Source organism: Hibiscus syriacus, unplaced genomic scaffold (assembly GCF_006381635.1).
Source record: "Hibiscus syriacus cultivar Baekdansim isolate YM2019G1 unplaced genomic scaffold, ASM638163v2 tig00110937_pilon, whole genome shotgun sequence".
Lineage (NCBI taxonomy): Eukaryota > Viridiplantae > Streptophyta > Magnoliopsida > Malvales > Malvaceae > Hibiscus > Hibiscus syriacus.
Genome location: NW_024062922.1, coordinates 471,702 through 543,790, shown reverse-complemented (window position 1 = coordinate 543,790; position 72,089 = coordinate 471,702). Strand labels below are relative to the sequence as shown.

At 33.2% G+C, this 72,089-nt stretch overlaps 4 protein-coding genes, 1 long non-coding RNA gene, 3 other non-coding genes and 2 pseudogenes across 8 annotated transcripts; 7 read left to right on the top strand and 3 right to left on the bottom strand.

Annotated features, from left to right (window-relative positions):
• The first annotated feature begins 7,523 nt into the window (after positions 1 to 7,523).
• LOC120147286 (7-ethoxycoumarin O-deethylase-like) lies at positions 7,524 to 9,283 on the top strand. The gene is made up of 2 exons (XM_039160700.1): positions 7,524 to 8,548; positions 8,654 to 9,283. Exons 1-2 carry the CDS (start codon positions 7,589 to 7,591, stop codon positions 9,278 to 9,280), a joined length of 1,587 nt encoding a protein of 528 aa, XP_039016631.1. The 5' UTR covers positions 7,524 to 7,588; the 3' UTR covers positions 9,281 to 9,283.
• A 7,492-nt stretch (positions 9,284 to 16,775) lies between these two features.
• Positions 16,776 to 21,612, bottom strand: LOC120147287 (CTD small phosphatase-like protein 2). The gene is made up of 7 exons (XM_039160701.1): positions 21,580 to 21,612; positions 20,774 to 21,032; positions 19,861 to 20,000; positions 19,635 to 19,734; positions 18,647 to 19,180; positions 17,696 to 18,033; positions 16,776 to 17,274 (listed from the first exon to the last, which is right to left on the bottom strand). The coding sequence occupies exons 2-7, from the start codon at positions 20,940 to 20,942 to the stop codon at positions 17,116 to 17,118; spliced, it is 1,440 nt and encodes a 479-aa protein (XP_039016632.1). The 5' UTR covers positions 20,943 to 21,032; positions 21,580 to 21,612; the 3' UTR covers positions 16,776 to 17,115.
• A 10,650-nt stretch (positions 21,613 to 32,262) lies between these two features.
• LOC120147288 lies at positions 32,263 to 49,018 on the bottom strand. The gene is made up of 5 exons (XM_039160702.1): positions 48,684 to 49,018; positions 47,336 to 48,114; positions 47,063 to 47,254; positions 44,444 to 44,449; positions 32,263 to 32,273 (listed from the first exon to the last, which is right to left on the bottom strand). Exons 1-3 carry the CDS (start codon positions 48,775 to 48,777, stop codon positions 47,162 to 47,164), a joined length of 966 nt encoding a protein of 321 aa, XP_039016633.1. The 5' UTR covers positions 48,778 to 49,018; the 3' UTR covers positions 32,263 to 32,273; positions 44,444 to 44,449; positions 47,063 to 47,161.
• Positions 41,016 to 41,109, top strand: LOC120147374. Its single transcript, XR_005518284.1, has one exon. It is a non-coding gene; the product is annotated as a small nucleolar RNA U31b (small nucleolar RNA).
• On the top strand, positions 41,320 to 41,405 carry LOC120147376 (annotated as a pseudogene).
• Positions 41,459 to 41,535, top strand: LOC120147372. Its single transcript, XR_005518282.1, has one exon. It is a non-coding gene; the product is annotated as a small nucleolar RNA Z195/SNORD33/SNORD32 family (small nucleolar RNA).
• Positions 41,630 to 41,714, top strand: LOC120147373. The gene has a single exon (XR_005518283.1). It is a non-coding gene; the product is annotated as a small nucleolar RNA Z196/R39/R59 family (small nucleolar RNA).
• On the bottom strand, positions 48,222 to 48,657 carry LOC120147289. The gene is made up of 2 exons (XR_005518278.1): positions 48,453 to 48,657; positions 48,222 to 48,386 (listed from the first exon to the last, which is right to left on the bottom strand). It is a non-coding gene; the product is annotated as an uncharacterized LOC120147289 (long non-coding RNA).
• Positions 49,019 to 55,168: 6,150 nt separating the features above from the next.
• Positions 55,169 to 58,729, top strand: LOC120147353 (annotated as a pseudogene).
• Positions 58,730 to 67,702: 8,973 nt separating this feature from the next.
• On the top strand, positions 67,703 to 70,892 carry LOC120147351 (subtilisin-like protease SBT5.6). Its single transcript, XM_039160749.1, has 9 exons — positions 67,703 to 67,855; positions 67,947 to 68,142; positions 68,248 to 68,436; positions 68,529 to 68,640; positions 68,759 to 69,320; positions 69,415 to 69,509; positions 69,579 to 69,936; positions 70,047 to 70,260; positions 70,347 to 70,892. Exons 1-9 carry the CDS (start codon positions 67,781 to 67,783, stop codon positions 70,883 to 70,885), a joined length of 2,340 nt encoding a protein of 779 aa, XP_039016680.1. The 5' UTR covers positions 67,703 to 67,780; the 3' UTR covers positions 70,886 to 70,892.
• The last annotated feature ends 1,197 nt before the right edge of the window (positions 70,893 to 72,089 follow it).

Genomic DNA, 72,089 nt, shown 5'->3' with positions numbered 1-72,089 from the left:
CAAACATGACCGAATTGATTTTAGATCAAAATATGTAATCGAAGATTCAAGTCATTTACGATCTATGACTATCGATAGTATTATCAAACAACTCAAGTTACACAACTCACAGACTGATGCATGTCAACAAATCAATTCATTATCCTTCCAATGCATTCACTCTTTAATACCATAGTGCAGATCCATAGATCATCCCCATAATCATCACTGAATAAATCTTCCAACGGTCTTTATTTCATTTCCACGTTTCAACAATATCAGGAAATACTGACGTACTGGATCCATGGCTCATAACCCATAATGACAATTCATCATGTAAGTTCAACAGTGTTTCCAAACTCATCAAATCACCTATTTAATCCATACTCATTGATGTTACTTAGTTCGTTTGGTAAGCAAGTCTATCTCGATTACTTTAAAGTTTTCCAGAATAATTTAGACGTTTCTGAATTTTCAAATACACGTTGTACTACATTTCATTTCAATTTATTCATATAATAAAGTTATTATGGTATTCGTGGTTGATTTGACTAACGACTACCCACTTATTAGTACTGTATGCGCTCTAGAGTTGAGCTGCGCCAAGTACTTCCAGAATTATCATCGATCCAAATTTGAGCAGATAAACAAACATTCAAGTGATACTTATATCATTCAGGTAATGATATAGTACTAACGTTGGTTAATCACTTAAGTTGCGTTTCACAACTTTTACTGGTAGCACAACATCCATGTTTATTTGGATTTCTTAATTAATCCAAGACATTTACTTATTCTAGGTCATAAGGGTATTTTGGTCATTTTGGTGCTTAACATTTTTTCTATTCATTTCAAAGCTTGAGTATATCCATTCATTCCTGAGCTTGGTGACATTCTTGAGTTATTTCCATTCCAGGGGTAATTTGGTCATTTTATAATTCTAGAATATTTCAATCATTTCCTTCCATCCGGTCTTATTATTTAATTCAATCTTATCATTTACTTCAGTCCTTTCGAACAATTCTATCAGCAGAATACCTCCAATAAATTACTCTTCAAGTATTTACTCCTTAATCGAATATTTTCGGGTCAAGTGTCTTCTCAGATTTTACAAACGAAATATTATAAATTTTTCTGTACAAAGACAGGATCTTAACAATTAAATTCGTACTTAATCGAGTTAAGTACAAATCCTCAAGGTACTCTCTCATTCAAGGTCAATTCAGACTATTTTATCTCTCAAGGGCATTTTCGTAATTTCTTAACCAAATAATTTCAATATTAGCACTTAACGAAAATAATTATAATTTAGAGATCCTATGATCAATTGCTTTCCCGAACATTCTTTGATTTTGAAATGATTCCTTCACAAACTCTCATAGGATTAAAACCGATTATCCAAAATTTCCAAATAAAACTAATATTTCTTATGCACATCAGTAGTTATATCGGATCAATATGTATTTTCAGAGTTATTAACCAACTTCCAGGGGCAATTCTTATCATTTTCCAACATAAGGGTAATTTCGTAATTTTACCATATCGGAGTATTCTCATAATTTTTCATCCAAGTATCTTTAACATTTAACCCTTGATGATATAAAATATAAGTTACAAATCCAGAGCTGATTTCTTTATCACCAATCACAAACTTGTAATTTAATTCTAACAATTATCAATCTCTTATCTTAGTCATTCGATCCGTATTCAGTTACAGAATTTCTACCACATTCATATCGAGTGAATAAATTATTCAACTCTACAAAAGTGACCAACATTATCTTATTCATGCATTTACCAATATCAACATGTTCCATAAAGCATAAAGAGGTAGTAAAGTATTACCTCGATTTCCGTGCAATACCGATCGACCATAAAAATTCCATTCAAACACCCTCGATCTTTGATTCAACTTCCAATATTTTCCTCTCGATCCAGACCATCAAAATTACTAACTCGTATCCAAATAATTTTCCTCGTCATAAAGAAAACTTATTAGAATTGAAATAATAATTTGGAAACCCAATTAATATAATAGAATACTTGTGGGGTTACTATAATAATTAATCACTAAAATTAGGGACTGGACCGAATTAATTTGCACTATTGAGCCATAAATTAAATCTAATGGAAACTATGAGACAAGGTCAGTTCTTACCATTCTTGGATGACTAACTTGGTGATTTTCCCATTTGCACTTTAATACAACCCCCAAAATCACGTGCACTCCATTTCACGTTCATTTTAAATATTTTTTTTTCCTTTCTTCATGTTCTACGCTGCAAGTAAAGCAAGAAAGCTTGCCAGACGATCGTCGGTACACCGCATCAACCACCGACATCATTTCGTTCATGTCGAACTTCAATAAAATCACGACCTTGGTTCTGTTCGCGAGCTTCCCGATTGCAAAAACTCTGAATCCATATATGTGGAACATGAGAATGGTGTAAATATAGGTTTCCTCTGGAGTGCTAATGTTTGAAAATGCTTGCACTAAAGCCATGAGATTTCTGTGAGATGATAACATACCTTTACTGGCACCTGTTGTGCCAGACGAATACAATAGGATCGCCACGTCATACTGGTAAACTCAATCCCTGACTCGGATCTTATCCATCATCGATAATTTCTTCATCATTTTGTTAACAATATTTAATAATTTAATTTGGCCGACGTCTTCAATCGTCACTGGCTCATTGTCAAAAAGTACGACGGGGATACCCGATCCAGCCAGTTTCGGGACGAGTTAGCCAGTGGTGAAGACAAGGACGGGCTTCGAATCGGCCATCTGTAACACGATTTCACGAGGTGTATTGAGGGTGTTGCCATGGAGATTGTTTCCTTTGTTTGAGCAGTTTCTTCACTTGCTGAAACTCCATTAACTAGAACCAAGAACTTGTGGGAAGATGCCGAGAACATTGAACAAACTGACACCAAAAATACCAGTTCCGAACATTTGAAATAAAAGATTAGAGCTGTTGGAAATGACAAAGCAATACCTTTTATTTAATTGATTTCCAGCTTTTGGTGGATACAAAAGCTAGCTGGTTGAAAGTGAAAGTTGAAAGCAATGTATTCCAACCTTATCTGCAATACCATTATCCTTACTTAAAAAATTATATCTCTTATTGAGTGGCCCTCAATTTGTTTCATAACATAATAGTATGATAACACACTCATTTGCAAATCAACTTTATATCATTACACATATTTTAAATTGAAAGAAAACTAACCCCATTTTGGGGTGTGACAGATACAGTTCTTCCTTCAAGAGATAGCTCCAAGATTTTTATATATGATTCTTATATATATTTTGCAGGTATTGTCTCCTATTTTTATATAAATTAAAAATATACATGGGTAAATGGCAAATTAGATCCTGAAATTTTAGTTTATTTTAACTTATCCCTCATTTTTATGGTTAATTATATTTATTCCCTAACTTTTATGGTCAATTATACTTTATCTCTTGAACTAATATCATGGTGCAACGAGAAAATTCAGTATCAATTTTTTAAATATTTTCATACAATTAATTAATTGATATTAGAATAAATAATTTTTTAAAATTTTAAATTTTAAATCTAATAACTTATTTAAATTTTTGGAGCAACTTATTACTATTTTTGCTTAAATTCTTTTTCCAAAAGAGATCCGTTCTAATGTGAAAATGTTCTTTTCCGATGGCTCTGAGCATGATTGCACCTTAATCTATTGCCCTGATCATAATTTCTCTCAACTAAATGTGTTTGTAAATATTCTAGCAAAGTAAACGTGGCAAAGTCTATGACATTGCCTTTATCTTAGAGTAGGACTCCATCATCTGTATTTTTTTCCCTAATAGAAGAATTCACTGAGTATGTAGTACCTAAAATCACATTACACATAACATATTAATACTTTTTAATAAATTATTTTTATTATCGACTTGTCAACATTTCATATACGCACATAAAAAATAATTTTAAAATATTTTTTAGTATAATAATGTATTAAATAAGAAATTAATCATATATTTAAATAAATATTTACCCTTTTTAACTTTTTTCCATACGTATGTAGATCATGAACTCGAACTTGAAAAGAAAAATCTTGCAACTGAGATGAAAAATATAAAGAAGTTACTCAATCAAAAAATACAAAAATACAAAAATAAATAAAAAAATCAAAATAAATATATTAAGAAATAGGTAGAAATAAAAAAACCTCCTCCAATAAGATACATGATATATTCGTGCATCTACCACTATTAAATAATAAGAATGATCTTTATTTATAAACTAGGATCTCTTACATCCAATGGTTGACATACTATAAAATGAAAAACTAAGATTTGAAAAGGTGGAATAATGTTCTCTATGTTGTGTCCATTCTAAAGCATTCTAGATTAATCTACCTGTAATACCCTAAAATTTTTTATTAATGACCACTTATAAATCGCCACTAATTTTCAAGTGCAGACAATACATTTATTCTTCTTTCAATACATTCATTATTGCACATCATAAGCTAGTACAAGATGACTTAGAAAAAAATTCTATTAATATATAGCTTAAGTTAGTCTGTGTATTCCATGTATACTGAAATCTGAATTTTTTTACATTAATTGTTTATTTTGCTGATGAAGTCTACCCTGAAACTTTATTTATGTTTATCAAAACAAAAAAATCTATTATTAATGCATATGTGCCCCTAAAAAATATTTCTGATCCGCTACTTCCTCCAACAAATATTTTCCAGTTTTCTCTAAGCAATGCATTTTTATTATAATTGATAAAAAGGATGTACATCTCAAAAGGACAAGATCCAAGAATGGGAACAAACAGAGTTCGCCAAGAATGTGCTTAACAAATACACAGCCATCCTGTTCTGAAACAGAACTACATACCTACAGAACTACACCATGCTATAAACATTGGTCACCACTCACCTCAATGATCAACAACCAACATATAGACATTTCACTGTTCACCTCCTCTAGTAATTACAATCCCTAGATTTCGTGTCTTCTTGATCAGCTTACTCAATTGGAATATCGGGTGCCTACATAGTCGCCCTTGTGTTTAATACGAGTAAGTTACAAAGCATGAATGTTTGATGTTTGAAGCATGCTGATTTATTATTTCTGTTATTGTGATATGCATGATGATTGTTTAAATTTTAACTCGTTTCCACTTAGTATGCATGATTAGGATCCATTTTATCCAATTCGCTTCAGAATCTAATGTACATTCAGAATACTCGAGTTATTCGATGTGATTGGGTATAAGGTGTTACACAAAGCATGCATAAACCCTTAAAACACTCAACATGGCCATTCAAAAAACAAACAATCATAATTAGGAAACAAAATTAGGAATTCAAAGTTTAATGCTTAGAATCCGAAATTAAGTTCTTTTCTCAACTTCCATCAAGTTTCTTCTTCCCCTTAGCACTTGAAGGCTCCCCAATCTTTTTGCACTTCATAAAAAAAGAGTGGAAAATATTATTAACATATATAGGGCTTGAAAGAAGTCTAGGAATTTATTTAAGATGTCAGATTCAATCTAAAATATGTTGAGATAGCTCAAGGTCTTTTTAGCCACCTTCTTCCCATGGAGGTTTTAAGCTCAAATTCAAGCTCTAGAGGTATAGATTGAAACCATTACGTTTACTAAACTCGGAGGAATTCACTGCACAATAAAGATGATTCCTCTAGTGGTTTCAACAAGCTTGGAGAAGAAGAGATAATGAAATGAAGGGGGGAAAGATGAAACAAAACAACTTTTACGCACGTGACATAGGTTAGAACAAACGAATTTTAACATTTCAAATCATTAAGGGTCTACTTACACTATTGGTCCTTTTTTATTCTCTCTTAATACAAAAATTCGTTTCTTATGACTACTTGAGCTCAATTAACATCCGATTAGGCGCACATTTATCCTGATGATTCTAATTGTATTTTCACATCGACACGTAGACCTCTCAAGTTAACTCTTACGTGTTGAATCGAAAATCCAAACGTTGCACTAAGATTGAAATTAATAAACAATGCAACCTTAAGTACGAAAACAAGAGTTGTGTGCCTAAGTCGACCTTCAACCTAAAGGGTACAACAAATCGAATGGGTGAAAACAAAATAATAGAAAACTTAAGATGAGTAGATGAAAAATGAGATTTTAGTTTAATGCTCTATTTATCTTATTTGTTTATTAAACTAATCATGACAATTGAAGTCGGGAGAGCCTATAAATAAAGGTTAATTTTTCATTTTAATCTATACAATAACAAGAAAATTTTATCTCATTTCTTTTAATCTCTTACAAAATTCCTTCCTTTTTTTTTTTTTTGGAGCATTATTTTTGGATAGCCGAATTATAATCCCGAAAAATTATTTCCAACCTCGATACTCATCTTTCCGAAAAGAGAACTACAATTTTCACTTTAATATTTGGGTGTATGAATATTGAAGCGTTAGTTTCAATAATTATACCAATCAAAGCGAATTTACTTTTAAGACTGTAATCCTTTCAAAGTACATCTATAATTTAATCTATTTCGTTTAAATTATTTTTCTCAATCAATACTAATATTTTATTTTACAGCGATCTATTTTTTCAACATCATATACTGATAATTATGTCACTTGAATGTCAAAATAATATTTTGAATATGATGTCTGTTTAGCAGATTTCTGTAAGCATCTTGAAATGTTATCCTGGACTTTTCTTTTAATAAATATAATTTATTATTGCTGAGAATAAAAAAATGAAAATAATATTATTGGATATGATGTCAGTTTGTCATATTCCTGTAAGCATCTTCAAATGGTATCTTGGACTATAATGATAAAGTACACGAATGGTCCTTCGACTATAGTGTGCTTTTTTATTGAGTCCTTCGAATATTGAAAGTTATAAAATGGTCCTCCGACTATAGGGTGTCGCTTTGTTGAGTCCCTCGGCTATTAAAATTTACAAAATAGTCATCTGACTATTCATATGTTCCAAACTCGTCCTTTTCCGTTAAAAATTGATGGAAATTTTAGCTGGACGTTAACCTGCTGACTGAGATATTTTAAAATATGATATCAGAATCTTAAGCAATTATCATATCTCAGTCGGCATGTTAACGTCCAACTCAGATGATGTCAATTTTTTATCGAAAAATGACGAGTTTAGAACATATGAATAGACGGGTGACTATTTTGTTACTTTTAATAGTCAGTCAAAGAACTATTTTATAACTTTTAATAGTCGGGAGACTCAACAAAGCAACACCTTATGGTTAGGGGATCAATCATTTGTGTATTTTACCCTTTTAATAAATAAACTTTATCATTGCTGAGAATAAAAAAATGAAAATAATATTATCAGGTATGACGTCTGTTTGGCAGATTCCTGTTAGCATCTTCAAATGGTATCTTGGACTTTTATTTCAATAAATAAAATTTATTATTGCTGCGAAAAAAATATTATCTTTTTCAAAAAAAAAAAAATCATATGCCATAAACTTTTGTTTATCTATGTATAAAACGATAGATCCAATGCCTGCTCTTCCTACAAATATATTGTGTACATACTGTCCACCACATTACATCTGCCTAGTTATCCCTCTATCCCCAACCATGACTCTCATCTCAAGTTCTCTCCATTTTAACAACTCTTACTCAAAAATATGGTCATGGTTCAGCAAGGAAACCCTCCGAACTGATGATTTCGCGAGCCTATTTTTCGCTGTTGTTGGTGTTTTTGTAATTTTCCGGTATTCAATGATGTTCATCAAGTCCAAGAACGCAAAGCCACAATCACCACCGGGACCTCGAGGCCTCCCTATAGTGGGAAACCTTCCTTTCCTTGAACAAGACCTTCACACTTACTTCACCAAACTAGCTTGTACCTACGGAGCGGTTGTGAAACTCCAACTCGGAAGCAAGATCGGTATCGTGGTCTCCTCCCCATCGACGGCCCGAGAAGTACTTAAAGACCAAGACATCACATTCGCCAACCGGGTTGTGCCAGTGGTTGGCCTGTTAGCAAATGGGGGTCATAACATAGTTTCCAGCCCCTACGGCCCTCAATGGAGGATGTTAAGAAAGGTATGTGTACTCAAAATGCTTAGCAATGCTACTTTGGACAAGATGTATTCGCTTCGCCGAAGAGAAACACGAAAAACCGTGGATTATTTATATGCTAACGCTGGAGCGCCAGTAAATCTCGGTGAGCAAGTGTTTCTAACGATATTTAATGTGGTGACCAATATGATATGGGGAAGCACGGTTGAGGGGGAAGCCGGGGCCAACATCGGTGCAGAGTTCAAGCAAGTGATGTCAGTAATAACAGAGATTTTGGGCCTGCCTAATATTTCGGATTTTTTCCCAGTCCTTGCCCCTCTTGATTTGCAAGGTCGATGGAAACGTATGTCGAAACCAATGGAGAAGTTGAATGGAATAATTGATAATATGATTGATCAACGGCTGAATGTGGTGAAGGAAAGTGGGGACTTTTTGCAGTTTCTCTTACAGTTGAAGAATGATAATGATCCCAAGACACCTCTCACCATGGATAATATCAAAGCTTTGATCATTGTGAGCTTTTGACCCTTTTTTTTTGTATTAAGTAAGCTTAAACTGTGTTTTAATAAGAGTCATTTACGAATTCAATTTCATGTTTCCTTTTTTATATTCGGCAAGGATATGATAGTAGGAGGAACGGATACATCCTCCAGTTCAATTGAGTTCACATTGGCTGAAGTCATCAACAATCCACAAGTAATGAGAAAAGCACAGAAAGAACTAGATGAAGTAGTTGGCAAAGACAACATTGTGGAAGAATCTCACATTTATAAATTACCCTACGTGCTTGCAATTATGAAAGAGTCGTTGCGTTTGCATCCGGTTCTTCCTCTCCTAGTCCCCCACAGCCCCGCCGAGGCCTGCACCCTCAGCGGCTACGCTATCCCGAAAGGTTGTCGGGTGTTCATCAATGCCTGGGGAATTCATAGGGATCCTTGCATATGGGAAAATCCTTTGGTGTTCAACCCCGACCGGTTTCTGAATAGCCAATGGGATTTCAATGGGAATGACTTCAGTTATTTTCCTTTCGGGTCCGGCAGAAGAATGTGTGCTGGGACAGCAATGGCTGAACGGATGGTGTTGTACTCCATTGCCACACTTTTGCATTCTTTTGATTGGAAGGTGCCGGAGGAGGATGACAAGTTAGATCTTTCGGAGAGGTTTGGGATTGTCCTCAAGTTGAAGAATCCACTCATTGCAGTTCCAGTACCAAGGTTATCAAACCCAGCTCTCTACCAATTTTAGATGGATTGGTATGGTACTAATGAAAAGTGAATGTTATGTTTGGATTTCAATGTTTTTACTGTGTGCTATTATTTAATAATACTATCGGCGATATTAAATATATGGTCTATTGTTTGACTGGAAACCTCGTTAGAGTCCGAGCAAGGAGTGGAGGACCACACCTTGCACTCTCCATTTTTTAATATGAATTATTCTTGCTTAATATAATAATAGTGTGAAGGCATACATGACAATTAATGAAAACAAGAAGAACCAAAATCAAACATATTACAATTTAATAATATTAAAGTTGTCCCCTTTTTTGTTGAGGAGGCAGAATTTAGGTTTTGATATATAGCTCTAATTTTATGACAACTCAACGGTTATTGATGGGATTAAATGAGTTATAACGTTCGTAAACGATTAATTATTTTTTATTTGAACGGAGAATCACAATTGATAATAAATCGATCGTGTTGAAGTGGTTTATCTACATAAGGAGGTAGGAAGAAAATGATTAAGAGTGAGATGCTTTCATATGAGTTTCAACAATTCTCTAGGTATTGTTCGAGAGGTTTTATAGTATTGACCCTTAGAGGTAGAGCTAAGCACGTAATGACTGCTTGTAGGCTAGCAACATAGGTGGATATGGTCAGCTAATGATATATTTAGGTCAAGCAGGTCATGTGGGTCTATTATAGATCATATCAACAAGTCATGACTTCTATATAGATGTTAGATATTCGAGATCCTTCTATTAGAGATGTTCTCTTTGTAGGAAAAAAATCAATATTTTTGAAGCTTTAAATGAGAAGTTGAACCAAACGTTGTTGAGGAAAATGTGGAACCAATTGCTAGTTTGTAAATGTACAGATGTGTACGACATGGGTTGTAATACCCCAAAAATATGGTTAGTGACCAAAATGAATAAATTGAAAGTTTAAAGGCTAAAGTATAAACTTGAGAAAGTTTAGGGACCAATGTGTAATTTTGAAAAATTGTGTAACATGGTCCCATAAATGAATAGTTTACCCCCCAAGAATGACGTTTTCATGGGTTTCAGATTTTTTGTACGGAGTTTGTGTTAAAAGCTATAAAGTGTGAAAGTTTAAGAAAATAGTTCGGATAATCGGATCGAATCGAGAGTTTAGGAAATTTTGCTAGATGATAAGTAAGGGCACAAATGTCTTTTCCATGCTATAAAATGATAAGATTTAATACAGACTATTGGATTTAAGTTGATTTTCATGTTAAATCTTAGCCATTAAATTAAAAAGGACAAGATTGTAATTTTGAAACTTTTCAAGGGTAAAGTTGTAAACTACTAACTTCAAGGTTTAATTTCAACCCATGAATGATAAATTTGATATGTGGCATGATTAGAATCATTGGATTTTAAGGTCATAATAGTCATTTTGGACTAAAATGAATTTTAAATTCATTTACGTTATAAAATTCATTTAGGGTAAAGTTGTAAACTACTTTCTTGAATTGGTTTGTTGTTGCCTTGAGTTACAACAAAAGAAAGGTACGTTTTTAAATTGATTTTTTAAGCATTTTAAATTATATCTAAGGTTAAGACATGAAATCCAATTTTGTTCTTTATTGAATTCTCTTTCATTTAGTCCTTATGAAATTTTGAAAAGAGTCGGTCCAGTGGCATATCAACTAGAATTACCGCCGGAAATGAGTAAGATCCATGACGTGTTTTATAACATCCCAATCATTTGGTCAGTAACCATAATGTAAGAATTTTAAACTCAGTTGTTGAATTATAATATTTTGAGAAATTCAAGGATTTATGGTGGAATTTTTGTGTAGGGCTTGATAGCAATTTTGGATTAGTGGAAAGGGTATTATGATCTTTTTTAAAGGATAATTATCTCCTTTATTAAGGGATAAGCACGTGGATAAGGGGAAAAGTCTGGAATTAATTCTTACTCTCTTCTTCGTGCCGTGAACTCCACTACCAAAGGTAAGTTTTTGTAAATTTGTTGGTTCCTTCAATTTATGGTTTGGTATTGAAAGCTTGAGTGTTATATAAGCTTAAGGAAAGCTTGTATAGGATTAAAACAACAAGAGGAGTGAATTAGAAATGGATTTGTAAAATGGGTTTTAAAATGAATTTTTGATATGGTGTAGTTTCTGGAGTTTTAGTGATGATTTTGACTTGTCAATGATCAAACTAAAGAGTTAGGAGTAATAGAAATGATTAAGAACTTGGTTGAAATCATGATATGATTTTTTAGATGTAAGAGTTTTAGTGAGATTTTGTATGTTTAAGAGTAGTAAATGAAGACAAGTTGGTTTGGATGTATAACGTTGAGTTTAAAGGCTTAATGAGGGATTAAAGTAAGAGATTTAGGAAGATTTTGGCTTGATTTTCGAAATGGACATAACAATTTTGGGCATGGATCATCGGTACTAGAAGAACAGTATCGATACTTCAAGGCAAAATCAGTGAAATTTGAAGGGTAGTATTGATACTGGTTGAGGAAAGTATTGATACTGAGTTGGGAGTATCGATACCAAGGGTATAGTATCGATACCATTTTCAAGATAAGTTTACAGAATGCAAAAATGGTATCGGTACCGTGGGGGGTATCGATAACATTGAAGGGAAGTATCGGTACTATAATGGGAGTACCGATACTATTGAACATGAAATGGGAAATTAAGTATTTCTTTCAGTTTAAGTTGTTATGATTGGATATAAGTGATCTGAATTCCGGTATTTATTTTCGATTGTTTAATGTAGACATTGAACAAAGTCAACTTCCGGTCAACTCGACATTATAAGTATCGGTCCAAAAGTGTTAAGGTTTCGTTTAGGACTTCAATGAGTGCAATTTCTTTGTTTTGTATTAGAATTGAGGAAGGCTTGCGTTAAGCCAACCTCAGTGTTTTCGATTGAAAGCTTTCAAATTTCTTTTATGTTATATTTTATAATGTTTTATTCAAATTATATTATGTAAGTTATGTGTTATGATTATGTGGATATGATTATGGAAATATGACCTTTGAATATGTGTATTCGAAAAGAACCAACGTGAAAGTTCATATGAATAAGAAATGCTTTGATTAATGAATGATAATTAATTATGTGGTTAAAAGCCCAAGGTATATGTATGAGGATTAGAGGTATAGTTGGCATGCCAAGAGTCAAGGGTTTTATGTGGTACTTCGGGATAATTATGTGGCATTTCGGTGCAAATTACGAGCTGTGGTGATAACATTAGTGCACAACCTCAATGTACTCAAATACCTAGAGTTATCAATAGTATATGGTGGGCATTTGGAAACAAAGTCATGCAAAATGAATAATATATATAAGTATATCTTTTGGATATGGAAAATAATTTGGAATTCTTTATGAAATGTTTTGCTAAAATATATAAAGATTTCATCTATAAAGTTTAGTACTCTTTAGTTTTGCCTCACCAAGTCATCGACTTAGCGTGTAATTTCCTCACGCGTAGGTTTGAATAAATCTGAAGGTTGATTTGTTGAGGATAGCATACTCCAGTGAAGATCATATCAAGACAAATTAAATGTAGGTTTTTTTGGTTAATTTTGTAAACTGTTGGCATGTACTACACGTTTAATTTGAAATCTATGTTTTGTAAACTCATACTTTTGTGTTTATATAAATTATTGAAATTTTGATGTAAATATAAATGTAAATTTTAGTATCTTCTTTTAAATTAAGGGTTTCTACCTTTTATTTATGAGTAGAAAATTTAAATTATCCTTATTTGTTAATTATCTATGATTTGAAAAGTCAATGTGACACTTCAGATTTATATCCGGATCGGGTACGGGTTAGGGGTGTTACATTTTATGGTATCAGAGCTATGGTTTAATTGATTTTAAGTTCAAAATAAAGTCATTTTTTATTTAAAAAGGGTACATGCCAACTTTTAATTAAGTCTTTCTGATCTGATAAGGTGATTAGTACGCTATTCTTGTTAATATATTAGTGAATTGATCTTATTAGATGTCGGATTTTGAGAGCACCCAAAGTGAAGCGGGAGATAGAATGGTAGAAAGTCGTAACTCACCTACCCCAGGCAGGCAGGGTGAGGAACATGCACATTAGGGAGTGCCTGTGCAAGATCAGGGGACCTTCTTCCAGACGTTAGATGCGATTATGACGTGTTTCCAACCGTTTGCTTCCTCAGCCCTTAAGATGAATGTTCCTAAGGAGCTGAGAAGCCTAGGAGCGCCTGAATTTAGAGGAGAAGCTTAGGAAGGTCCAATTGCTGCTGATATGTGGCTCAATGACCTTAAGATAATGCTAGAGAATCTTCATTGTTCTGAAATAGAGAAATTGGATGGTGTAGTTTCGTTATTGCGAGGTCAAACTAGAATTTGGTGGTCTAATGTGACGATGATAGCTGCAAGGGACCAAGTGACATGGTTGTTTTTCTTGGAAGAATTTAAGAACAAATACATTGGGGATCAGTTTATCAAGAATTCATGAGCTTAAAGTAAGGGAATCGCACGTATATGAGTTTGAGTGCGAACTCAACAAGCTGAGTAGATTTACAGCGGAATTGGTCCCTACGGAGAAGAACTCATGTGATTGGTTTGTGGAGAGGGTTTACGACCTCGATTGAAAAAACTATTGTTGGCTCTCAATTTCTCTTTATTCCAAGAGGTAATGAACAGAGCTAAAGCTCTGGAGAGCTCAAAACGAGAGGTTTATGGAACAAAGAATGCAATGGAATAAGAGAGTTGTTGCATCGTCCAGTGCCTCCCAATCAAAGAAAAGTCGAGGTTTGAGTTCTCGACCTCAGACTAGAGCAGAATCCGCAATATTCTCAGGTAGAGGATCAAATCCAGGAATAGCCAGACAAACTCACTCAGTGGAGTCCGGAGTGGATAAGTCAAATCAATGTCAGCACTGTGGGAAACATCATAGTGGTGTATGCCGAAAAGTCTCCGGAGCTTGTTTTAAATGCGGAAAGGCATGACATTTTATTAGAGATTGTCCATTGATGATGGGAGAACCTGCTCAAACAGAAAGATCCACTGTTGCACCTATGAGAGGAAGAGGTCGAGGTAGAGGAAGGAATCAATCTGAGTCAACCACTCAACATGAAGTGTGTTCCACTGCTCGAGTGCACAATCTAAAGACCAGTGAAGATTGTGATGATCCTGAAATCATTGCAGATACTTTTCAGATAGCTGGTGAATCTAATTTAGTTTTGATTGATCCGGGATCGAATTATTCTTATGTTAGTAGTAAGTTGGTGCAAGACTTGAGAATTTCGTTAGAACCTATTCGTAGCGAGGTGACTGTGACTAATCAATTAGGACATAGTGCTCGGGTGAGACAAATATGTCGAGGGTGTCCCATATGAATTCAGGGAATTGAATTCCCTGCTTATCTAATGGAATTACCCTTTGACGAGTTTGAGGTTATACTAGGAATGGATTGGCTTTATCATTATCATGCCAACGTGGATTGTCGACTTAAGCGAATTATTAAAAATTTCACGTTATTTGAGTTAGATTACTTATACCCAGAGGAATGTTGTTTAAGATCTTGCATTTAATATTAGTAACATTGATATTTTTTTCAATTTTTTCACATATTTAAAAGACATTATGTTTATACAAACAACTAATTTATCTAGTGAAATAAGATATTAGATCCCTTAAATAATGACAGGGATTTAAATCCTGACTTAATGAATGAATAAAATTAGATTGAAAGGATTACAATTATAATGGACCTCTATATGTACCGTTGTCCATTCACGTGCAACACGAGTAGGGGCGTCGCTAAATCTTGACAAGAGGTGCACCTGCCTACGGCTCCCAATTAAAAAATTTATAATTTAGTTAATTAATTTTTTATCGCAAATTTTATTATGTTTTTAAAAAAAATTAAGAAAAATATTGAATGATAGTTATTTTATATATTGAGAAAAAAATTAAATTATATGTATGTAGACGTTATTACTTATTACTAGAAAATTTGCATTTAAACATGTTCATAAAAAATATTTTGTGCGAGTAAATAGAGTTTAATAAAATTTTGTATTTAAATTATTTTTTAGATGATTGGATATATATATATATATATATATATATATATATATATATATATATATATATATATTAAAAAAAACCAAATGTACCTTATCCTTTTTAGGGGAAACAAAGAGTATTCAAATTAGGATGAAATTTATCATTTATAAACTATGGAACATAATGAATCACACTGCCACAATTACCCCAAGTTATAACACATGCCATAAAACCGGTTTCTCTGACTTTGGGAGATTACTTTTAATATAGCTGACTTGATGGCAGGGAAGTATCATATTCATGCTTGCCTATTGGTTGATTTAATATGCACCAATTATGTATATAATCTTAACTTCCACACACTTAATGATAGGACTAAAAGTTCAAATATCATTAGTTACAAATAAAATATACATGGAACCACTGCTTTCATTCGGTGCTTATATGTAGTAGAGGCCTGGAATCAAACATTTTCAGATACACATATTTGTGATCAATTAGTAACTAAGAATTTACAACAATACCAAACCAAAACTGAAGTGAGGTAGCTCCCATTGCGAAAAATCCCAGATTATCTCATAGTTTCCATCTTCTGATCCCATGATTCTTGCACAAAACCTAATTGAATCTCACATTTACCGCACAGCTAAGTCTTTCAAAGGAATTGATAACATAATCACTAGTCTTCTCAATTCTTCAGTATAACGAAATCTAAATATACGAAAGAAACAACATAGTTTGCCCCAAGGCTCTAGGACTATATTTCCATCCTACCTGATATAGCCCAATCACTTCTTAAATGTGATTAATTCCAATACGATGCACTTTACAATGATAATAGATGGAGACAGTTTGGTAGTTAAGCACAAGAACAAAATCAATGAATTAGAATCATGAACAGAAGCATCGGCAAGTATGCATACAATCAGTAAGAGAATGCTTCCCTAATCATAAAAGGCCTCTTATGTTTGTGTCTTCTGCTATAAATCTGTCATTGAATAAAAAATTCAAGTGTCTTTATGACTAACTGAACTCTTGGATGTTCGATTTCCACTTCCCTACCATTGTAAAAAAAAAATTACTGCTTCAAATGCCTATAGGCTCACAAGGTTTCTTTTCATATTTAGAGTTTCAGTCAACATAACTGTTCCTCCACGATATGGTTCACATATGACTCACAGAAATATCAAAACTTCAAGTTATGGAGTTTAGAGAAACAACTATCGAATGTTTAAGCTATGATCTTACAGGGGTTCAAGTGTACTGTTTTTTTAAACAAAAACAATGTACTGATGGCAGTATAAAGTATAAACTATCAGAAAAGTACAAAGGGCTAGTAAGACAAAAATTCCTACAAGCTTCCATTCTAAAGTTTTAATTTCTTAATACAAGCATTGATGGGGCTTAAATAATTTTCAGATGAAACGACGGAGAAGTGAAACGTAAAAACAAGATAATTAGCTAAGCAGCAAGAAAGGATGGCAAACAGGAATCTGCAAAATTATATTTCACAAACAATTCATATACAATGCTTATATCATTGGAACTTTTACTGTACAATAAACAGGCATTTTCTACAACTACCTTTGATTAAAAAGAAAAATAAGATAAAGCACTCACAGGGTTCTCAACTAAGGGTAGAAAGAAAAGGAAACTAGTATTAAAATGCTGACACAAGAAGAAGAAAGATGATACCTTATTTTGTGGTTAATTTTGAAGAGAATTGAGATTTTAATTAGAGGCCAAATTTCACTTAAAATCAAATGAGGACAAGGAAATATATTGAAAGCTATCAGAAAAAAGAAAACAAGGTGATCTTATTCCTTGTTACCAAATTTCTTTGCAATGATAGGACGAACATCATCAACATCAACCAGAGTCTCTAAGAAGGGAAGCAATGAAATCAGTGCGCAATCAGATGGATCATCAAACCAACTCTTGATAGGAATCCCATTATTCACTTGCAACCTGAAAACCTGAAATCAGCAAAGAAGAATTCTTAAGCAGTTAGAAGTATAAGCAGGGGAAAATTGTTCTTTCTCATTTTTCATTTATACTTCTAGATAAATCCACCCTTTCACTATTTAATTTGATAGTAGAGAATGCATTTGATGCTGCTACTAGACAAAAAAACCTCTTATCATGTCTTTGCAAGTAATCTTACTGTAAAGCTTGGTTAGTTGGATGATTCTTAGATGAACTTTGTGCTTGTCATACATAACCACAAGAATTATCTCCAGATCTGAGTATTTTTAAAGACCAAGACACTAAATCACTATAGCACCAGTTCACATCGACATTAGGTTTAAACTAGGGCGACAATTATATTCTTGACTTAATATGGAGGCAAGAATGATGAAGTCCATGACGGTAAACCTTAAGTGAGTGGGTAAATACCTGTGGAGAATTATCAATTATAGCAACCTTTGCAAGATCGACACCTAAAACTGTCAAGTCTTTAGTGTAACTTCCATCTGAAAAAATGCAAGATTCACGATAAACCCGCCGAGATATGAACTTTTGATCTGGATCCAATATGTCCAGTAATTGTTCTGCATAAATGCTTTGGCTGGCAGTAAAAATGATAACTTCAAACAACTCTGCAACTTTTTCCAAAAATGTCTGTAGGTGAGGCCTCTGCTTTACATATACGGTGTGCTCTTTCATGTTGAAAAAGACTGTAAAGGTGAAGTCGGCATCATCACAATGTTCTAGTGTAGAGTGGACGAGAGTTTCTGCATGTTTCAAAGAAATGGTGATTATACACTATAGCTATATTTATTAGTAATTTGTTTAAAACACCAAGTGAAACATAAAAGAAACAGAAGCTCAAATAATTCTACACAATTTGTAGAAGGCCAACAGAGCAACCACAACACATGCCATCTGAAATTATTCGATACGTGAAGTCATACTGTCCAATAACATTTTAGCAAACAAAACCGGTCAGACATTTGAAAGTTTCCTTGCAAACCTTCAAAATTGACCTCACTAACAGAATAAATTTAGCATGTATGGTAATTTCGACACATGCACAAAATTTTCCAGAGACTAGTGATTTACCCTGAATTTTTTATGGAACTTCAGATAATAAGTTGCCAAAAGGTTCCACCAGGTTTTCTATAATCAGTACTAGCCAAAATCTTGTATTGTCCTCATAGTACGTTAGACTCCAAGTTATAGGTTTCATTTAAAGACTTGAATCAGTTTGTTTGACCCTCCATTTAAAAGAACACGAGAATTAATTAGTTCATTTGAAAAAATGTTCAGGCATCAGTGAAGGTGAATGAATGACGTATTGTTCCTGCAGAACTAAAAAACACACAGTAGAAAACATGCAAGTCTTACCATCCAAATCAAGCACAAGAGTTATGGGCTTCCTAGTCCAAGCCTCTGTTGGAACATCAGCAGGCCGGAAGCTTGATACAACATCAGATAGCTCTGGTAAATTTTTTATAAATGATTGTGGATCGAAGTCATCTGCTTGATCAGAGTCAGAGTTAACATCAGATTCTTGTATGCAGGATCTCATTTCATCAATTGGTAGACGTAAACTAGTATTATCTTGAGCCATCATAGACTCCTCATGCAATTGAACATCATTTATATCGTTGGTGTTGACAGTGTCCTCAAGGAAAGGCAGTATAAAGTATTGCTCAGCCACATCAAACAGCATACTTGGCTCAGAACACTTGAAATCAGGAAAAGAATAGGTTCCCGAGATGTTATTGTCAATCACATTTCCATCAAAGGGTATGCTTGCAATTATCATGTCAGATATAAAGAAATCTGACACATTGCATGTCTGACTGCCAAATGAGCTTCTATAATCATCACTGTCATCGGGTCCAAATGCTGGCAGTTCAGGGCCATTGTGACTCCCTACAGAAAATGAGAATGAGATGACTGTATCAAATAATTATCTTAACAGAAACTTGCAACTTCTGGTGACGTGAATCTAGAATGTCTGAATTCCATAAAAATTCTTCCTTCTACTCAGCATTGGATGCAGATAAAATAAATGTTTATCAAATGAAATATCAATTACACAACCCAGTGATACTAAAAGTTCATACAAGTACCAGTTGCCCCAAAAGCATGCAACAAGATTACAAAGAATTTCTTTCAACTGAGTTCTTTGTTTCCAACCCTGCTAAGTGGTAACCATATTTTAATGGGCCCAGTAAATTTCCAAGAGAACATGAATACTTATAACTTAATAATTGTGCTTAGACAGGGATTTCAGTTAGAAATGCCAAAAAAAACTGTCATTTTCTTGGCCGCAACTGGAGAATGGAAAAGAAATTCATGCAAACCAGCTGAAACAAAGAATCACCTGCATCATTGTCAATATTTAGTTCACTGTGTATTTGGATTGGCTCCAGAAAAGGAGAGAATATTGTCTCTAAGTTTGAGACAGTTGTGTGGGCAGACTCCTGCAAATTAATAAATCGTCATTAATAAGCAACCAAGTTGGAAGTCAGTTTAATGCGTGATATTTTCAAAAAGCAGAGTAAAAACGAACAAACAAAGCATTGTCCTAAAAAGTAATGAAAACTTACCATTACCCCCAAATTTGCAGAATCAACAAAAGTTGGAAGCGGTTTCTGAAGCTCGGAATCATCTCCATTCAAAATTATTTGCTGAGCACTGGCTCCATCAGTTTCGAAAACTTGAGAGGCTACTTCTACATTTGATGAATCTATCAAGAACAGTCGGTAAGCACGTGCAACAAACTAAAATATCACATTAATATATCTTCCTTCTTAACTCTTTTAAGAAAGGAATAAGTTAAAGTGTACAAACAGAAAGCCTGTCATGCATGCACATAAGTAAAGAAATGAACAAGAGAATACCAATACACTCTAATGCTTACAAACAGAAAGCCTACCAAGCATGCATATAACTAAACAAATGAATGAGCGAATAGCAGTACATTCTTTTACTTGGAAGATCCACAGAGAGGATGGACTGATGGGTTCAAGGGAAGGGAATTCATAAATTAGTAGCTATTTAGTAAATAAATTAATATGTACTTGGTCATTTGTTTTCCCTGCTACAGTCAACTATAGTTTGATGCTTGCATTACTGCTTCTTTGACATCTAAATATGGTATAATGCCCCACGGTTCCAATTCATTTATTGCAATTTTTAGAACTACAGTTATACTCAACACATGTAGTTAAGTAAAATATTTTGCAAAAAGCATCATTTCTCAAATGGAAGGGGACTTGCAATAAGTCACAGGCAAGGCAAAGCAAAGAAAGAATCTTGTTCACACTTGAGAGACAAAAGAAATGTTTTGAAATCGCTAATTTTATTGCAATCAATGTACAGAGAGCACATAATGTAATGGTACAAGCAAACAGAAAAGGATTTTTTTAACCCTGATAATAGGACACTCCAAGAAGCACCTGTAACTCTAACAATTAATATTAGAGAAATATCGACCTTGTTCAACGTATAGTTGCTTACCATCATGGCAATTTTGAATACATGTATTGAATCCGGCTCCTTGATGGGAAACCCTAACATGACAGCATGGTCTTTTGCAAATCATGCTAGACTTCTGACACACGCGAAGACTATTTTTTTCTCTTAAAGAACCCATGCTGGATTTGGTCTTCATTCTTAGAGTTGGCATTTGATCTTGAACAGCTATATATACCAAAATCTATATTCTGGAACATCAGTGGGGGGAAACCGCTCCAAATAATCAAATCACCAGCAGGAGCTGCGTTGCATCAATAGTCAATATAAGAAGCTAATATATTATAACAGGTTGGCAAAGAAAACTAGTTATACATGAAAGAAAGAATTTTCAAGCAACATAATTTCTGAGCAAAAACAAAACCAAAGAAAAAGGGAGTGAATCAAAAGTCAAAGTCCATAACCCTTTTACCAGAACAACTAAAGAATGCTAAAAATTCAACTCAGAATAACATTGAACACCACAATTCTAAAACCTAGATCTTGATTTCTGTTGGATGAATAGAGGGCTTGCTATAGTCTGCCTAGAGAGACAACTTTTGATACAAAAGAAAACTTGGAAGAGAAAAGAGAAAGGTAACAAAAACAGTACAAAAATAGACCATATCAAAGAAAAACAATTTCTTCAAGTAACCCACCAAAATTCAAGTCAACCCAAGTCTTTTAATCCCATAAAACACAATAAAACCTCAATTCCAAAGCAAAACAACAAAGGAAACAGTAAAAAAAAACAAAATCCATCAGCATATTAAGCCCTAAACCAGGAAAGAAAAGCAAAAAATCAAATTTGCCAACATATTAAAGTGAAACATTCCAGAGCATGGAAATTGAAGTACCTGTTTTGGGTGGGGGGGGGGGAAGAGTTTTTTTGCTTCTTTTTTCTTCCCTCTTTTAGCCAAAGAAAGACTGTGTGTGTTTTATTTTGCTCTGTAACTTCTACAAACGGTCAAAACAAAGATCGGAGGGGCAAATGTCGGCTTCGGTTGGATGATACCGACGGCTGAGATCAAATGTTTCATGAGGAGCTTGCACCAGTAGAATTCTACCACGTATTACGTGGGACCAGCTCAGACTGACGGGTTACCACGTGCAGGTTCGTGGAAAGAAAGGGAACGTTTGGGAGGAAATTGTGGGGATATCTCTTTCCTAGTCGCGGTTTCTAACGCGTGAGTGCACTCACCTTTTACAGCTGTTACCAGTTGTAGTTTCTGTTAACAACCTTTTATATTTTAATATTTTACCCAAATATTTTTAAATCAAAATATTATACTAACAATTATATAAATATAAGATAAATTGAAATATAATAAAAAGTAACTCTAAAGTTCACGCATCAAACAAAATTAAATTCGAGAATGTATCTGAATTTATATTAAAACAATTTTATACTGAAAAATGGACTTGAGCAATAAGCACCATCTAACTATATAAAAACAATTCAATATACATGGTAATTTTCTTTAAATAATAAGGTGAGAAAAAAATTGTTAATATAAGGTATAGTAGAAATTATTTTTTTATTAGTGTCTTCGTTATAGTATTCGGTGGAAGTTGATAAGATTATACGATGATTTTTTGAAGTTATCAAGATTATACGACGATTTTCTCGTACAAGTGACGTAGAAGAACATGATTTTGGGCAGAAGTCACTGTGTAATCCTAGAGACTTCCATCGATTGTTGTAGGAAATACCTTGGCATAGAAAATAATTTATATTACATTTTTTTTTAATAATGTGAAGTAATTATAATGTAGTATATGTTAAGTATAACCATAAGCATATTTTCTTCTAGGTCACGGTGTTTGACAGAAGGAGAAGGTGTAACGATGGAGGTTTCTGCTCTGTGTTGAGGTGGAAGTTTCTCCGTTTACTACATTATGCGGGACATGTTTCTTAGGACAAAAGCCTTTTTGCTGGAGCTCTTTTAACATTTTAGTGGAATCATCAATGGAGAGCTTTTTTTCCACGCTTTATGTGAGGCCAGGATTATAGCTCCTTTCCTAGCGTTTTTCTATGGGAGTATACCCTGTTGCTCAATGCTTTATGTGGAGGTATGCTTTTAGGCTCCTTTTTTAAACATTTTGTACGGTGGTTCAAGTCGTGGGGCAAAGGCTTCTTCGCTCGAAATTCCCAAGGCTTTATCAGGAGATTTTGGCCTAGAAGCCTTCTTTGTGCTGAGGATAAGGCTTCTTCATGTAAGATTTTTAGACTTGAGGGTATATCTAGGCAGAATCCCCTTTAATCAAGATTTCTAAATGCTCAGTGTGAAACCTTGTGCGCAAGTGAGTATTCAATCGGTTAATTCAATCGCTGACCGAATTGAATTATTATTAATCGAATAAATCGAACTTGTTTCTTTAACCGTTAAACGAACTGAAATTTTTTAAAAAATATTAACCAAATTATATAGATATTAGTTAGATTAATTTGAGTTTATTAGAGCTATTTTTTATTTGGGTTAAATTTTATTTAAGTCTTGATGATTTAGTGAGCCTAGTGTGGTTAAAAAATGATTGTGTATTAATTCTTAATGGGTTTGAGTTTAAAATATGTATTTAATATATTTAATATTTTGGGTTATTTAACCGATTTCGAATCAAATTAATCGTTAATCGAATATTGAGAAAAAAGATTAATTGTTCCCTATACCAAACTAATTCGATGATCGACAGTTTTAATCGATCTTATTTAATTCGGTCGATTAATTCAATCAAAACCGAGAAGTGAACATCGTTAAGAGTGAGAATAGCTTATTTGTATGGTGAGACAATTGAGACTTCCTTACCTTTCTAGCCAAGTCCTGGTGGTAAAGATAGAGTTGTAGTTAAGAAACGAGGTGGGATAGTCTTCGGCCCGAGAAGAGACAGTGTGACATTTTTGGAGAATTCCAACGGGAGGGTGGACATGCTTTTCCCGTCGTAGAACAATGGGAGAAGGCCAACCTTTTCATTGTTAGAACAAAGTCCTCTCAACGCCGAAGTAGTGGCATCTTCATTCTCTTTGGAGGCAGTTTCACACTGTCCCAATCAGAGTAAGGGGCATGCATATTTCAACTGAGTTTTTGGGGTTGACTTATCAGTCCGAGGTAGGGGCATCTCAACATTCCATTGGAGTGAATGCTCTTCACTCCTTTGGTCAGTTTTGGGACATGATTACTCAGTGTGAGGTATCCCGACACTGCTAGATCGAGTGAAGGAGCTTCTCGATTAGTAGTAACTCGTTGCAGTGGAATAGAAGCATCTCTATGCGTTTCATACATTGTAGGTAAAATCAATGCATATCTTCCAAGTTTGAACCATATGATCCTAAACCATGGTAGAATACCTATATATCATTAATTATTCTTTTTTATAACAAAATTTCTGTTTTTTAATTTAGTCCCTTAATTTTGCATGATTTTCTCATTTCTTCAATTCATCATTCATTTTAAATCAATTTTGACCAAATTTGAATCGCATGCTCCTATAATATATATATATATAACTTCAATTGCTATTTTTAATTATTATTTTTTCAATTTAGTCCCTTAGTTTTGCATTTTATTCGATTCACCTTTTGACTACATTTTTTTTGTAAATTTTTTATTCTCATCAATTTCTTGACTCCTTTATACTCTCATCAATATTTTTCTTCAAAATACCTACCTTTTTAAAAAAATAATATTATAAATATATTTTATAATTTTATATTGTATTTGATTTATTTAAAATATTACAATGTGAAAAAGAATAGGAAGAAATATATATGTATATCTCATATGGTTAGAGAGAGTTGATAAATTGGAACCAATTCGTACCGTAATATTTTACATAATTACAATGAAATTTATATAGAAACTCGAACTTTATAATCTCGACTCGATTAAAGAAATGAATAAAGTTTGGGTCATAAAATACTACTCATCAATTTGAATAACTCAAATTTTTTTACTCGACCGAATGTTCAACCCTAACGCAAAATAAGCTTGATTGTTCTACAAGTACAAGCAACTAACAACTGGAAATTCACCTACATTTTAAACAAAAGTTATATTATAGTTCGTTATTCGCAGTAAAGAACCACACTACTACCTATAAATTGACTAATAAAATTACGAAATCAATTAATCACTAACAAGTATGATGTCGTACATAATACATGAAAAACATGGGCTCTATTGCCTCATTAGTAGACATAAAATTATGAGAAAATAACCTTAGTGATCAAAAATCCCATATAATATACGATTTTGACCATTTTTTTTTGGATTTGTCAAAATGACCAACAAAATCGCAATGCGATTTCTAATTCGCAACGCGATCTCCAGTATCGTAAATTCGCGCTGCATTTCGCGTTGCGATAGTTGAAAATCGCGTTGCGTAATTTTTCATTTCGCGTGATAGTCTACAGTGTCGTTGGAATTTTCCATTTCGCGTTGCGATAGTTTTAAAAATGGTATTGCATTTGTTTCTCTAAAAAGATAGTATCCGCGCGGACGTTACGAAGACACGTATTACCACTACCACGACCACGACCACGACCCGAGACGAGACGGCGACACGCGAGAGTCCCCCTTGTTCTCTTTCACTCAACAAGGAAGTGCAAAATCCAAACCTTAAATACCATTCTCAATAGTATTTCCAAAACTATGTGGGATTGAGCATTACCAACACTTAGATAATAGAGTATATTTATACAATGTTCAGCTCATTAATATGGTGAATCCTATAGTAGTTTCAGCTTTTTATACATTCAAAGATAAGCCAAATTCTATATATTTAGTCTTTGCATTTTATTCGACTTAAATAATTACGTGTTGATATATAAAAAGATAGCGAGATCAAGATAATTTGTTTAATGAATTATGTTGTACAATGATTAGACTTAAGAGTGGAGAGAGGATAGTGAGGTGCTTGAAGGAGAGGTAGTGATTAGTAATTGAGTGAGACTAATGATCTTGAATGTTATGCTTGATGATCTTTCAAAATATTTAAAGAGACTCTATTATCTATGAATTGATAAAATAATTTATGAGTTGAACATTGTATAAATATATCTTCCTCATAGATTTTCTTATGTGATATAGTTTGATATGATACTGTAAGATCCGTGATATTACTATTGGAAATGCTCAATCCCACATAGTTTTGGAAACAATATTGGGAATGGTATTTAAGGTTTGGATTTTGCACTTCCTTGTTGAGTGAAAGAGAACAAGGGGGACTCTCGCGCGCCGCCGCCACCGCCACCGTCTCGTCTCGGGTCGTGGTCGTGGTCGTGGTAATACGTGTCTTGGTCGTGGTAATACGTGTCTTCGACACGTCCGCGCGGATACTATCTTTTTAGAGAAATTTCTTAAGAAACAAATGCAATACCATGGAAAATTCCAACGACACTGTAGACTATCGCAACGCGAAATGGAAAATCGCAACGACACTGTAGACTATCGCAACGCGAAATGCAGCGCGGATTTGCGATACTGGAGATCGCGTTGCGAATTAGAAATCGCATTGCGATTTTGTTGGTCATTTTGGCAAATCCAAAAAAAATTGGTCAAAATCGTTTATTATATGGGATTTTTGGTCACTGAGGTTATTTTCTCTAAAATTATTGCATAAGTAACACTCATTCAGTTAAAGGTAAGCCCAACGCCGAAGGGGCAGCGATTGAAGAAAGAAACGAAAGGCCTACAACCCAAAAATCCACCAATTCAGATATATTATATAATTATTTATAGGCTCGTTTATTTATGTTCATGAATATACTTGTTTATTTTGTTCCTTTTTTTATATTTTAAATATTGGTGAAGGTAGGGACTAAATTGAATACATGATAAAAGTTGAAATTTAAACTATGAATTTTAAAGAGTTTAAGCACTAATGACATAATTTTAAGGAGCTTAAATATTGATGAAGGATAAAACTAAAAATTGAACATATAAACAAATACTAAATGAACGTGTTCGTGAACGATAAATGAACACTGTAGACACCCGTTTTTGTCCGGGTTTTTGTATATATTATTATTATCGTTATTTTAATTATTATTATTAGCATTATTATTATTATTTAACTTACAATTTACATATTACACTGTTTTGCAGGCCAACCCATGCCCAACAAACGAAGCCCAATTGACCCGAGCCCATACCCATCACTCAGCAGCCCGATTGCAAACCCTAACCTTAGGGTATCAACATCCCAGCGCCGCACCAACATAGACCATTCGATCTGGACCCATTCAACGGTCCAGATCGATGGTAAATAGGGTTTCACAACCCAAAGCCAATCCAGCCGTCGTGCCTCTTCAACGTTCCAGTAGCCGTTCAAGCCAACAGCCATCAAGCCACTGCCGCCAGTGAGTTCCAGTTTCCCAGTCGACGAGCCATCGTCGAAAGCTTCCCGAGCCGATCAGAGCCCATCCCTCAAGCGGTCAACAGTGACAACATACCAAATCAATCAGCAAATCAGAGAAAAAAACCCAATAAAAAAACAAAAATAAATCTAAATAAAAAATCCCTATAATCCCGAAAATCCGGGATTCAATCACCCTAAATCAACAACCCATAATTTCCCTAAGCCTTAGGTACCATTATCACCGAAAGAACCCTTAAAAAATCCAACAGGCAACCATTATGAGGGGAGAGGATTCGGTGAGAGCAACAGAGGGGAGAACGAAAAAAAAATACAGAGAGAGCTTCGGGTGGGGGGCTCGAAACAAAGGAAAGCTCGAGAGAAAATAGAGATAGAGTGAGAGGCTTACCTTGGATTCGGTCCGGCCGTTGATTGCTTCACCGGAGCAGAGGACTTTGTGGTCAAAGGGGACCCTTTCGTTTATTCTGCGTCCCGTGGCCACCGGTTCACGTGGTCGGGACTCTGGGCCGCCTCGTGCGATGAAGAAGCTGGGAGAGCTCTCCCCTGAATGCTTCGGTATTACTGCTGAGGGAGAGAATGAAACCAAATGGGAATAGGGTTTTCTAAACCCTAAAACAAGGCTTATAACTTGTTTCCAACACGCCACCGTTTCAAGGGTCTGGGTACCCGTGTTTTGCAAGCATGGGGTAACTACAGTTTAGGTCCCTTCTCCTTTGTAATGCTTTATTTAAGTCATTTAATGAAATTATTATTGTTTTATTTCGAGCCTTTTAGTTTTTAATGATTGCATTTCAGTCATTAATTTGTATATTATGTTTGCTGATATTATAATTCGGTTGTGATATTTATATTTATTTCGTTTTAGTCACTGTTGCAGTTTATTGGGCATTTTCCTTTGATATTCGGATTTGGTCCTGAAATTTGCAAATGTTATATATTAGTCCATGTTCATGTTTTATATCATATTTGTCTATATTTGATTCTAGATTTAATATTTTCAAATATTTTAATTTAATCACTGATCCCATGCATTTTTATTATCTTTACTGTTATTTGAATTTGGTCATCATATTCGTATATATTCTATTTTAGTCATTGTTTGATGTTTGGTTTAATGTCTATTTTGTTTTCTTTTGTTTTGGGCATCTATGTTTCCTTGTTTATATTTTAGTCCTACTAATGTATGTTATGTCATTTTGTGGATATTTGACTTTGGTCCCAATGTTTGTAATAGTTTCATTTTAGCCCCTGAGTTTATATGTTATGTATTTTGGCTGAGTTTCGAATTTATCTCTGACATTTATAAATATTATATTTTAGTCACTAATCTTAGGTGTTGTGTATTTTCTTTGATATTCAAATTTGGCTATGATAATTATAAGTCTATTATCTTAGTCATTGTTTTACTTTTGGTTTAATTATGATTCGGCCTTCATGTTTATATTTTAATGCAATCTAGTCCTAAGTATTATTTATGGGTTATTTATATTTCTGGTTCATGTATTATTTAATGTTTGCTATCTGGGCTCTTCTTTATTTATAATTATTGTTTAGCTTTTTAAGTTTCTATTATTTTCATCTTGGTCCCTAATCTTATTTGTGTATGATTTGCATACTGTTTAATATTTTGTTCTTGGCCCTGGATTATTTGTTTTATTTGTTATTTATTCCTTTAGGTTTTTATTATTTTTATTTTGGTACCTTAAAATCAAATGTGATTATTTATATTTGTGTTTAGATCTGTAATATTTTATTTTATTCATTTAGGTATGATTTTATTGTACTTGTTATTCGGTTATTTGTATTATGTAAATAATGTTTTTAGTAATGTGAATATTTTATTTTGTATTTCCAATTACATTTATTTTCATTATATTTTTATCTATGTATGAAATATTCGATTATATTTTCAAGAACACGTATGCGTAGAATGGGCGTGGAAAGTACCACTTGATCGAAGTGGTGTGATCCGGTACGGCATTTTAACGACATAGAAACTTGAAATAAGTCGAGTATATTTTGCTAATTAATTTGTTCAAACGATGCAATATGTGTTATTTTAAGTGACAATTTATTTTATTTTATGTGAATGTAAATTTCAAATTTTTTTAATTTGTATTCAATTCACGTTTTTAGTTAATCAATTTACTCGTATGTAAACATCGCTTTTAGTTATATTTGATTCGCAATTTTTTTACATAATCAATGGTAGAATATTCTTTTACGAATGAGAAATGGTTGAAATAGCTTTCCCGACGGAGGATTGCAAATTTCAAGATTTCTGATTGAGTTAAAGGATTTTCTTTAAATAATTCGAGGCAAATTAAATAAATCTCAATAAATGGATAATAAATTAACTTTATATTCGATTTGTAACTTCCACCATTTATGACGATGTGTAAGCGACACAGTACCAATTTTGGGCATTGTGGGGGTGTATAGCCTTCCCCACACGTAACCGACTCCCGAATCCATTTTAATTGAATCTTTGGTAAATGCAGACTATTTTTGTCTTAAAAATGATTTTTCTTAAAATTGTTTTAAAAGACGTCTTTAGGTATTCGACTTACCTAACCCAAAGGTTGATGGCGACTCTGTTCAATTTAATTCAAATTAATTTCAAATCACCAATTTTCTAATTTAAAGTCATAATCGTTTTTAAAATAATATATAATTGTTTTATAAAAAATGGTTATTACAGCTTGGCGACTCTGCTGGGGACATCTTTTTAGAGAGTCAAGCTGTAGGTCGCTTACACATTGTCGTCTTAGTGGAAATTATAAGTTCGAGTACATAGTTAACTTATGATCCGTTTATTGAAATTTTTAATTGCTTCATTTTTAATTATCATACTAACATTTTATCTTTTTGCTTTCAGTTCTGTCCAAATTTTTGTCGTTTTTTTCTTTTCTTTTCTGTTTTGAGTCAAAGGTAGGTACGTTCCTCCTCACACACATCACGTGCATTTGCATAACATGAGCTCTAGACACGAGCTTCGATCCAAGTTAGTCGGGGTGAATGCTTTACTCTCGTAAGAATTTATTCTTCGTATGAGTTTTAGCAAATAACCCATGGGATACATACTTTATACCTTCGTAGGAATTTATTCCTCGTATGGGTATAAGACAGTGAATCCCCTCGAATTGAACTCGTTCCGCTTGAAACCTGTAATGGGTAAGGATCGAGGGTTTGGCAGCCCAAGGGGGCACCGACATCAAGGACAATTCGAGTCTTTTTTTTCGTTAGAGCCGAAACCAAGCATATAGTGAACCGTCGAACGATCACCCTAGGTATAGTCATACCGAACCTTTGTTCGTCGGTAGGTACCCAAAATAGGTGTACACGAAGGAGGAACGACTCTAAACCTTAACCTTTTAAATTTGTAGAATATATTTTTCCGAATAAAGCATGCGAACTAGATACCATGCGGTTAGGACCAATTTCTTGAAAATAGATCATTTTGGGTAGATAGCATGTCCGGGTAGGATTGTTATTTAATTGAAAGCATGTTTGGGTAGATATCATGACGGGGTAGGTGTTATATCCATCTCTGAATTACATTTTATTTGTATCAATTATTTTACATGTACTAACTTATTTTTCTCTTTTGTTTGTGTATACTAACTTATTTCTTCTCTTTTGTTTGTGTCATTTTGTCATTTGCATTGCATTGCATTGCATCATCATAATGCAAAAGTGTTGATCCGTAAGGGGATATTCGAGAGAAAATTTTCACAAGAAGAGATAAAAGTTTTCAATCAAGCGATCGCATACACAGACATGCATCGAGGGCTAAAAGAAGTCCAGAGTACAAGAATGAGATTTTCTCGAAGATCGTGCATCATTCGAGACTGATATGATAATCCACTGATCTAAGGAGTAATCCAGCAGTAGATTCTCATCCACAATTATTCCATCGTTAACCATCAGGGAGTGAAGCACAAACTTCAGCATAGCCGAGGTATTAATGGAGTTAGTTTACAGAGCATAGAGGGGCATCGGTTCCAAGTATAAAGATCCGAGACGAAGCAGTGAGCTCGAAGATCGTGCATCATTCAATACTGAGATGATGATCCACTGATTCAAGGAGTAGTCTAGCAGTGGAGTCTTATCTACAATCATTTCATCGCTAGTTATCAAAGAGCGACACACCGACCTCATTACCACCGAGGCATTAACGGAGTCAGATTACAGAGCGCTTGAGGGGCATCATTATTGAGGACGAAGATCCGAGATGAAGCAGTGATCCATTCCAGGCTCACCATCTAAGCGAAGACATGTTTGTAAATTGGATTGTCTTGTAATGTGAAAACTTTTATTTCTGGTGAAGACTATTCTATGATATTCATCGTTGGGGTCAACATTTTTCCATCTGCATTTGCATCTTTTTATGTTGCATATATATTTTATTTTTAAGCATTTTCATATGCATCATTCATAAAAACATGAGATCAATTTGTGGAGAAGTCAGTGGAAGTAATCCTGATCACGTGACCATATTGAGAATATAAACAAGAAGCTGAAATCAACACGATAGAAGTTTGTTCGATTGAGTCTTCCAGGATGGTTCGAGAAAAGAGTCATCGTTCCCTAAGGTCTACGATGTTGATCCAGTGCACCATTTCCACCTAAGAAGCTCCAGACATTCCACCGAGAACTGCAAGACACTAAAGCACAAAATCCATAATATGATTTATTCAGGGGTATCCTAATACTAAGCCAGAGAAGTCATTGCATCAACCACTTGCATCCATAGAGATTGTTTTGTTTGAACTCGTTTTTGTTCTTTCTTCAATATTTGCTTAAATATTTTTAAGCTTTGATGACTGAAATGATGCTACCTTCTAAGGTTAAATAATTGAACAAATTTTAATCTTTAGTTCTTTGAATATCGAATGAATTACATATTCTTTTAATTCTTCAAGAATTATAGATTTTTGACATATGGCAAGATTAGACCTTTTTTATCCTGTCTAAAACCCAAAATAAAATCTCTCGATTTTTTTACCCGAAATAATTCCTGGTCACTACCAAATAACCAATTTTTGACATTCTATCTCTTTGAGACCTTGAAATATTCTTTCCACCTTGAAACACTGTATTTATTGAGACACAAAAGTCATACCCATACCTTTCTTTGAGCCAATAAAGTCATCATCGTCTTCTTAGACGTAGAACCAACATTTTCTACCAATAAAACCTACAGACATTGAGTACAAGATGTTCACTTGAACATAAACCTTCCTACAAAGAAGACACAGTGTGGGGCATCTCGCGTCAATTTTCTGAAGACGAGCATGAGCAATTGAGACATGTTGAGAGCAAGAAGAGAAGAGGAAAAAAATAGAATTCATTCAAAATAATTCTATCATGCATTAATTACATTTTTTTCATGTGAATAAACAATTAATCTTGAAAATCTATCCCCCTAGGGATACCTCTTCTGCAAGGACTTCTGTGTATGAGATGATGAACGGCTTTCTTTCTTTATCCCTTCACAAAAGGAGAAAATATATCCCTTGTGTCCCCTTTGAGCCTGAATGATATTTTCTTTCGATTCAACCCTAACCAAGGATCACCCTCCACACTGGGGGGCAATGTGAAGGAAATCTGAGTGAAGAAAATTGATCCAAATGAGATACCGAAAGGTGAACCAGACGCAGAGTGCAAAGATCAAACCAAAGAAAAAAAACAAAGAGCAAAGAAAAATCAAAGCAAAAATCAAAGAAAAGCAAAGAACAAAAGAGGACAAAGAACACAGACAAAGAATCTCCTGACTTAAATGACGCATTGAGCTTCAAACCGTGAGATTAATCAAACACAATCACTCTAGAATTACTTGACTCGAAGATCATAAAACATCAAGAGAGGGACATGCGAGTAGATTCAAATTGAGCAAAACAAGATCGAAGGCATCAGAGTTAATTGATCCTTGGTTCAAATACCCTTAAAACACATGTTTGGGCCTTTTATCCCTTTCTTTCATAACCCTGAACTATGACCTACATTACGTGCCTTACAAGTCCCTTCTAATCATACATGGATTTCTAAGCGGAAGAGACTATCCTCATATTTCATCCCGCCTATCAGGATTAATATTTTACTTATAAAGATTTTCTAAAATCTTTAATGCATGATAGAGAAAAATAACAAAGGGGGGTTAAAGACGTAAAATTCTGAGTAACGTCTTGAAACCAAAGGAGGATTTGAGTTGAAAACCTGAAAGGGCGCTCGAATATGAAGATTATTACATAGGAGACGATTGCTCAAATCCCTTGATGAGGCATCACACAACATGAATGAGAACATGAGAGTTGGGAGTCAGAGAACACTTCCAATAACTGAGTACAGAAGCTACTCCATCAGATCAGAGAACATCAAATAAATGAGAACACTATACTTTTGACCAAAATAACCACTTGAGACTTTTTTATCCTCCCTTACTTAACCATCTCTCAAAGATAGCGTTGATCTTGACACTTGTCAAATAGCTATAATTTATTGAAGGATTAAAAGTGTAATTAATTCTTTGATATCCAATGAACTCTTGTTCTATGATTTGTCAATTGTGAAACCTTAAAAGGGGCAATGTTTTCAAATCTTTTGATCAAACATTTTTCAAAACTATTGATATTGTCAGACTTTTGAAAATAAAAGAAGAAGAAAAACATTTTCAAACAAGATAATCTCTCTGGAGGCGTATCTTGGAATTCAAAAAAAATATATCTATCTGAAGCTCAAAGATCGAAGCTGGGGCAAGAGAAGCTAAATTTTAGGGCAAAATTTGATGGAATAAACAAATGGTCTCAGGTCAAGGTTTGTAAGAGTACACATTGGTGGAAATACGGACAAGTTGAATCAATGATAGAGTGAAGAATACTTTCGCAACTATTCTCCTTCCAGATCGAGAAAACATACATACATACATACATATATACACATACATACATAATACATAAAATTTGCATCAAACATTTATCATCATATATATTAAAGACATTTTTCTCCTCACTTGAGGGCAAATTGGACAAAAAAAAATCAAATAAATTTCATCTTGACATCCATCATAACATCCAAGATAGTCATTCAAAAATACATCATTTTGATCTCTCAGGAAATCAAAGCTCAGAAATGACCAGAAATCCCTAACTTGAAGAAGCAATGATTTGATTTCTTGAAGTCAACAATCAAGACATTTCCTCAACCTACAGGAACAAGAAGACTATCTATCATCTTTGAGGTTTTTTATTGAAGTAAAATTCAGTCTCTTGAGACATTTTTTTCCTTTGAGATCCAAATTTTGAATTTGTTTCACATTAAACAAAGTTGATTTCATTTGAGATCGTATCTATTTCAAAACAAATTTCGTCTCGCTTGAGACATTTTTCCACAAATTTTGAGAATTTTAAAACAAATTGTGTTTCGCTTGAGACATTTTTCCTTTGAGATACAAATTTTGAATTTGATTCACTTAAAACAAAATTAATCTCACCTTAGATTGTTGTTTCTTTCAAAACAAATTTCGTCTCGCTTGAGACCTTTTCCCTTTGAGATCCAAATTTCGAATTTGTTTCACATTAAACAAAGTTGATCTCACTTGAGATCGTTTTCTCAAAAAACAAACTTTGTCTCGCTTGAGACAATTTCTCTAAAAACAAATTTTGTCTCATTTGAGACTATATCTTAAAGCAAATTTCGTCTCGCTTGAGACATTTTTCCTTTGAGATACTAATTTTGAATTTGTTACACTTAAAATAAAATCTCACTTGATATTGTTGTTTATTTCGAAGCAAATTTCATCTCGCTTGAGACATCATTTTCTCTCATAATACAAATTTCAAGGTTGTTGTACTTAAAGCAAAATTAATATCACTTGAGATTTTCAAAACTGATTGGTCTCGCACGAGACAGTTTTCCCTTTTAACAAATCCTGAAATTATTTCATTTGAAACAAAATAAACACTGTTGAAAACACCCTTGAGATTATTTCCATATAAACAAAATCGACAATATTTGAATCTTTTAAAACGATTTTTGTCTCTTGAGACAGTTTCTCTTGAAAAATCTTTGAGTTTGTTCCTTTTGAATAAATATCTTTGAGTCGTTTCTTTTGAAAAAAAACTTTGAGTCTATTTATTTTGAAACAAAGTTTTATCTCTCTTGAGACAATTTCGTGAAAAATCTTTGAGTCTGAAACAAAGTTTTGTATCTCTTGAGACAATTTTGTGAAAAAAATCTTTGAGTTTGTTTCTTTGGAAACAAAATTCTTTCTCTTTTAAGATAGTTTCTTTTGAAACAAAAATCTTTGAGTTTGTTTCTTTTGAAACAAAATTTTGTCTCTCTTAAGATAATTTCTTTTGAAACAAAAATCTTTGAATCTGTTTCTCTTAAAATGAATTTTGTATCTCTTGAGACCGTTTCTTTTGAAGTAAATCTTTGAATATGTTCATTTTGAAAATCTTTGAGTTTGTTTCTCTTAACAAAATCATCTTTGAGTCTATTTCTTTAAAAACAAATGTTGTCTCTCTTGAGACAGTTTCTAATTAAAAACTAACTTTTGAGATTGTTTCATTTGAAACAAATTTGGTCTTACTTAAGATGTAATCCATCTTTGAGTCTATTTCTTTTGAAACAAAATTTTATCTCTTAAAGACAATTTCTTTTGAAAAATCTTTGAGTTGGTTTCCTTTGAAACAAAATTTTGTCTCTCGAGATAACTTCTTTTGAAAATACCCACCTTTGAGATCGTTTCTATTAAAACAAATTTTGTCTCGCATGAGACAATTTTCTTTCAATGTCATCTTTGAGTCGTTTCCCTTTAAACAAATTTTGTCTCTTGAAACATTTTCTCTTAAAACAAGATCATCTTTGAGTTGGTTTCTCTGAAAACAATGTTTTATCCCTTAAAACAATTTCTTTTGAAGAAAAATCTTTGAGGCTATTTCTTTGGAAACAAAATTTTGTCTCACTAAGATACCATTTTCTGAAAAACAAAGTTTTGTCTCTTATGACAATGTCTTTTCAAAAAAAAAAAAAAGAAAAAAAAATCATTGAATTTCTTTCTTTGGAAACAAAATTTTATGTCTCTCGAGACAGTTTCTTTGAGAAAAATCTTTGAGTTTGTTTCTTTGGAAACAAAATTTACCATCTTTGAATCTGTTTCCCTTGAAACAAAATAAACATCTTTGAGAACGTTTCCCTTAAAAACAAATTTTGTCTCATTTGAGACAATTCCCTTTAAATGCCATCTTTGGGTTGTTTCCTTTGAAACGAATTTTGTCTCTTTCGAGACAGTTGCTTTTGAAAAACTTATCTTTGAGTTTATTTCACTTGAAACAAAGCAAATATCTTTGAGATCGTTTCTCTTGAAACGAATTTTGTCTCCCTTGAGACAATTTTTATCAAAATTCAATTTTTGAGTTTGTTTCTACTGAAACACATCTTTGAGTTGGTCTCCCTTGAAACCATTATTCCTAAGATGGCCAGTAGTCCTCATCACATAGGAACCGTGTCATCCCCAGACCAGATCTCCTCATCACGTAGGAGTCGTGTCAACCATTGGATAACCAGCCGTCCTCATCACGTAGGAACCGTGTTATCACCTTTAGATTGGCCAGAACTCTTCATCACGTATGAGCCGTGCCATTCCCCAGACCAGATCTCCTCATCACGTATGAGCTGTGTCATCCCCTGACCAGATTTCCTCATCACGTAGGAACCGGGTCACCCTTAGATAACCAGTAGTCCTCATCACGTAGGAACCGTGTTATCACCTTTAGATGGCCAGAACTCTTCATCACGTATGAGCCGTGTCATTCCCCGACCAGAGCTCTTCATCACGTAGGAGCCGTGTCACCTTTAGACGACCCAAACTCTTCATCACGTATGAGCAGTGTCGTCCCCAACAACCAATATTATCCAATTTCTATGAAAATGGAAGAGAACCAGACAAAAACGTGTTGTCTTATCATCTTTGCCCTATTCTTGTTAACACAAGAATGTGCAAAGAGGGGCAGCTGTAGACACCCGTTTTTGTCCGGGTTTTTGTATATATTATTATTATCATTATTTTAATTATTATTATTAGCATTATTATTATTATTTAACTTACAATTTACATATTACACTGTTTTGCAGGCCAACCCATGCCCAACAAACGAAGCCCAATTGACCCGAGCCCATACCCATCACTCAGCAGCCCGATTGCAAACCCTAACCTTAGGGTATCAACATCCCAGCGCCGCACCAACATAGACCATTCGATCTGGACCCATTCAACGGTCCAGATCGATGGTAAATAGGGTTTCACAACCCAAAGCCAATCCAGCCGTCGTGCCTCTTCAACGTTCCAGTAGCCGTTCAAGCCAACAGCCATCAAGCCACTGCCGCCAGTGAGTTCCAGTTTCCCAGTCGACGAGCCATCGTCGAAAGCTTCCCGAGCCGATCAGAGCCCATCCCTCAAGCGGTCAACAGTGACAACATACCAAATCAATCAGCAAATCAGAGAAAAAAACCCAATAAAAAAACAAAAATAAATCTAAATAAAAAATCCCTATAATCCCGAAAATCCGGGATTCAATCACCCTAAATCAACAACCCATAATTTCCCTAAGCCTTAGGTACCATTATCACCGAAAGAACCCTTAAAAAATCCAACAGGCAACCATTATGAGGGGAGAGGATTCGGTGAGAGCAACAGAGGGGAGAACGAAAAGAAAAATACAGAGAGAGCTTCGGGTGGGGGGCTCGAAACAAAGGAAAGCTCGAGAGAAAATAGAGATAGAGTGAGAGGCTTACCTTGGATTCGGTCCGGCCGTTGATTGCTTCACCGGAGCAGAGGACTTTGTGGTCAAAGGGGACCCTTTCGTTTATTCTGCGTCCCGTGGCCACCGGTTCACGGTGGTCGGGACTCTGGGCCGCCTCGTGCGATGAAGAAGCTGGGAGAGCTCTCCCCTGAATGCTTCGGTATTACTGCTGAGGGAGAGAATGAAACCAAATGGGAATAGGGTTTTCTAAACCCTAAAACAAGGCTTATAACTTGTTTCCAACACGCCACCGTTTCAAGGGTCTGGGTACCCGTGTTTTGCAAGCATGGGGTAACTACAGTTTAGGTCCCTTCTCCTTTGTAATGCTTTATTTAAGTCATTTAATGAAATTATTATTGTTTTATTTCGAGCCTTTTAGTTTTTAATGATTGCATTTCAGTCATTAATTTGTATATTATGTTTGCTGATATTATAATTCGGTTGTGATATTTATATTTATTTCGTTTTAGTCACTGTTGCAGTTTATTGGGCATTTTCCTTTGATATTCGGATTTGGTCCTGAAATTTGCAAATGTTATATATTAGTCCCTGTTCATGTTTTATATCATATTTGTCTATATTTGATTCTAGATTTAATATTTTCAAATATTTTAATTTAATCACTGATCCCATGCATTTTTATTATCTTTACTGTTATTTGAATTTGGTCATCATATTCGTATATATTCTATTTTAGTCATTGTTTGATGTTTGGTTTAATGTCTATTTTGTTTTCTTTTGTTTTGGGCATCTATGTTTCCTTGTTTATATTTTAGTCCTACTAATGTATGTTATGTCATTTTTGTGGATATTTGACTTTGGTCCCAATGTTTGTAATAGTTTCATTTAGCCCCTGAGTTTATATGTTATGTATTTTGGCTGAGTTTCGAATTTATCTCTGACATTTATAAATATTATATTTAGTCACTAATCTTAGGTGTTGTGTATTTTCTTTGATATTCAAATTTGGCTATGATAATTATAAGTCTATTATCTTAGTCATTGTTTTACTTTTGGTTTAATTATGATTCGGCCTTCATGTTTATATTTTAATGCAATCTAGTCCTAAGTATTATTTATGGGTTATTTATATTTCTGGTTTATGTATTATTTAATGTTTGCTATCTGGGCTCTTCTTTATTTATAATTATTGTTTAGCTTTTTAAGTTTCTATTATTTTCATCTTGGTCCCTAATCTTATTTGTGTATGATTTGCATACTGTTTAATATTTTGTTCTTGGCCCTGGATTATTTGTTTTATTTGTTATTTATTCCTTTAGGTTTTTATTATTTTTATTTTGGTACCTTAAAATCAAATGTGATTATTTATATTTGTGTTTAGATCTGTAATATTTTATTTTATTCATTTAGGTATGATTTTATTGTACTTGTTATTCGGTTATTTGTATTATGTAAATAATGTTTTTAGTAATGTGAATATTTTATTTTGTATTTCCAATTACATTTATTTTCATTATATTTTTATCTATGTATGAAATATTCGATTATATTTTCAAGAACACGTATGCGTAGAATGGGCGTGGAAAGTACCACTTGATCGAAGTGGTGTGATCCGGTACGGCATTTTAACGACATAGAAACTTGAAATAAGTCGAGTATATTTTGCTAATTAATTTGTTCAAACGATGCAATGTGTGTTATTTTAAGTGACAATTTATTTTATTTTATGTGAATGTAAATTTCAAATTTTTTTAATTTGTATTCAATTCACGTTTTTAGTTAATCAATTTACTCGTATGTAAACATCGCTTTTAGTTATATTTGATTCGCAATTTTTTTACATAATCAATGGTAGAATATTCTTTTACGAATGAGAAATGGTTGAAATAGCTTTCCCGACGGAGGATTGCAAATTTCAAGATTTCTGATTGAGTTAAAGGATTTTCTTTAAATAATTCGAGGCAAATTAAATAAATCTCAATAAATGGATAATAAATTAACTTTATATTCGATTTGTAACTTCCACCATTTATGACGATGTGTAAGCGACACAGTACCAATTTTGGGCATTGTGGGGGGTGTATAGCCTTCCCCACACGTAACCGACTCCCGAATCCATTTTAATTGAATCTTTGGTAAATGCAGACTATTTTTGTCTTAAAAATGATTTTTCTTAAAATTGTTTTAAAAGACGTCTTTAGGTATTCGACTTACCTAACCCAAAGGTTGATGGCGACTCTGTTCAATTTAATTCAAATTAATTTCAAATCACCAATTTTCTAATTTAAAGTCATAATCGTTTTTAAAATAATATATAATTGTTTTATAAAAAATGGTTATTACAAACACGTTCGTGAATATATAAATGAACATGTTCGTGTACATTAAACAAACATATTTGTGAACAATAACTAAAAGAACACGAACACCTTCAAAAAATAAATAAACAAACACAAACCCGATATTAAAAATTTAGACGAACACGAACCGAACATGAACATCTTCAAAAATAAACACACGAACACGGACATAATCTTGTACATTCAAGCTCGGTTCATTTACACCCCTAAGAAGCTCTATTAAATTTTTAATGACGGTATACCAAATTGAAACCTAAACTAAACGATAGGTATAATTTTGAAAAAAAATAAAGTTTGGATACCAAAACAGAACAAAAGTAATAGTTTAGGTACTATACATATAGTTTACCCAAAATAACAATAAAGGCAAGACGACTGCTGCCGATCGTTGACTTATACTAATCTCTCTAACAAACTACAAACCCTAGCAATGAACATAAGCCTAAAAATACCATCACTCTTGTCTCTATATAAGTTGCCGAAACTCAGTGTCATAAGATACATTTCTGCAATAAAAAAACACCCCATTTTATTCGAAATCATTTATGAATGTGTTTTTACCTCATTTTTTTCAGTTTCTAAGTACGGAGATCGTGAAGAAGAGGGGGCGAAAAGTTCAATAAATCTCAGAGCGATCGTACAATCTGTGTAGATATGTTCAAAGTTTTTTAATTTTCTATTTTCATTCACTTTTATTGCCTATTTTTATTTAAAAAATACTCCTAATTTTTTGTTTTTGGAAGAAGTGAAAATGATGATTGCTATTGTCGCCCCAGTCTTACTTTGCATAAATTAAATGTCTTTATAGGCAAAGTTGGTGATTGACATCCATATATGATTTCATTTTTGCATTTTTTTTTTGGGTTTAATTGAAATCGATTGAATACGGACATGAAGATTGATGTTGACACCCAGTCTGAGTTTCTATATGCGGAGTAATTAACGATCGACTACCTGATCCCTCTATAACTCTGGGTCTTACCTTTTCTTTTATTTAGCTGTTCTGGTTTTCTTTAGTTCTTCAATTTTTGTATGAAAATTTAAAAGAAATGGAAATGATGATTGTTGTTTGACACCCAGTCTCACTTTCATCTCTGGATGAAAGCTGGTGATAGAAACAACTCTTTTATCTGATCCATATTTACCAATTTTTTTTTTCTTAAATTTTGTTTGTTCTTTACAAATCTGAAAGGAGGCGTGATGAGAATTAACCATCGTTTCTGCATTTGAATGATGAACACCAACATGCACTACCATCTCATCTCTTGCATGATTTTTCAGTACTTTTTAGAGTCTCAAAATTGGGTTAATTTTTCTTGTAAATTAATAGCTTTTGTTCTGTTTTTGTTTCTGTCATTTGCAGTAATCAATGATGTAAATCAGTATCATTCCTGATCTATCTGTGATGATTATGCAAATAATCACCATCTTTCGGCTGAGATTGCTTATAATATAATATTAAATTATGATTGTGGTTGATGTTTTAGATGTTCAAACGTGGTTTATTTTTTTTTAAACAAATATATTTTTATGTTGTGGATTATAATGTCAAGTGATCTTAAAAAACTGTTACACTATTACACTATGTTGTGACCGCAATTTAATATTATAGCTTCTGTAGCTTTTTTTTAACCATTTATCTAAAACAACTTATGCTTTGGTATATTCATTGAAAAGTTGGTCTAATCGACTTTGATCACCAATTTAAAAATGAAAGGAGAATGGTCTATAATGTTATCGGTTCATTCGATTCTAGTCTTTAATGTTATTGATTCATTTAATTTTAGTCCTAAGTTGTTAACTCTTGTTCAATTTTAGTCCTTACCCATGTTAGAGGCTTAAACAAAAGGGGAATAATAAAAATTAATAGTAGAGGGATTTAAATCGGACGGATTAATAATGTGAGGGACCATTTACCTTTAATTTTTAAATTGGTTATTAAAGTCGGTTAGATGTGATCAACATATCTCTAAATTGATTAGTGGGTTGGCAGCAATAACATAAACAATTAACATGCTATTACAAATGAGTTTAATATGTTATTTGATTAATTGAGTTTTGATCATTAAAATATTAAGTTTTAGAGTTCAACTGCAAATGGTGTAAGCATTATGTTAAATGTTCATGTTATTTATGTGAGGGATCAACTTGCAAGAAATCTAGTATTTTAGTTACTAAAATTCAATCAACTATGTGATATTTAACTTATTTTGGTGGCATATTGCTGATTTCCCAATTTAGATAGCTTTAATTGGTTCGGCATCATTGATAATTAAATTAAAAATATTACCTAAATGTCAATTTGGCTTTCACCGTTACCCATCTGATAATTGGTGCAACTCCGAACCTGATAGGATTGGGCATGATGTAGACGACGTAAATGTGTAGACCAATTCAAGATACGAGCCAGGGGGAATGGGGCAGCCGATCGAAGATGACGCTTTCTTCGCCACCCAGTTTGAATTCAAACGCTAATCTCAGTGATTATGGGTTTAATTACGAGTTGAAGGATTAGAGCCAAGTGCAGAAACTGTCTGATGATATTCGTTGATTTAACTTTGTTATTCAGGATGAAATTTCTTATGTTATTCCCAAGTTCGTTTAAAAATAGTAATCCAAAATTCTTCTTGCGCACCGTCGTATTCTTGGAGTTGCACGTTTCAGTGATGTCGACGGAAATCGACAACGGTGATGAACAGTAGCCGAATTGAAAATTTTGATCGAATTAGATTATTAAATTAATATTTATTCAAAATTTAATTTATGTTTTACTTTAAAGTTTAAAATCAAACAATCATATTTATTAACATATTATGTCAGTAAATTAATTAGAGTTAACATCACAATAATCAAAAGGGTAAAGCACACAAATGGTCCCTTAGCTTTAAATCACTATTCAAATATTAACGGTTTTCTGAGCTGGACTTTAACATACTGATTGAGATATGATAAAATATTATCCTAGTACCGTTTGAAATGTATTTTATAGGTCGGCTCTCTGTTTACATTATAATGTTGAGCTAGTGCTTGAAAGATTATACCATTGAATCAATCTTGAAAGCAATGACAATGCCAGTAGACATTATTAACAAAACAACATCCTATAACCGATGAATTATTTTGTAACTTTTAATAGCCGAGAGACTCAACATAACATCATTCTATAGTCGGGAGACCATTTGTGTAATTTACCCTAATTAAATTAAGACAAGTCAAAAATAAAATTAATCAAAACATAATTTCTAAAACTTATGAAATCTTTTATTGTAATTTCTATTGTCTTTGTTATGAAATCTTTTATGTTATTTTTAATATGAACATCTTGTATATTTAAAGTTTCTTTTATTTTTCACGAATGAAGTGATACTGGATCTAAATATTTGGTCTTGAATAAAAAATAAAAATTTTCTTTTGTAAAATGTAAGACAAAATAAAGAGAGATATTCTTGTTTATGCTTGAGCTTATTTAATATCATTTTCAATTATATTTTTTGAGCTCCTTTAATTGGTACCTAACATGATAGAGTTGGGAGATTGAGCTTATTAAATGTTCTTGATGATTTAATAGTTCATATTCTGATAGTTTATATTGTGATAGTCTGGATAAAATTATCTAGATAAGTGCGTAGAATTAGCCATATTCCATAAAAAAAAAAATTAGGTTGCCTTTTTAGAACACTCACCGATATCTCGAAATATACTATTGATTAAAATATTGATCTATCGCCGAACTCGATTTGTAAGATATTGTTTTTTTAATAGTTTAAGGTGATTATAAAATAATATCTGTTTAAAATCTTTTTTAGTCATTGACAACACACACCTGTAGACCTCTAGAGAGAGATTTCTCTCAACTATTAAAACAACCTGATGAATTGAAAAGATATTGAATAATACAAAATAAATAAATAGATTGTTTAAAATTATTTGTTGAAGAAATAGGAGGAGAGTTTCAACCACTTTTTTCCTTAGACATTTTCCCTTCATCTTCCCTGTAAATGAAAGCCTCCTCTCCAATTGTTTACACGTTGAAACTCATTTATTCTCCTTTGTATTTTTCTATTCTCTTGTGTTTCTTTCTAATCTTCTTCGAAAAGAGTAATGTCATTCAAGTTCGACCTTTTTATTTCGGGTGTATAATGAGATCTAGAAGGCTGTTAATTTTGTTGGGCAACATCCACTTTTAGGATTACATTAGTATTGAATATCATACTAAATATAACTATTGATTTTATTTTTTGAATAGTCTGGAGTAATTACAAAGTAATATATGTTCAAGATTTTTCTTAACTATTAACAACACACACCCTGCAGACAAACGCAACTGCTTGAACCCAAGACCTCAAGGCGGGAGAACAAAATTTCCTTTAACCACTCAAGGGAGAACAATTTGAGATTCTTAACCATATCAGAGACAATAAATACAAGTAGGGGTGTTCAAATTTTCGAACTCATTCGGTTAACCGACCGAACCGAATTAGTTCGATCGATTAACGGTTAAGAAAATTTGTAGAATTCGATTAACGGTAATTCGGTTCGAAATCGGTTAATTAATCAAATTAACCGAAATTAAATTTTAAATATATATGTATATATAAGCCCGTCAGCCAGCCCAATGCCCCAATCCATTACCCATTTAAAACCCAAAGGCAAAATCAATTTTAATTAAATATAATAACCTAAAAACTAAATGTAAACCTTACCTTTCAATCTCATCTCACCACGGCACCACCCGAGCTTTCATCAAACGATTCAAACCCTCATCCCCTCTCTCTATCTATCTCTCTCTAATCTCAGTTCTGCTCTCTCTAATCTCGATTCAGGTTAGTTTTCTAACTTAAAAGTTCTAGATTTTCTCTTTGATTAGTTTACTTCCCCCTAAAAAATTTAATTACTTGTTTGATTTAGGGTTTGTGATTTGGTAAAATGGATGATTTAGGGTTTATGATTTGATATAATAGATTGTTTTGAAACCTTGAAAGCAACAAACTTCCGAATGAAAGTTGGGTTCTTGTTTTGTTTATGCTGAGACAAATGAAAGATTAATATACTGTTAAACTACATTTATAAAATTCTGGTTTATTGCTTCCTTGACTATGGTATGGACAAAAATTTATTTGATGTATGTCTTTTGGATTAGGTTCCATTGAAGTTAACAGTATTGAACGAATGATCCACCCTTTAAGTTAGCAGTAGAAACCAAACGAATGGAACACCCAAGTATATCGCTTTCTTGAGATTTACTAACCTGTTGCAGCAGTTACTTGGTATTTAATAAAATGACCTTTGTTTCTAAACTACTCAGCAACGAATGGAACACCCAAGTATATCGCTTTCTTCCCAAGTTCTTTTGCTGCTTGTCTTACATAGATGTAGCCAATTGTATTCAACATATCAACACCATAAGTTGTAAAACAGACCCCCACTCAATATCTATCACAATCCAAAATAATGATGATGAGGAACAACAAATACAAAGTAGATATGCCTATCCTAAATTAAGATTTCCGGAAAATAGATATACAAGAAAAACAATGGTTATCTATACAAGAGCTATTCAGCAATCTGAAAAGATCCTGGGCCTGATTAAATAATCAGATTTTACAATTTACCATTTGTGGAAAAAAGAGAAAAGGATATAGTAGTTCAATTCAATTTTGCCTTCGATTTGGTTTTTGTAACAGCCTACTTCAGCAGTTTATGAAGCAATTTGTATCTATTGGAAACATGTCTCTGGCTTTGAGTTAGTATGTTCTGTGTAAGGGATACATCTTTCTTGTTTTTTTAATCTTAGTCCTATGAGAATGAGCTTTAGTAATCAAATGGTTGATACTTAATACTTAATAGATATATTTGATATTTATACCTTGGATTGTTTTTATTGTTTTTTATGGTTCGAACTGAATTTTGCATCTCTTTATTTTGGTTGTGCAGGTAATATGCAAGTAATATGTTGTGCACTGAATTTTGGTTGATACTTAATATGTTATGCGTTGGTATGACAGCAGCAGCCAAGAACTTAGCAGTTAGCACAACCTTCATGCACCAACACTTAAAGTGTAAACTGTTTGTATACTGAATTATGCTTCCAGTTCTGCACTTTATTCTGATTTATTTTGTAGAAGTGCAGTATTGTTGGGTTTTTTTTTAACTAAATTGATAAATACAAATATATTATTTTAATATAATGTTTGAATCAAATTAATTAGATATTTTAAACTGTTTTTTTAATTAAAAAATATTAAATTCTAAAATTCTAAAAAAATTCAATTAATTCGAAAATTAACCGAATTAACTGAAATTTATTCGGTTTGGTTAATATTTTCTAAAAAAGGTTCGATTTGGTTAACGGTTAAAGAAAAAAAAATCGGTTAATGGTAGTTTGATCGGTTCGGCCATCGAATGAACAACCCTAAATACAAGGGGCTCATTCAATACAAAGATAACACAATTGCCATAATTCCATTGGCACATGGCACTCTTAGTTCAACAAGGAAGAAACTTACATATAGCCTCCAACATTACATGCAAGGAAGTTCTCTAGAGGATAAGTGACTAAAATGAAAATTATTAACACAAAAATAATACAGCATAGAACATAATCAACAAGAGAGACTGTTGAACTGACTACCATAAGGATTTTCATCATTCATCAAGCTGTCTAGATCAACGAGAAATCATTCACGGTTCGTTGTAAGCCTTAAGCAATGAATCCGTAAAGAAAAAATGTAAAAATAAAAAGAAGAAACAATGACAGGCAATAAGTTCCAGATCTCAAGTTCTAGTTTCATAGGATATGAGCTACTCGGTATATCTCAACACTCAGTTCTGCGAACTATAAAGGAAAGTATAATATAGCTTTATCTAACTTGATGGATAACTCGAAACTTCAATTATCTCTCAGAACCTGTAAAAGCTTCAAACAACCCACAGCAACTTAAGAATGAGGCTCTTTGTACCGGTGGTGGAGTCGAAGCAACAAGAGGCTGTGAACCAAAGCAGAAAATACATAAGAAAAATTAGTTTTTAGTTAACTGAAATAAGGAACATTCAAACACACGGCATACCTGCTTTTCAGAGTACTCGTGGGGCTCTAATGTTTGGTTTGTTTCTGCAAAATTACTAGTTTCAGCAGTAGGAATATCCGAGGATGGGAATTTTTTTCCTTCAACTCCTTCCAATTCAACCCCAGAAATCCCATTTGATGAGGGCAATAATTTCTCTTCATTTGCCTTCAACCCTGGTTCAACTACATCAGGTACTGAATTCTTTTCAGAAGTTTCCGATACCTCTGTCACAGATAAAGCAGTTTTTACCGCATTGTCAACAGCAACAGTGTCACCTGCAGAATTACTATCACCATTCTCAAATGCTCCATGTTCAGCGACCTTCGGAACATCTTCAGCCAAAACAGTAGCTGACTTATTCTCGGTATTATATGAGGCCACTTCAGAACCAATGTTACAAGCTTCTTCCTTCGACTTCTTCTCATAGACTTGGGATTCGTCATCTGAACTACTGCAGCTACTCTTCCCACTGCTGCTGCTAGAGCTCTTGTCAAGCTCAACATGTTGAATAGAAACATGTGCGCTCTCAAGATCATTCTTCAGTTCCAGCCCTTTCTTGATTTTAACATCAACACCCAATCCCAATTTCTCGGTGCTTTCTGTATCTTTAGTGGCCTCTTCCAGAGACTTCTCCTCAGTTACATGTGATTGCGATCGTTTCCCTTCATCTTCTCCCTGACTGAATGTATGCTGCTGATTGTGGTCATCCTGAGATGCATGGGAACCAGCGTCGCCGCCATCACTGTCCCTTTCATCTTGGTTTCTCGGATCATTGTTTCCTAGCACCATTTGATAAACATCATAATAGTTCCAACCATCATTCAAGCAACAAAATTCTCAATTCCCTATAGGAACTACCAGAATAAACACTGTACCAAACCGATAGACAAATCTATAAATTTATTAAGCAAAATGATTTTTCAACCAATTTTGGATGAAAATACCAATAGAAAAAAAGACATCAAGTGGTCTTACACAAGTTCTTCCAAGAACAAGGATTCTGGCCAAAATCAAGTAAAATACAGGATGGGCTAAAAATCGGCACAATACCCTAAACAAATATATTGAAAAATCTCCTAGAAAGGCATAAATGAAAAGTGATTAAAGGGCAACAAACCCATCGAAAAGAAACCAAATCAATTAATCAATATCATAAACTAGACAATTAATATCATCCATCGAACATGGCAAGCTGATTTCTTCGAAACTGTAAATCTCCAACAAATCAAATAATGAACAGAATGACACATGCAGATACAGAACAAAAAAGACCCATCATTCCAAATCCATAAGAAAGAAAGAAAAAAAACCCCAAAATAAAAAATAAAAAAAAAGGAAATCAAAGTACCATGTGGGTTGTTGTTAGTTGATGAACTGATGGTGTTGGCTGTTTGTTCCTTCTTTTTCTTGGCAGCTTTTCTCTTCTTAGCACCTGATGGCATGATTGTTTCCCTCTTCTCCCTTTGTACTAATTCTTTCTCTCTATTTTCTGAGCCCCTAGGCTACTGCTCTCACTACTAGTCACTGGTAAGGAAAACCTAGTGGGAAAAGCAAGAAAGGACAAAGTAGGAGGCAGGAGTGGTAATATTTAGAGTCTGTTCATACGTTGAGAAAAAATAGTAGGAAAAAGCCAAAGAGTGATTCGCTGTTAGAATTCAGAACCCGCTTCAAAACACGCTCCTTTTGTTGCCTTAATCCTTTTGAAATACTCTTTTAGAGGAAAGTTCACGGCTTTATATTCTCGGTGTTTAGCTGATAAGCATGAGCATTTCTTCTCGGTGAAGTATACAAATAGCGATTATAATTTATCCAAAAAAAATAGCGATTATATGTTATTATTTTATTAAATATTTTTATTATTAAAAATTATAAAATATTTTTTTTATTATAAGATACTATTTTGTTAAGTTTTTTACTATTAAAAAATTATAAAATATTAAAAAATTATAAAATAATCATCCGACTATTCATATGTTATAAACTTGTAATTTTTCATTAAAAATTTGACAATCATGTGAGTTGAACGTTAACTCGTCGATTGATATATGATAAAATTATATTTTAATAGTTTCTAATGACAATATTATTACTTTTAAGCACTAGCACGATTGTATAATATAAATGAAGAATCGTACATAAAATACACCTCAAATGATTCTATGATCATATTTTATTATATATCATTCAATAGGTTTAGGTCTAGTTCATAAGACTACCAATTTTTAAACAAAAATGAAATATTTAGAACATATGAATAATCATGTGATTATTTTGTAACTTTTAATAGTTAGATGACTCAACACAGTAACAACTAACGTAAAAGATCATTTTATAATTTATAATAATCTAAAAACTCAATAAAAGAACATATTATAATTGTACATTTATGTACTTTACTTTTTTTAATTATGTCATCGTTTTATTTTAATGGCCACCTACTTTTTTATGGAATGTTTTGTTATAAGAAATAATAATTATTATGGTAATTGAACTCGAAATCGATATATTTTAATTCGATTTAATTTGATAGGGTTTATTTAAAAAAACACAATTGATTTGGGTTAGGTTGGGTTTAGGTGGAGGATAAAAATCCTCTTATCCGATTCAGTATAATAGTATTTTTTTTTAAATAATTTTTTTGATAATTGCTATAATACCCTCTCTCACTATAATTTTTTAAAATTAGGTTCTTATTTTATGTAGGGTCAGATCATGTCAGATTGGACTTATACTCAAAAAATTCTAGTTGGATAAGATTCAGCTAGAGGAATATGCTCTTCGATTAAGACCAGATGAATGGTATATATTTTTTTGATTAGATCACATTCGGATGGAAGGTATATATTTTTTGCTAATCAGGTTGACTAAAAATATGATCCAACCCGACTCGTTGTCATCTTTCATTAAAAAACCATATATTATCAAAGAAATATATTTTATATATAGACAATGAAAAAGAATATTCTATAAATGAAATATTAATATTGTTCTTTTAGCAATATGAGAATATTACAATATAACATATGTTTAGAATATTTCTTAGTCATTAACAATGTATATACTTTGCATCACATAATTGTTTGAACTATGTCTTTTAGGAAGTATAATATTCTCATTTACCATCGAGAATACTCAATGATTTTAAAATATTAATATTTTAATGTGTATTATTTAAAATTTAAGATTATAAATTTTAGAATTTAGGGTTTATATTTAAGAAATATAATTTAAAATTTCGGATTGGTTCAAGTGGTAAGTAGCTTGGTATCGCTTAAGCAAGGACTCGAGTTCGAGTCTTTGTGTATACAGAAAATCCCTGTTGGGAGTCTCACCTACTAAAATCAGGTGTGCGACGAGGGTCGGTCCGGATTAATCAAGGCAAAACCTTGGAACTGGGAGGACAACAAAAAAATTGATGATATATATAGAATAAAATTTAAAATTTAGTATCAATTAAATATGTGATTCAAATAAAATTATTTGTATAATAATTTTTTTGTATAAATAATATATCAAATAAAATTTTATTATAAAATCAAAAATATTTTAACGATTATTTTATTTAAATTATATTTAGAGTATTTGCATTGTTTATGGTTTAAGTATTAATTAAAAGGCTTAATATATAAAATATTTAAATTATACATCTTTTCTTATTTAGGTGTTTAATTTTTGTTGGGCCTAATTTAGGTGATTAACGTTTTTAATTTTATCATTTAGGTGCATTAATCATAATAGACGTTCAAAAAACTATGTCAACCACTCAAAATGCAACACATAACATAACATGTAATAATTTTTTTAAAAAATAAAATTATTATTATTTTAGAAAAATCAAATTGTTTCTAAAATTCTAAAAAAAAATCCCAAAATCCTTAATTCCAAAGCATCTACCCCACCCAGCCCACCGTCGCTATCGCCCCCCATCAACTGCCTACCTATCAATCACCAATTGTCAATCGTAACTTCAAACCCCCAAAATCCTTAAATTCAAATCTCTAAATGTAAACCCTAAATCCCATCACACATTCATCCCAATCGGTGGGTGAGTGGTTGGCGGGCTGGTGACCGACGAGTGAGTCGGCGATCGTCGATAGTGATGATGATTAGTGTCGGAATTGAATATCTTGATGTATTTATGAAAAATAGGAAAAGTTGAGATATTTTTAGAAAAAATGTGAATTTTATTATTTAAAAAAATAAAAATAAAAAATAAAAGACCAGATCACATGTCAAATACTGATTGATTGATTTAACAAATGTTTTTAACGATCTTTACAACGTAAGTATCTAAATGATAACGTTAAAAATATTAAATATCTAAATTGATAAAACTAATTAAAATGAAAAGATTTATGTGGAATTGTGGATGTGTGAACATAGTCGTTGCTTTTGAAGTGTTGAAACTACTTTTATGAGAAAATTAAACCGAGATGGGGACATATGGGAAAGAGTGGTTTGAGTTGTGCCAACTAAATGTTTTGTGGATGAAGTTTGTGTGTGATTTAATATTAGTAAATTAAACACCAAAGCTGGAATTAAGCAATTTTAAATGCTTTTTATTTTTATTTTTTAAAGATGGGATTTAAAACAAGGAAGTCACGTGGCTCTTGGGTTTCATCGGTGCAGGTAAGTAGGTCAACTAGTCGGCAGCATATAACTCCACATTATTTTTCTTTAGATTTATACAATAACTAATTCATGTTAAATTGAAGGGTAAATTACAAATGTCATCACTAAACTTTATTTTTACTCCTATTTTAATCACTAAAATCTTCAATTTACTTATTGATTTTTCAATTTATTTCTATTTTGATCACTCGTGTGTTAAATCATAAATGGAAGGGTGACATAGTAGTCATGTACGCTGCCGTAGGAATTAGGATATACGACTTGCCTCCTCTTTCTTCACCATCCCATCATTAAGATTTGGAAAAAGATGATACATTGTTGAGAAACTAAAGGGAATCAAAAATTAAGAGGTTTCAAAAAATGAAGAAAGTTTTGGGATCATTTCATAAACTTTAAAAGGTAGATACTCAGTCATAACTTTCAATTTGCTTCTATTTTAGTTGCTCATTTTTGAAGTTTACATGAACTAACTTGTGGTCCTTCTAAATTACTCTTTTTTTATGAGATGGCCAATTGAAGCAATTTTAAAATATAGAGGACCTAAAAAGTCTTTTACCCCACTATTTACCAAATTCAGCTTACAGTAAATGTTGTTAGGAAGAATAGAAGAGAAGTGAATGCATGGAATTGCAAGGACAAATATGATTGGAAGAATAGAGAATAAATTGAATATCCATTTTCGTGCCTGTGTTGGTTCCACGTTTATGCTCTAAACCTCAAGTGGTTTTTTTTTTTGGTTGGGGGGGGGGGGAATCATATCAAATTGTTTTCTCAAATTGATAACTTTTATACCTTTATATACAAGATAATAAAAACTAAGGTAAATTACGTATTTAATCACCCAACTATCATTGAGTTCTAATTTTGGTCATCTAACTATATATATATATTTCAAAATCATTACTAATGTTACGTTTTTTTATTTTATTTTGACCACCATCGTTAAAAAAATAATGGTGATGTTGACATATCATCATACGATAATGTTACGTTATCATTGAAAAAATTAAAAAATATCACGTCATCATTTGTTAATTTTTTTAACAAAAGATGATCAAAATAAAACTAAAATGTAATTTAGCGTAATTTTTTTAAATAGTTGAGTGAATAGAACATAACTAAAATGATACTTGGTGACTAAATATGTAGTTTACCCTAAAAATTAAAGTTGTCAATATCCTACCAAACCAAGTGACAGAGCGTAATAGGTGAGAAGGGATGCATAATCCAAAATTTCTATTTAGAGTTTTAAAATTTAAAGTAATTTATAGAGTTGATTGCATCAAAGTATGATTTTATTTTAAAATGATCTTTAAATTTTTAAATATTATAATTTTATTCCTAAACTATGATTATTATTTGAAATTAGTCCTTGAACTTTTGAACATTTCAATTTCATCCCCAAACTATGACCTTCATTTTAAATTGGTCTCCAAACTTTTTGAACATTCCAATTTCATCTCAAGCTATACGTATATACTAATCACATCTTTTGATAATAAAATCGTTAGGCCAAGTTATATTATTATATATTTAAAAAAAATAAAATTTAGATTAAATTATGGTTGAAACTAATTACATATTTAGATGAATTTGGGGATGGAATTGGAATATTCAAAAGTTTGGGGACTAATTTAGAAAGAGGGTCATCATTTAGGGATGAAATTAGAATATCTAAAAGTTTGGAGACTAATTTAGAATGAGAGTCATAATTTAGAGATGAAATTAGAATTTTCAAAAGTTTAATGACCAATTTAAAATGAGAATTATAGTTTGGGACATATAATACAATTAACTTAAATTTTCAATTAGGATAAACTATTCAAATAACTACTTAATTAAGAGTTGATGTCAATATGACCACCATACTTTCGATTTTGTAAGATGACCACGTAACAATTTAAATGGTTTTAATTAAACCACGTGTTGTTCACGTCCAATAGAAACATTGATGTGATAATTTATAAAATTGACATAATTATATATTTAATCCTTAGTACTTGCATGCTATATCAATTTATTCATAATTTTAATTCAATTTATAAAATTAACTTTTCAACAAAGAGATGCCATATGACAACAAATTATTGTAACATATTTCACTAATGACGTATATCACCATTTGATTGAAGATTTTTTAAATTAATTCTAATATTCTAAATGAATAAATTTTATCACCAATCAGATAATGACACATGTCACTACATGTTTAAAGGAAAAACAAATCGGATGAGAGTTTTCCTATCTCCACCGGGATAAACACGTGTTATGAGTTTGTAAAATATCTTATTTATCGTGTTTCAAATTATGACATGTAAAGGAAATAATAAACATCTAATAAATAAATTATATATATATATATATATAATTATAGTTTATGTAAGGTCTAAAAATAAAAATAATATTTTATATTTTTACACTATTTTTTTCTTTTTTTATAATAATTTTAAATTTATATAGGAATTATATATTAAGAAATATAATTATATTAAAAATTCACTTAGATAATCCAAAGTCACAAAATAGCTTAAATTATAAAATAAATTTATAATTCGGATATTCATTTTTTTAACTGGATTGATTGGAGCTCTTCTGTTTGTTTTTCTAATCAAAATTGATGTTCAGTACATCAATCAAACCCCCATCCTTTAAATGTCAAGTTATATTCTCTCCTAAGGTATCTTCCAAGACTCTTCAGTCAGCCCTTGCAAATGAGAACTAGTTGTTATGGTCAAGTACTAAAAAAACGATACTTGATAATGGTTTCATCGTTGTGGTCAAAGTGCTCGATCCCCTTGATAGGGAAAACGAAACTTACTAAAACATTAATAATTATTTGTGTAGTTTATTTTTTTTTAAATTTTATATATTTATTATATTACGTTAATAATTCGTTAAAAGTCTAACGATGATTAATTTTTAGTGATCATATTTTAATTAAATAAAAATAAAAATAATATAATAGTATAATTTTTAAATTTAATGAGAAAAAATATACAAAACTTAAACGAGATAATTTACCCTAAAATTTAAGAATAAGCCGTATAAATGAATTTTTTAATTTTATTTATTCATTCAATTTGATAAATGAACAATATACATATGATCCATTATCCATGAAGTTTCAAATATGATATGGCTCGTAGCCATCCAAGATGAAGCCCATTAATAGTTGCGTCAACTGATCTAACGGTCCAAATTCCGAAAAAAGATAATGTAGGACAGCGAAATAGAGTTCCGAGGAAAACCAAAAACTCAAAGGCTTTTGTCTCTCAAACAAAGCCAGCTGCCAGATTTGATAAGTTAATCCATCAATACAAAAAATCCAGATTTGTAGAAACTAGAAGCTTTCATTCCTTCTTTTCTTGCAAAAACCATTTAGTTGTGTTGAAAGAAACTAGAAAAGGAAACAATGGATGCTTTTAGAAGGCAAGCCAGCAAGCTCAGAGATCAAGTTGCCAAGCAACAACAGGCAATTTAATCACTACCCTTCACTCTCTTTTAATTTATTTTTCTGGGTTTTAGGAGAATTGGATTCTTTTCATTTGGTTTTTAGGGTAATGGAGGAAATCTGGGTCAATGAAAGCAAAGAGTTCTGTTTACTCTTCTATCGCATACTTAAATGTCTTTGATTACTTCGGCTTCTCGAACTTTTTGGGGTCTAATTTCAAGAATTAACTATTGAATTGTGGAGTTAATTCTAGACGTTTTTGTTATTGCAAAGCTTCACCCTTCACCTGAAAGCTGAGTAATCCGTGTAATCAGGGACAATGCAGGATTTTAGGCTAGGGGCGAATTTATAATAGATTTAGGAGCGAACTTATAAAACTTTTGGGGAAGAAAATAGATTATTAATAGAAAAAACAAAGAAAATATCTCAAATATATAGAAATTTGAAATTTTCAGGAGGGAGACTGCCCCCTCTCAGCCCATCATTGTGTGAGATGGCTAGTGCTATGAGCCTATGAAACGATGAATGAGTGTTGATGGACTGGCTAGATTTTGATTGACTTAAGTCCTGATAAGTTACATGTAATTCTTGCATGTTTATGTTATTGCGTGTTGCTTTAAATGATTAATATCTTCTCCCATTGAGTTAGAAAGATTGTTTTTTTGCAGGCTGTAATAAAGCAATTTAGTGGAACTGGTTATTGATGAGATTGAGATGCAAAGACATCTACAACTGGATAAATTGTACAAGTCCACTCGTTCAGCAAGGGTAAGGCGCATTTCCTTCAGATGTTTGCGAAACATAATTCGAAAATCATGTCATCTTCCTTTATTACTCGTGATCTTGTTGAAAAAGACCGAATGCTCAGTTATTTATATCTATATGGTTTCATATATCCATGGAGTTTTTGCTTAATGAATTAATCCGTCTTCCTTTCAGGATTTCCAAAAAGATGTTATTAAAGCTGCAGAGGCTTTTACAGCCATTGGATATAAGTACATGGAAACAGGTGAAGCATTGATTAGTACCTTTTTAATCCTATTGTCCTATCATGAAATATGTGCAATTGAAGTAAATAACATATATTTTGAAGATAAAACTTTATACTTATGATTCTTAATCTCTATGATAACCAGGAACCAAGTTCTCTGAAGAATGCTGCCGATATGGAACCGAAAACAGCGAAAACATCAACGAAAATATTCTTGCCAAAGCTGTAGCTATTTATGGTGATGGCCGTAAACATGTAGAGAAGGAGCAAGATGATTTGATTAAGCTGTTATCTCAACAGGTTAGCATTTATTTAGATGAAATGTGTTTTGATTTTTTAATCATATTATAAAGTATGTTTTAGTTATAGTACTTGTAACCACATTCAATCCAAAATGAGTAGGATGCTTTCATTGAACTCCTTTTTAAATATCACGTGACTATGTAATTTTACTTATTCAAAGAATTTGTATGTCCTATTTCGTAATCCAAGGAAATTTGTCCTATTGCATGCTTTAGTTACGTTTTAATGAGAATAACAAGTGCCATTAGAAACATGACCAGTCTGTTTCAAAAAACAAAAGGTCTTGGATCCCTTGAGAGCAATGAGTGCTGGAGCTCCTTTGGAAGATGCTCGTCATCTTGCTCAACGCTATAGTCGAATGAGGCAGGAAACAGAGGCCGTGGTAAGTAATGATACAGCTGAGCTTGCCGTGCAGTAATTTTCTTTATGTTAAACATCAGTTTCAATTCTCAATTCTTAGGATTGCTTTTAGAAATGCATGACTGATACTAAGTATGATTTGTAAACAGGCAGCAGATATTTCCAGAAGACAAGCACGGATAAGAGAAGCCCCAATTCCAGAAAACGTTGCAAAGTTGCATGTTGCTGAAGCAAAGATGCAGGAACTTAAAGCAAATATGGCAGTTCTGGGTAAAGAAGCTGCTGCTGCTCTGGTTGCTGTTGAAGCACAGCAGCAAAGACTGACTTTGCAAAGGCTTGTAGCTATGGTATCCATGCACGTTACTTCTCTATGTACTGTCTCCATACTGAAGCATGTCTTAATTTCATATACGACATTCAAGATTTATATCTATGCATTTGTAGGTTGAAGGGGAAAAGACTTATCATTTAAGAGTCGCTGCTATTCTTAATGAGATTGAAGCGGAGGCTATTTCCTGGTTTTCTTGTTTCTGGTAAAGAACCTTTTTATTTTCGAATTATGGAAACTTATATCTTTTTGTTAAACTTGATAGATGGTCTCAGAGAAACAACGTAAAGAATCTGCTCCTCCTGTGATCGTTCCTGAGAATGGCACAGATAAAACAATATATTACTTGGCTGAAGTAAGTTTTATCAATCCTGGAATTTGAAGCATGTTTCTAGCAAGTAGGTTGATTAAAAAAACTTGTATTTCATAAAAGCATGAAATGGTCGAAGACAGCAACTTAATATATTTTATTTTACAATTTTTATAAGTTAGAATGAACCAAGTAATTTCCTTAACTTGAGAGCTTCTCTTATTTTAAGGATTCCACTGACATATTGAACCCCTTTAGAAATGTAAACCACTAATATTTTGAGTTTCTTGTTACAGGCAATGCATCCTTTTTTTGCTTCATCTGAGAAGGAACTGAGCTTTTGTCGGTAGGCGACTTTGTTGTTGTGCGAAAGGTATTTTATTTTTCCTGGGTTGTGAGTATAGGTCTAATTTAGCTCAATAGACTGGTCTGACCTAGGTTGTAGTCGTAGATGTAAGCCAAAGCTGAAGTTTTCAATCTTACAAACGGAAGAATGATGCTGGATACCTCTTCACTCGTGGTTCATAGCCTGCAACTAATCCGATATGCACATGAAATATTGGCCAAGAGATAACCTTACTGGATTTTCTAGGTCTTGTCATTCTCAGTCTTGCATTTGATTGGCCCTGGCGTAAGCATTTGATTCAATATCTACAGAAATACTTCCATGACTAATAAAACCATATACGTCTTAGCATTCGTTTTTTCGTCGGGGTTGGATTTCTCATTTGTCAAGATTCTCAAAATACTTTACAGGTAAGCCCCACTGGATGGTCAGAAGGAGAATGCAAGGGCAAAGCCGGGTGGTTTCCATCAGCTTATGTTGAGAAGCGCCAGAGACTTCCAACGAGTAATCTGGCCAGTGAAGCCTAATGAGTTACAATCACGAGATAAGGTTTTTTCCCTCCGGAAAAGGAGGCAAAACAAAGGCTTACCTTTCTTTTTCTTTGCATGATCCATTTTATTATGCATTCTTTCGCAATGTTCATTCTTTTGCCTTCTGTGTATATTCCGATACTGAAAAGGTTACGGTGCACTGGTGTTTTATGCTTCGGCGATCACTTCAAGCATATCGTCCATGTTTGCATAAATGAAGATTCTGTTGAGTTGGACAAATGCATGGGGTCTTTGAATACATCGTGGCGTGGATCGGATGAACGGACCGGATTTATATTTTTCATCCTGAAGTGTATGCTATTTATGATTTAATAGAAGATGGTTTTATTTTGAATGATTAAAGCAAGCAGGTTTTTACTTGTTTTGAGCTTTACATTTTCTCTTCCTTTATCTTCTTTTCCTCTTTGAAGATCATTGATCGACAAAATGGTTGATGAGAAACACTGAACTAGACTAGACATTCGCCCCAAAGGTCAGTTCATACATGTTTTTATGTTCTGATCAGTGGCTGATGCAAGTGTTGTCTAGGGTGAGTACTTAAATCTGATTTTTTTTTATGTTAGTTATGGTTGGTGTCCGTCTTGAAATTTTATTTGTGTCTATTTCATATGAAATTTTTTATCATTAATATAAATGTCCAACTACAAAAACATATAAAAGGTATTATTATTTATACTATGTTAGGAGAGTAATGGAATTTGGGTGTAATTGTTTGTATTTATGTATTTCTGTAAAGGGCGTTTAAAGGTTAATCGTTAAATGATTGAGAATTTTTCAAATAAATACTATATTGTAATCCTTTCAATCTGATAAAAAAAATGGTATGTTTAGTACATTTTTATCTAATCGAGTGTAATTGAATTCTTCAACTCTTATAGAAAGATTTCAAATTAGGGGAACCACGCGTTTAATTAATCATATGAATTTTTAACTTGATTTTTATTTATTCTCAAAATTTATAGATGCATGATTATACTTTATTAATCAAGCATGTTTAAGGAATTATTATTTTTTATAATTTAAGTATTATTATAATAATCACACTTTATTACAATTATTCTCTAATAACCAATTAAACTTTTAGTATTTTTTTAACTTCACAAGTGAGATCAATAAATTATCTCTTTTATTTGATTTAAAAATTAATAATTTGATCTATTACCATAAAAAAATTTAATGATAAATGAAGTGATAATGAATAAACTTGACATAGTAACACATTTATTTCATTGTATTTATATTTTAATTTAATTTGATATTAATTAAAAATTATCTCTTAATATTTTAATATTTATCAATTTAATTCTTATTTTTTTGAATTCAATTAATTTAAATTCAATCGATAAAATTGCCTTGATAATGTTGTGAGAAAAAAAATTCCTCACATAGCACTCCCTACGAATTATTTGTTGAAGTAGGGTGATTGCTACAATTACACTTGAAAGACGCCGAGTGTACATTGTGTCTTAAGTTTTTCCAAGAAAGATACGACGACTATAATGCGTTTTCAGTTTTTTTCATAGAAGACAGATGAAAATGTAAAGTAAAGAAAAATAACTGATCATGAGGAAGACGCATCGTGATCATGTGTCTTTCTCCGAAAAAACTGAAGACTCATTATTCTTCCGCATAATGCTCCCAATGTTTTTTAAGTGACATTATAATAATTACCTTACTTTTAACAAATAATTCGTAGAGACATTATGTAAAAAAATTTCCCCTCAAGATCATCCACACAATTTTACCAATTCAACCTAAGAATCATCATCATCATCATCATCATCATCATCGTAAACTATCATTGTTGATCATATTTTTATTTTCGATTTTGACCACTAAAATGATCATAAATTCTTCTCGATTTGTATAATTTAATAAAGTGATTTTTCCTTAAAATATTCTTTATACTCATTGAAAAATTCAAAATTTTCATATTCTAACTATGGTTATACAAAATCGGGTATCTGCATTTTTAGATATTCAAAATTTTCAGGTATTAAAACAGGGGCGGATGCACTAAGCCCTCTAGGGGTCAAGTGCATCCTCATTATTTAGGAAAAAAATGAAATTTAGTATAATATGTTAAAGAAAAATGAAAAAAATAAAAATTTTTGCACCCCATTATTTTTAAGAAAAGAAAATTAAAATTTTAGACCCTATTTATAAATTTCTGGACCGCCACTGTATTAAAATATTGACTCAAGTAAAGTTAAAATAAATATTTAAAAAAATTATAATGTGAAGGTGAAATAATTTTAGATTAAAAATTTAGAATGTTAAGATAAAATAATTTAAGAAATTTGAAATTTAGAATGTTAGAGTAAAATAATTTGAGAATTATAAATAAAAAATTTAATATAAAATTAAAATTAAAATTAAAAAATATATAAGAAATAAAGTCAGAAACCTGTCAGAAATAACGAGTTAGATAGCCAACCCAATAATTAAAATTTTTTCACTATAAATATATATTAATTTTAGACCGGATAACACTTCAACGGGTCAGATAATCCGAATCAAGTATTTTTTTTAACCCTCCTAATTCTAACCAAAATTTGATTTCTGCAACCTCTTTCCCCCTGTTTTTTATTATATATTTAAATGTTCTACTTAAAATCTTAGTTATTGTTCTTAGAGGTCATGAGTTCGAGCACCAGCGACTGCAAGGGTGGTTGAACGTTCATTGTCAAATATTTGAGAGTACTTAAAATAAATATTACTTTATAATTAATCACATTTAGCTTAATAAAAAACATATTTTAATTGTTTTTTTGAAAAAAGATTTGTATTTCACCACTTTCTTTCAATTTTAATATTAAAACCCAGTCATTTTATATATTCTAAAGACTCGTTGAAACCAAAGAAAACCCACTCGAAAAACTCATTTTTAAACTTTCCAAGCCTTCTCAAACACCGTTGAAATCGAAGTAAATCTCAACATTTTTTGGGGTTGAAGATGACAGATTCTTCGAAAGGTTGAAGGGAAAGGAGAAGAGTTGAATCTCCTGAAGCTTGGTTGAAATGGAGTAAGATTGAACCCATTAATTTCCTCTCTGTGATGCATGAAAGATTGGGTTTTCAAAACAAAACAGCAAGCGACCTCAATTATTATTATTTTTAGTTGCCTTTTCATTTTTAAGGCTTTATTCTTATTCATCCGAATTGATTTATATCACATCAGATAGATGTATCGAATCTTGTAGTGAAAATTTTCTGAATATATAAATATTTAAACTCTAAACTTATTTAAGTAAAATTAAATTGTTCATCAATTATAGTTAATACACAAATTATTATTTTATTACAGCAATAACTAATATACTGAAATTTACGTCTCCACCCCTTCAAAACTTCTCTATTTCGCTTTCATTGGGACTCGTGCAGATTTTTAAAGCTTTTCTCTTTCTCACCCTCTGTACTTCTGTTTTAAGTGTTTACATACCCAAAAATCACTCGAGTATTTTATTTCCTCTTTTTGTTTTTTCAAGTTCAAAACCATTGGCTTTGCCTTTTCTCTTAAAACAAAATTTAGGGTTTAAGATGTACTCGGCTACAAGGTCCCAAGCAGCCCATTGTGGCCCTGGTATTCTGCTCTGCCCCTACATTTCCACGGGAGATTGTTTTTGCCAAGGAGGTTTCTCTTTCCCCCCTCTTTTCCTTCTTTTTTATTAGATTTGTAGGTGAATAATTGTTTTCCCCCCTCATTGTTTTTAGTGTTGTTCTGTTGTGTTAGCGTCTGGGGTTTGTGCTTTTCTGGGTTTTTGTATGAGTTTTTATTGTTTTGTTTTAAGTTGAAGAATGTTTGGGTTTACTGAAGTCTTGCCATTTTTGTCTATGCCATGTTTTTTGTTCTTCAGCTGAAAGTGTGGGTTTTTAGCTTGGTGCTCTGTTATATTTTTTATTATGCTGAATAGTATGTTAGTGTCCCTTTATAATTGCGTCAGAAGGCTGGGGTAACCAATGTGACAATTAGAACAATCAGGAAAAAATGCTTGATTGCTTGTGCTATATTTGTTGTCGAATTCTAAAGTCGAGTTGGCTTGCCATGTCTACGTGAAGAAAAATTCAGTATCAGAGAAACATGTTTCTAATGTGGTTCATATTCAATTTGGTTTAGAAACAGAGGAAACATGGAAATTTGGATGTAAATACGCATTTACTTTTGGGCTGATATCGCAGAAAGATGGTCTGATCAAAATGGCGCACATAGAAGTGTAGGATACAGATTTGTGTATTTTGGAAACCATGTATGTTGGATGTGTCTCTATCGATATCCGGAAAAGAAAAGGGAGGTTTTTGTTTGATGTATGTAAGAGTTCATAAAGCTGATGGCTGAAAAAGATTAAAATAGATTAGAAGTGGGTTGTGCAAATAATAGGGTCCCTCAGCAATGTTGGTCGTCATTGTATTATTCAATCCTTGCTCCACTGAAACTTTTTCCTTCACCATTAGAAGTTCTTCAATCATGCCAAGTTCCTACTTGACTCTCCTTGAATTTGGCATTCATACCCTACCTCGGCGAACTGAGTATTAACTGGTGCACCAAGTAGTTGAGCCATTTGGTTGACGGTGTGGATTTTAAGGGAGTGTATAGAGGGGCATGAGAGGGAGTTCGTTTAAAGCATTTCTACTTGGTAGAAGTTTGCTATTAGTATGCCTTGTTAAAGGGAGAATCTTGAATGATTATGAATGTATGAATTACTGACTGGTATTTTATGGCTTTAAAATTTTACCTTTTCACTTCAGCCTTGAGATATTAACTACAAAAATTTTGTACAACCATTAAGTTTGTTTTGTGTTATGTTTGAATGTTTGTCTTTTGTATAAAAGAGAGTGATCGTTGTCGGCTTTGAGAACTGCATTTGCGGTACGCTGGCTTCAGGTGATCTATAAATGTTCTGTATGTCTGGGAGTGCAATGGAGAGATTTGTTAATTCTATAATTTACCCGACTTTGCTTCTATCCTGTTGGCTGTGTCCAAGTAGACATCTTTTTCATTCTGGTGTTATCTTCCTTTTTACTGTTAACATGCCACGTCTTTAACAAAGTTGCATAAGTTTGCTTATAGTTGTTTTTTGGTTTACAATATTAGGTCTGGAGACAACGCAACCGATGCCTGCAAGCGCGACTATGTTACTAGTCTGACATAAGTTGCAGAAGACATACCCTTTGTAATGTATCGTTCGAAATCATGGATCGACATTACGTGAAGTTTGGAATAGGGAATGAAGCCATTGGTCCGTTTAGCATAGGATAAAATTTATTGTAAATTATTTAGGAGATAGAACTATGGTTTTGCTATTATTCGTTCAGTTCTGATTTCAATGCCATTAATTGTTCGTCAAAGAATTCTTTCGCTCCCTAGGCATTGTTTTTGCATGTACACTCCTGTTTGAGTGAGCCTGAATATCCTGAATTAGTATATTTTCTTGGTTAAAGATCGTGCTCTTCTTCGTCATTGTCATCTTTATCACTGTAATGAGCAATTAAGAAAACAGAAAGATGATCAGTTGAATCGATGTCGGCGGTTTGTGGTTAAACAATCTCTTTATAACAACGAACTGTTCTTGAGCGACATAGTTTGATGCTAAAGAGTGACTATACATTTTGATGCTCTATTAGCGTGGTCTGGCCCTCTAATTTTCAATTTGTTTTTTTTTATTGCTATTTCAAAAGAAAAGAAATATTTATATTTAGACCGCTTGTATTTTTATTCATAAAATCGATCAGAAGTAGCTTTGAGGCATCGATAATTGCTCATGACAATTTATAAATTTGATTGAGTGGATATGGTTGGTGGATTTCAACATAGCGCCTGTAGCTCAGTGGATAGAGCGTCTGTTTCCTAAGCCGAAAATCGTAGGTTAATTTTTCATTTTTAAAACGATGGTCTAGGCAGCTCTTAAAATACAAACAAGCGCCAAGATCAAAGAACCACCGTTAACAGTATAACACTCATTGATATCTTGGACTTGAACTCATAAGATTCTCAATTTCATCCTATAACTTTAAAAAATTGTTTATTTACACCCAAATTTCACAGCTTAAGTGTTTTTATAAAATTGAGTTTAAGAGTTTGGTGTTAAAAATACTTTTGAAAAGATAAAATGTCAATTTTATACATGATATTCAAAATTAAAGATATGTTAAGTCGAGTGATATCTAGATTGGTTGTCCCTTGTTCCCATATGAAATGGGGTAAGGAGGAGGTAAGATAGTAGGCTGCTCCCAACACTAAGTTGAGAGCAGCTTCCGTGGGAAACCTCCAAATTATGAAATACCCTCCATGAGACTCGATCCCATGACCTCAAGGTTAAGAACATTGTGCTCTACCTAACAAAAATATAAAAAAAATTATGACAATTCATTAATAATTTTTAAATATATAAAATATAAATTTTAAATATTTATGTGATTAATATGAATTGTTGACTTAAATGAAAAATTAGTCTCTAAATTATATATATTTTTTGTTCGAGTGTAATATGTCTAAATATTTCAGGTAATTAGTGTCTTGGACTATAAATTATGCTTGCACAATATTTGATCCTAACAAATTATCAATAATTATTAACACTGATATAAATTAGTTCTTTTTTTAAGCTGAAATTGTTTGTAAACTTTAATTTAAATATATAAAAGATATAAATTCTTTTCCTCTAATAGGTGATTAATTTAGTTATTATTATATCTTTAAATTGCTCTTTAATTGTTAGTTTTTGTGATTGATTTATTCATTTGATTCATTTTCTGTACAAGACATTAGATTCTGAAGGACGCGTAACCAAGCCAACCAAGGTGTTCATCCGCTGCTCAACCTTGGAGGACGCCATCGCCATGCCGCTCTGACCTTTGTGACCGTTCCAACCGATTCATACTCGTTGCCCGCCCCACCTCCTCCTCGTCGTGGTGGCCGACGGCCGCAAGACTCTCCACCGAGAACTCCAACGCCTACGAACGAACCCACCGTCGCTCTTCTATTCACCGGCCAAATCGCCTTCTCTTATCATCATACTGCCGGTCCAAGCAATCCACGACATCCCAGACCTTCATTATCGGCCACCCCGACGTTATACTCTATGCCATCGGGTTCCATTTCCCAGTCGATGCCAGATGTCGCGCCACCATCGTCTGTTGTCCCTGAACAACCCGAGGTAAACTCTACACCTTTGGAAATTGAACCTTTACTGATGTGGCACCCTGCTTTTGGTTTTACAGCTGATGTGGCACCATGCCTTTGGTTTTACAGAGGACTTTAAACAAGGTTTTCCCATTCCGAAGGGTACTGTCGTTGTTTCCTCTTCTCATCAGCATGCTGAGCCATCACCATCTCCTTCATTTGTTGCAAGCTTTGCAACCGATTCTGGTGAGCATTCTGCTCACGGGGGTGATGCTGATAATGACGGTTCTTTAGAAAGACACCGTCTTTTTGGTCAATCAAGGTGTCTAACGTTACAAACATTACCATTTTAAGTACATCGATTGTAACACTATTAAAATCTTATGTTAAATAACACGTGTTGCATTTATATAATTTTAAAAAAAATCATTTAAAATAAAAAAATTAAAATTATATTTAAAAAAACTTGAAATTTTCGAAAATTAAAAAGAAAACCCAAAATTTTGAAAACCCTTGTTTCAATCCATATGCTTACGCATGCCGTTGTCTTTTGCCGCGAATATTGTCGGCCAAGCAACGAAAGCGAAAAAGAAAACCCCAAGATCAGTGGTGAAAGATACCATGATAGAATGGTAGTTTAACGTAGAGAGATACACAGGAAAACTTGCTTGCATTATTACTGAAGTACACACAACTTTATATACACTGTATGAGCAATTAGCTCTAACAACTCTACTAAGCGATTAACAACTAATCCACACAGCTAATGCCACGTGCATGGCATAGTTACAAACCCGTTACAATCAGCTACACACTCACACTTATTAGTTCTGTTATACTGCTAACACGTACCTCTCCTTGTCTGCCAAAGATTTGCCACAAGCCTTTCCAATGCTGCTCCGGTGGTAAGTTGTCCACGAATAGCGAAACTAATCTCTCCATCGATTAAAGGTCCTATGATTTTAGCAGTTGATCCCAAGTATCATCTTTTCCTTGTTACAGTACTTGCATGTTGATCTTGTAACCTCTCTAATCGGCTGCAGTTGGAAATATGGTTAATTGCTTCCCAAGTATTCCTGTGATGTGATTCTGGAGTGTGAACGAATCCTCTTGTTGTTGCCTCGTTTGCAAGAGTTTTGTTACTTCTAGGTTTTGAAACCGGCCTCCATGGTTGCTGCAAACCTTCCTATACTCCTCACAGCTCGGCTTCAATCACTGTTCATATGCCAATAAACTTTGTGAAACCCGATATCCTGGTTCCAGAACTTCCTCGAATAACACCCCCGCATGATGCGAGGCCTTCATTGCTCATCCGTTCTCCGTCCGTGTTGATTTTGATCAATCACTGTGGTAGTTGCGACCACTTTGTTAGCACCTGGTTCCCACTAGCTTTCTTGCAGGTGTTGTTTCCTGTCCTTTGCATCACTGTCGTGCAGTCATTTTGAAGTCTTCGGCTATGCTCCATGATTGTTTCGTTAAATAAAAGGTAGGATGTTGATAGTTAAGCCGAAAGGATTGTCTATAATAAAGAGGATGTTGATAGAATTAATCACTACTAACTTATATTGAAATTTAATGAAATTGAAACTTTAAAGATAAAATAATATAAATTTAATGTTTTATCACTTAAATTTATCATCAAAAAACATATTGAATCTTCTTTCCACGAAGTTACAATTCTATAATAAGTTTGTTTAATGGTAACCAATTTGTGTTTCACTAAAATTAATGAATCACATACTCATTATTTTAAGGAGATATGTACATAAAATAATTATTTAATAGTTGCCAAACCTAAACAAATAATTGACTTTGCTGCACACATTCATGAGTTGAACTGTTTACAATTAGAGTTTCGAATAAATTCCATCCCTAACTAGCTTCTTTATAATTAATTAATTAATTAATAATTATTGAGATTGGGATGGTAGAATTATATTTTAATTCCATATTTATCTGGTAATAATCATTTCAAACTGTTCTTCAATACGCTTATAAATACTACATTATCTCTTAGAAGAATATTGTGCAGTGCTCAGTATTATCGTTCTCCATGAAGACTACTATCGCTTGTTTCTTTCTTCTCTTGATTCTCGTTCCTCTCTTGGGCACTTCTGTTGACAAAAAAGTACTTTAAGTTTTTATCGTGACTTCTTCGTTTTTTACTTATTCGTTTTCAGAATTCTGACGTAAAGTTCTCTTATTTGTTGCCTGTGTAGGTGTATATTGTTTACTTCGGCCAACATGTCAATGGGGAGAAAGCTTTGCATGAGATTGAGAAATTTCATCTTTCGTATTTACATTCAGTGAAAGAATCCGAAGAAGATGCTAGATCTTCTCTTCTATACAGCTACAAACACAGTATCAATGGCTTTGCTGCAAAGCTTACACCAGATGAAGTCTCTAAGCTCTCTGGTAAACTGATTAGTTACATATTTCTTTCTCTATATTTCATAATTTAATATCTAAGAATGTTTTAATTCATGGGTTTTGTTTGTTTGGTTATTATTTTCTTTACAGAAAAGGAGGAGGTTTTATCAGTGTTTCCTTCACACGGAATGTACTCGGGGCATACATCAAGGTCATGGGAATTCGTAGGGCTAGATGAAGAAGATGGTTATTCATCGAGAAAGCTTAAGAATGGAGGAGAAAACTTGGCGTTAAGAGCTAAATATGGCAAAGATGTCATTATAGGAGTAATGGATAGCGGTAATTTTTCATATGAATTAGAATACTCACTTTTTCAATCACCCACGTGACTATAACTTTACCGTAAATAAATTCATTACCAATATGTTTAGGTGTATGGCCGGAATCACCAAGCTTCAGCGACCAAGGAATGGATCCAATCCCGAAATCATGGAGAGGAATCTGCCAAGAAGGTGTCGCTTTCAACTCATCCAATTGCAACAGGTCACTATATCTTTATCTCTAAATCCAATAATTCATTTATTCGTGTTATATTTATTTACTTTTTTTTATAAATTTTAATATATTAATTTATGCGTTATATTTATTCCGGTTGACACAGGAAGATAATCGGAGCTAGATACTATGTAAAGGGTTTCGAGGCTGAATACGGGACGGTAAATCCGACCGAGGACTTCCTCTCACCTCGAGACGCTGATGGCCATGGAACTCACACTGCATCCACAGCGGCAGGCCGACAAGTTTCTGACGCTGCCGCTTTAGGTGGGTTTGCAAAAGGAACGGCTTCGGGTGGGGCTCCTTTGGCTCGCCTTTCCATATACAAGGCCTGCTGGGCAATCCCTAACGAACCCAAGGCCGATGGGAACACTTGTTTCAATTCCGATATGCTTGCAGCTTTGGATGATGCCATAGCTGATGGTGTTGACATAATTAGCGTCTCCATTGGAACGGATGAACCTTTATCTTTTGAAAATGATGTGATCGGTCTCGCTGCCTTAGAGGCTTCCAAGCGCAACATCCTCGTCGTATGCAGTGCTGGGAACAGTGGTCCTGACCCCGGGACATTGTCGAACCCTGCTCCGTGGATAATCACGGTTGGTGCTAGCAGTGTCGACCGGGCATTTTCCGCATCTGTTAAGCTACGCAATGGATTGAGTCTTCAAGTAAGATACCATCGGATCATACATTGAAATCATTATAGTTTTCATTTTCAAGACATAATGATTAACATTTCTGAATTATGGTTTAATTTAATAGGGACCAAGTATTACGCCAAACAAGTTGAAGAAGATGTACCCATTAGTTTATGCAGGAGATGTAGTTGACCCTGGTGTGGCGCGAAACCTAACAGGGTAAGTTTCTTTCCCTTTGTTCTATACTTATTTATTTGCACCTTCGGATTGTTAATTATTTCATTTTAGGCAATGCTTTCCTGGTTCACTTGACCCGACCAAGGTGAAAGGGAAGATTGTGGTGTGCATGAGAGGGGACGGTCTGAGAGTAGCTAAAGGCTTGGAAGTGAAAAGAGCTGGAGGTGTAGGTTTTGTCTTAGCCAATGACGAGTTCTATGGAGATGACATGCAATATGACCCTCATTTTCTTCCTGCAACTACTTTGTCCTATGATGATGGGATTAAGATTCTTGAATATATCTATTCTACGAAGAACCCAATGGCAAAGATCAATGCAGGAAAGACAAAATTAAACTACAAGCCAGCCCCCTTCATGGCTGAATTCACCAGTCGAGGTCCAAATGTGGTTGATCCGTATATTCTAAAGGTACTTTGTTTATTTGTTATCTGAGTTAATGTTGCATCAAAGTTTTAGGCTTTGATTGTTTGCCATTTTCTAACTTGATTTGTGATTTCTTGATCTTATATATGATATAGCCTGATATAACGGCACCAGGACATAATATTTTGGCAGCATGGAGTGAAGCATCGTCTCCTACAAAGTTACCGTTGGATCACAGATCAGTGAAATATAACTTGGAGTCCGGAACTTCCATGGCATGCCCTCATATCTCAGGTGCAGCTGCACTTCTCAAGGCCATACACCCCCATTGGAGTGTTGCTGCTATCAAGTCTGCTCTCATGACTACAGGTAATACTTTAAATTTCATTTATAGCTAGATAGCCGGTTGATTTGATCTCATAACTAATAATTGAAAGCATATTTTACTGTCACAGCCGCTATAACCAACAATTTAGGCAATCCAATTACGGATTCCTACGGATATGATGCAAATCCCTTTCAATTCGGTTCAGGCCATTTCCAGCCAACCAAGGCAGTTGATCCTGGACTTATCTATGATGCCACGTACCACGACTACCTGCTCTACCTCTGCGCTGCTGGTCCAGATGCTCTAGTCGAACTCAGCTCTACATTCAAGTGCCCGGCTAACCCGCCTTCAACTCTCACCCTCAATTATCCATCCTTCGCCATTCCCAACCTTAATACCCCCGTCACCGTTACAAGGACAGTCACGAATATCGGGAGACCTAAAAGCACATATCTCTTCTTTGTGGAACCGCCATTAGGTGTTGTTGTAGAGGCGACGCCGAGTATTTTGCGGTTCAAACGAATAGGGGAGAAGCTGAGTTTCAATATTACAGTGTACCCTAGAAATGATCTCTCAGGGGAGAACTCTGAGTATGGGTTTGGTTGGTATAGTTGGGACGATGGGTTGTATCATGTAAGAAGTCCAATGGCAGTTTATTTACCTTAATTTTTATTTGTTTTTAGGTTTTTAGGCCAAGAAATACTAGTATATTTTAGTCCTTAGTTTGAATAAATTTGATTTTGCATGGAGTTTAGGAACACAATCACTGTAAAGATACAATCAATGGAAACCTTAGCTTCCATTTATCAAATGCTATCATTGAAAATATTAAGAAATATTTTGGAATCAAATTTATGAGTCGGTCACCATATTTTAATATATTTTCATATAAACAAATGATTTATTAAGATTTGTCACTCTTAGCTAATAGCTAAATATAACGTTATTCATTTCAATTTGAAGTATTGATAAAAAAATCTGTATATCCAATGAGTATTAAGTCTTCTCTCCAGGATATACAAGCATATAACCATTGAACGATGATAGGGAAGCCTTTCCTATCCAAGCATATTATCAATCACACTTAATGTGAGATTGGTTGAGAGATTTGAGGGAGTGGTTCGAGTAATAATCTTTCTCTGAATGATTTCCCCGTATTAATCTTATAAAAGAGACGCTTCTCCTCCCTATTTTAACTATTTATTCTTGCGGGGCGATTGATGATTTTCTTAATTTCTCTATAGGGGGCTGATTGATGAAATGGTTCACAAAATTAAAACCATGGAAGGTATTCTTTTATAAGAGAGCAAAAGAACTTGGATCTTATGTTACGTGTGTTAATTGGTTTCTGTTATGTCCAGTCCTTTAATATTGGAAAATATCTTATCAAGGTCATTTTGATTGGAGTTTCGATATGAATGGGTGATTTGTTTTTTCTGGTGTTGATCTTTGAGGTGTTGTTGGACATAGTTGTTTGTTTCGGTTCTGGAATACTTCTGCAGTATTAAAGGTTTCGTGAAATTTATTTTTTTATCAATACAGGTGAATTTCTATCAGAATGGCGATATTCTTTCGATTTTTGGCTGGCTGCATGAATTAGATGTTTCTTTACTACTATTTAGACCAATAATTATTTTCAGATAAAAAGTCATATTTAAGTATTACTCGTTCTCGACCTCTTTACTTCACGTGTAGCATTGAAAGGGGGAAGTGATGATGATTTGTCACTCTTGAATGCTTTGAAGGTTGATTTTATGATGCTTGGTTGTGTGTAAGGGTATACACTGGTCGGAGCTATTTCTAGTGAGACGGGTTTGGCGGCTGAATTTACGAGATAATGTTTAAAAAAAAAAATTCACGAGATAACGCG

Bases quoted from the DNA above. Each gene is read 5' to 3' on its own strand.
- LOC120147286 (XM_039160700.1), top strand. From the start codon at position 7,589: ATGACTCTCATCTCAAGTTCTCTCCATTTTAACAACTCTTACTCAAAA. The intron at 8,549-8,653 runs GTGAGCTTTTGA...ATATTCGGCAAG, and splicing joins ATATCAAAGCTTTGATCATT to GATATGATAGTAGGAGGAAC.
- LOC120147287 (XM_039160701.1), bottom strand. From the start codon at position 20,942: ATGCCAACTCTAAGAATGAAGACCAAATCCAGCATGGGTTCTTTAAGA. The intron at 19,735-19,860 runs GTAAGTTTTCAT...ATTAATTTGCAG, and splicing joins CTGCAAATTTGGGGGTAATG to GAGTCTGCCCACACAACTGT. The intron at 19,181-19,634 runs GTGATTCTTTGT...CATTTTCTGTAG, and splicing joins AAATATTGACAATGATGCAG to GGAGTCACAATGGCCCTGAA.
- LOC120147288 (XM_039160702.1), bottom strand. From the start codon at position 48,777: ATGCCATCAGGTGCTAAGAAGAGAAAAGCTGCCAAGAAAAAGAAGGAA. The intron at 48,115-48,683 runs GTACTTTGATTT...AAATGGTGCTAG, and splicing joins AACTAACAACAACCCACATG to GAAACAATGATCCGAGAAAC. The intron at 47,255-47,335 runs GTATGCCGTGTG...TTTGGTTCACAG, and splicing joins ACGAGTACTCTGAAAAGCAG to CCTCTTGTTGCTTCGACTCC.
- LOC120147351 (XM_039160749.1), top strand. From the start codon at position 67,781: ATGAAGACTACTATCGCTTGTTTCTTTCTTCTCTTGATTCTCGTTCCT. The intron at 68,641-68,758 runs GTCACTATATCT...CGGTTGACACAG, and splicing joins AACTCATCCAATTGCAACAG to GAAGATAATCGGAGCTAGAT. The intron at 69,937-70,046 runs GTACTTTGTTTA...TATATGATATAG, and splicing joins TTGATCCGTATATTCTAAAG to CCTGATATAACGGCACCAGG.